The 72,089-nt window shown below is 35.5% G+C and overlaps 2 protein-coding genes across 2 annotated transcripts; both read right to left on the bottom strand.

Annotated features, from left to right (window-relative positions):
* Positions 1 to 43,688: 43,688 nt before the first annotated feature.
* On the bottom strand, positions 43,689 to 52,042 carry LOC137055693 (uncharacterized). The gene is made up of 22 exons (XM_067429576.1): positions 51,925 to 52,042; positions 50,420 to 51,700; positions 50,199 to 50,338; positions 49,914 to 50,118; positions 49,730 to 49,834; positions 48,628 to 48,821; positions 48,408 to 48,549; positions 47,585 to 48,232; positions 46,952 to 47,481; positions 46,740 to 46,859; positions 46,621 to 46,668; positions 46,417 to 46,500; positions 46,247 to 46,312; positions 45,967 to 46,055; positions 45,334 to 45,385; positions 45,198 to 45,248; positions 45,031 to 45,075; positions 44,871 to 44,935; positions 44,722 to 44,794; positions 44,243 to 44,396; positions 43,937 to 44,047; positions 43,689 to 43,820 (listed from the first exon to the last, which is right to left on the bottom strand). Exons 2-22 carry the CDS (start codon positions 51,420 to 51,422, stop codon positions 43,714 to 43,716), a joined length of 4,032 nt encoding a protein of 1,343 aa, XP_067285677.1. The 5' UTR covers positions 51,423 to 51,700; positions 51,925 to 52,042; the 3' UTR covers positions 43,689 to 43,713.
* Positions 52,043 to 52,901: 859 nt separating this feature from the next.
* LOC137055692 (uncharacterized) lies at positions 52,902 to 62,795 on the bottom strand. Its single transcript, XM_067429575.1, has 23 exons — positions 62,629 to 62,795; positions 61,137 to 61,311; positions 59,632 to 60,912; positions 59,411 to 59,550; positions 59,126 to 59,330; positions 58,942 to 59,046; positions 57,841 to 58,034; positions 57,621 to 57,762; positions 56,798 to 57,445; positions 56,165 to 56,694; positions 55,953 to 56,072; positions 55,834 to 55,881; positions 55,630 to 55,713; positions 55,460 to 55,525; positions 55,180 to 55,268; positions 54,547 to 54,598; positions 54,411 to 54,461; positions 54,244 to 54,288; positions 54,084 to 54,148; positions 53,935 to 54,007; positions 53,456 to 53,609; positions 53,150 to 53,260; positions 52,902 to 53,033 (listed from the first exon to the last, which is right to left on the bottom strand). Exons 2-23 carry the CDS (start codon positions 61,309 to 61,311, stop codon positions 52,927 to 52,929), a joined length of 4,485 nt encoding a protein of 1,494 aa, XP_067285676.1. The 5' UTR covers positions 62,629 to 62,795; the 3' UTR covers positions 52,902 to 52,926.
* Positions 62,796 to 72,089: the final 9,294 nt, after the last annotated feature.

Genomic DNA, 72,089 nt, shown 5'->3' with positions numbered 1-72,089 from the left:
ACATAATAATAGATTCATCAGTAGGTCAAGTGTCAAATTTTGAATACATTTTTTGAGTGTATTGAACTTTACATGTATAAAATAACTTATGGCTTTATGGTGTTTCTTCAGAAGTTCAAACATGACTCTTTGAAAAAAAAATAAAAAATAATAATAATCTGACCCTGGATCCTATTTACTTGAATTTTTTATACATAAACAATAGACTCCTTATATTTCATCAGAAGTTCAAGGATGAGCTTTGAACTTATTTTTTTCCAAACAGTCTATGAACTTGAGCATTGTATGCATACAAATAGACTAATAATGAAACATTTACTTAATGGTGACTTTTCAACGAAAAAATGACTTTTTATGAAAAATAAAACTTCTGACCCTGGATCCTATGAACTCAGTAGTATATTCCTGCACAACCGGAGGCTGCAGTTTCAGGACCCCAGTTTCAGGACCCCAATTCTAGGACCCTCGTTTTTTGTGACAGCACCACCTACAGAATGATGATATAGCGGTGTGCTGCAGTTTCAGGACCTCAGTTCTATGACCCATGTGGTTTAGTTAGTAGCCTACATAGTATAAAGATATTTAATCTCAGGAGTATATTTTATGTGATTTTTTTTTAAATTCAAAATGCATCAGAGGTTAATTACAAAGTGTGTAATACCTGCTTTGAGTCACAATTTTAAATTTAAACACATTCATTTACACAAAATAAAATTTTAAAATGTATATCAATCTTTAAAAAAAAGTTGAGTACCTTAAAAATCTTAGTTTCTTGAATTATACTGTATATTGATTAACCTCCTTAACTTTAACTAATTAGTTCATTATCAGGTAAAATAATGATGGAATCAGTATATGCAGTCACTAAATTACAGTCAGATATTTTAAAGATTGTATAGAGGCAAGACAAGACTCAAGAATGATTGAAGAATATATATTTATGTCATTTTTGCAATAACAACAGCACCAAAAAGATATATATATGATTTAACACTTGTGCACTGTTGGAGTTGTAGAGAGAGAAAGGCAAACAGAATATTAATGTTACTCATGTCTAATTCCAAACTCCAAATTTGTAAGTATATAAGAGCAATACCCACCAATTGAGACCATGGTACTCTACAGTTGAAGCTGCATACAATGTGAGGCAACTATTGTAAACATTTCTTACTTAGCTAAATGGATGATGACTGAAAGTCATTATACTAATCTGGTGAACATGGTAGTTTTGATAAATGAGCCATGACACAAAATGAACTGTAGATGATAACATACATTTAATAAAATACTGCACAATTTATAAAAACCAACAAGTGTTGAAAATACAAATATATATTGTTATAATACCCTTCTATTTGGAAGCGCTCCATCAAAAGAAGACCACCTTCTAATGAAAGCCATGTCCATCTGAAAGATGTGTGACATTGACAGATACTATATAAGCATATACTTATATAAAATAAAAAAATAAAAATAAAAAAAACAACAAAAAAACACCGAGACTCTAAAATTAACATGAAAATCCTGCAGTCATTTCCACAGTGATGGCGTGGCAATCCCTAAAAGCAAAAAAAAAAGGTAACATAGGCTACATGTCAAAAGCCATTGCCATCTCGGTTACATTATGAAATCTACATGATATGCAGAATGGAATATAATAATATTTGTTTGAAGTAGCTAAATATGCATTTATTAATCACTGCAATATTATGCCCAGTCTTTTCAGTCCAGCTCCAAGGATAATAAAAAAAAAATTGTGCAAGATTCATACAGAATTATTATTATTTTTTAATTAAAGGATTAATTTTAATCTTTTTAATCCTTCGCAGCAAAAATACAGACTATAAGAACGTAGCCAAAGTATAAAAGGTTGAACTTGTCAAACATTATGCATCATTTAGACAGGCTGATATTGTAGTGCAACCAGGCAGTCAGAGCAGTTATGTAAGAATATTTTATTCTTAACTATGGTAAAACAATGATTATTCAGGAAGTTTCCCCACTAATACAGTAAGCTACAGGTAAATCACACACCCTTACACCAATATGCATTTGTCATCTTTTTAAGTTTAATAATGTGCTGGCTAGATGTATTATAGTCATTAAAAATCAAAAAGGATTTAATAAATCATGGCCACGCCACGATCAAGAACATCATAGTAACTAATAAAACTAGCACACAAATTCTTAATTCGTGTGAATTTATTCTTAATTCATAGTTAGCAGCTCACTTTAGTACATTTTGTTTTTCATTTAAACGTTATAAAATAAAACTTGATTGAATATCGGTACTTACAGTCTGATCAGTGTCCATCGTCCATCTTAAATTAGTGTTTTGGTGATTCAATTCGGTAGGTGGTGCTGTCACAAAAAAACTAGGGTCCAAGAACTGGGGTCTTAGAACTGGGGTCCTGAAACTGCAGCCTCCGGTTGTGCAGGAATACCCTTCTCTATGAACTTGAACTTTCTATATAGTAATAGATTCATCATTAGTTCAAGTGTGAAATTTTGAATACATTTTTGGCCAAGTCTATTCAAACACTTACACTGTGTCCAATTTTCAAAAATTCATAAAACTCATTCCTTTATAGGTTTGCTCATTCTGTCATTTGATATTTGTTTAGAGTTACCCTTAGTATTACTGTATTTATTTACAAGTCATTTTACTGTATATTTTTGGAGAAAAGTACAGTCAAACTCTCCCCAAAATTCATTCAAGCACTTACAGTCCAATTGTCAAAAATTCATAAAAATATTTCCCTTATAGGTTTGCTCATTCTGTCATTTGATATTTGTTTAGAGTGACCCCGGCTATTACTGTATTTACTTACAAGTCATTTTACTGTATAGTTTTGGAGAAAAGTACAGTCAAACTCTCCCCAAAATTCATTCAGGCACTTACAGTCCAATTTTCAAAAATTCATAAAAAAATATTTCCTTCATAGGTTTGCTCATTCTGCCATTTGATATTTGTTCAAAGTGACCCTGACTATTACTGTATTTATTTACAAGTCAATTTTATGGTATTTTTTTGAAGAAAAAACGTACCCCAAAAACCATTTAAGGACATAAAGTCTAATTTTCAAAAATTCATAAATTTTTTTCATTTATAGGTTTGCTCATTCTGTCATTTGATATTTGTTCAGAGTTACCCTGACTATTACTGTATATATTTACAAGTAATTTTACTGTATAGTTTTAGAGAAAAGTACAGTCAAACTCTCCCCAAAATTCATTCAAGCACTTACAGTCCAATTTTCACAAAATCATAAACATCTTTCCTTTATAGGTTTGCCCATTCTGTCATTTGATATTTTTTCAAAGTGACGCTGACTATTACTGTATTTACTTGCAAGTCATTTTACTGTATATTTTTGGAGAAAAGTGCAGTCAAACTGCAAAAAATTCGGTCTATTCAAACACTTACACTGTCCAATTTTCAAAAATTCATAAAAATATTTCCTTTATAGGTTTGCCCATTCTGTCATTTGATATTTGTTCAAAGTGACCCTGACTATTACTGTATTTATTTGCAAGTCATTTTACTGTATATTTTTTGGAGAAAAGTGCAGTCAAACTGCAAAAATCTGTCTTTTCAAACACTTGCACTGTCCAATTTTCAAAAATTCATAAAAATCTTCCCTTCATAGGTTTGCTCATTCTGTCATTTGATATTTGTTCAGAGTGACCCCGACTATTACTGTATTTATTTACAAGTCATTTTACTGTATATTTTTTGAAAAAAGTACAGTCAAACTTACCCCAAAAAACCATTTAAGGACATACATTTGATATTTTTTCAAAGTGACCCTTACTATTACTATATTAATTTACAAGTCATTTTACTGTATATTTTTGTAGAAAAGTGCAGTAATACTGCAAAAAATCTGTCTATTCAAACACTTACACTGTGTCCAATTTTCAAAAATTCATAAAAATCTTGGCTTCATAAGTTTGCTCATTCTGTCATCTGATATTTTTTCAGAGTGACACCGACTATTATTGTATTTATTTACAAGTAATTTTACTGTATAGTTTTGGAGAAAAGTGCAGACAAACTGCAAATAATGTATTTTCAAACACTTATACTGTGTCCAATTTTCAAAAATAAACAAACATCTTTCCTTCATAGGTTTGCTCATTCTGTCATTTGATATTTGTTCAGAGTGACCCCGACTATTACTGTATTTATGTACAAGTCATTTTACTGTATAGTTTAAGAGAAAAGTACAGTCAAACTCTCCCCAAAATTCATTCAAGCACTTACAGTCCAATTTAAAAAAAAATCATAAACATCTTTCCTTTATAGGTTTGCCCATTCTGTCTTTGGATATTTTTTCAAAGTGACCCTGACTATTACTGTATTTATTTACAAGTCATTTTACTGTATAGTTTTGGAGAAAAGTACAGTCAAACTCTCCCCAAAATTCATTCAGGCACTTACAGTCCAATTTTCAAAAATTCATAAAAAAATATTTCCTTCATAGGTTTGCTCATTCTGCCATTTGATATTTGTTCAAAGTGACCCTGACTATTACTGTATTTATTTACAAGTCAATTTTATGGTATTTTTTTAAAGAAAAAACGTACCCCAAAAACCATTTAAGGACATAAAGTCTAATTTTCAAAAATTCATAAATTTTTTTCATTTATAGGTTTGCTCATTCTGTCATTTGATATTTGTTCAGAGTTACCCTGACTATTACTGTATATATTTACAAGTAATTTTACTGTATAGTTTTAGAGAAAAGTACAGTCAAACTCTCCCCAAAATTCATTCAAGCACTTACAGTCCAATTTTCACAAAATCATAAACATCTTTCCTTTATAGGTTTGCCCATTCTGTCATTTGATATTTTTTCAAAGTGACGCTGACTATTACTGTATTTACTTGCAAGTCATTTTACTGTATATTTTTGGAGAAAAGTGCAGTCAAACTGCAAAAAATTCGGTCTATTCAAACACTTACACTGTCCAATTTTCAAAAATTCATAAAAATATTTCCTTTATAGGTTTGCCCATTCTGTCATTTGATATTTGTTCAAAGTGACCCTGACTATTACTGTATTTATTTGCAAGTCATTTTACTGTATATTTTTTGGAGAAAAGTGCAGTCAAACTGCAAAAATCTGTCTTTTCAAACACTTGCACTGTCCAATTTTCAAAAATTCATAAAAATCTTCCCTTCATTTTTTCAAAGTGACCCTTACTATTACTATATTAATTTACAAGTCATTTTACTGTATATTTTTGTAGAAAAGTGCAGTCATACTGCAAAAAATCTGTCTATTCAAACACTTACACTGTGTCCAATTTTCAAAAATTCATAAAAATCTTGGCTTCATAAGTTTGCTCATTCTGTCATCTGATATTTTTTCAGAGTGACACCGACTATTATTGTATTTATTTACAAGTAATTTTACTGTATAGTTTTGGAGAAAAGTGCAGACAAACTGCAAATAATGTATTTTCAAACACTTACACTGTGTCCAATTTTCAAAAATAAACAAACATCTTTCCTTCATAGGTTTGCTCATTCTGTCATTTGATATTTGTTCAGAGTGACCCCGACTATTACTGTATTTATGTACAAGTCATTTTACTGTATAGTTTAAGAGAAAAGTACAGTCAAACTCTCCCCAAAATTCATTCAAGCACTTACAGTCCAATTTAAAAAAAAATCATAAACATCTTTCCTTTATAGGTTTGCCCATTCTGTCTTTGGATATTTTTTCAAAGTGACCCTGACTATTACTGTATTTATTTACAAGTCATTTTACTGTATATTTTTGGAGAAAAGTGTAGTCAAACTGCAAATCTGTCTATTCAAACACTTACACTGTGTCCAATTTTCAAAAATAAATAAACATCTTTCCTTCATAGGTTTGCTCATTCTGTCATTTGATATTTGTTCAGAGTGACCCTGACTATTACTGTATTTATTTACAAGTCATTTTACTGTATAGTTTTAGAGAAAAGTACAGTCAAACTCTCCCCAAAATTCATTCAAGCACGTACAGTCCAATTTTCAAAAAATCATAAACATCTTTCCTTTATAGGTTTGCCCATTCTGTCTTTTGATATTTTTTCAAAGTGACCCTGACTATTACTGTATTTATTTACAAGTCATTTTACTGTATATTTTTGGAGAAAAGTGCAGTCAAACTGCAAATCTGTCTATTCAAACACTTACACTGTGTCCAATTTTCAAAAAATCATAAAAATCTTTCCTTTTTAGGTTTGCTCATTCCATCCTTTGATATTTGTTCAGAGTGACCCTGACTATTACTGTATTTATTTACAAGTCATTTTACTGTATATTTTTGGAGAAAAGTGCAGTCAAACTGCAAAAAAAAAATGTCTATTCAAACACTTACACTGTCCAATTTTCAAAAATTCATAAAAATATTTCCTTTATAGGTTTGCCCATTCTGTCATTTGAAATTTGTTCAAAGTGAGCCTGACTATTACTGTATTTATTTACAAGTAATTTTACTATCTAATTTTGGAGAAAAGTACAGTCAAATTTCCCTCCAAAATTCATCCAAACACTTCCACTGTGTCCAATTTTCAAAAATTCATAAAAATCTTTCCTTTATAGGTTTGCCCATTCTGTCATTTGATATTTGTTCAAAGTGAGCCTGACTATTACTGTATTTATTTACAAGTCATTTTACTGTATATTTTTGGAGAAAAGTGCAGTCAAACTGCAAAAAATCTGTGTATTTAAACACTTACACTGTGTTCAATTTTCAATAATTCATAAAAATCTTTCCTTTATAGGTTTGCCCATTTTGTCATTTGATATTTGTTAAAAGTGATCCTGACTATTACTGTATTTATTTACAAGTCATTTTACTGTATAGTTTTGGAGAAAAGTACAGTCAAATTTCCCTCATAAATTCATCCAAACACTTACACTGTCCAATTTTCAAAAATTCATAAAAATCTTTCCTTTATAGGTTTGCCCATTCTGTCATTTGATATTTGTTCAAAGTGAGCCTGACTATTACTGTATTTATTTACAAGTCATTTTACTGTATATTTTTGGAGAAAAGTGCAGTCAAACTGCAAAAAATCTGTCTATTCAAACAATTACACTCTCCAATTTTCAAAAATTCATAAAAATATTTCCTTTATAGGTTTGCCCATTCTGTCATTTGGTATTTGTTCAAAGTGACCCTGACTATTACTGTATTTACAAGTCATTTTACTGTATATTTTTGGAAAAAAGTGCAGTCAAACTGCAAAAAATCTGTCTATTCAAACAATTACACTCTCCAATTTTCAAAAATTCATAAAAATCTTTCCTTTATAGGTTTGCCCATTCTGTCATTTGATATTTGTTAAAAGTGACCCTGACTATTACTGTATTTATTTACAAGTCATTTTACTGTATAGTTTTGGAGAAAAGTACAGTCAAATTTGCCCCCAAAATTCATTCAAGCACTTGCACTGTCCAATTTGCAAAAATTCATAAAAATCTTTCCGTCATAGGTTTGCTCATTCTGTCATTTGATATTTTTTTCAGAGTGACCCCGACTATTAAAGTATTTATTTACAAGTAATTTTACTGTATATTTTTGGAGAAAAGTGCAGTCAAACTGCAAAAAAATCTGTCTATTCAAACACTTACATTGTGTCCAATTTTCAAAAATTCATAAAAATCTTTCCTGTATAGGTTTGCCCATTATTTCATTTGATATTTGTTCAAAGTAAACCTGACTATTACTGTATTTATTTACAAGTCATTTTACTGTATATTTTTGGAGAAAAGTTCAGTCAAACTGCAAAAAATCTGTCTATTCAAACACTTACACTGTCCAATTTTCAAAAATTCATAAAAATCTTTCCTTTATAGGTTTGCCCATTCTCTCATTTGATATTTGTTCAAGGTGACCCTGACTATTACTGTATTTATTTACAAGTCATTTTACTGTATATTTTTGGAGAAAACTGCAGTCAAACTGCAAAAAATCTGTCTATTCAAACACTTAAACTGTCCAATTTTCAAAAATTCATAATTTTTTTCCTTTATAGGTTTGCCCATTCTGTCATTTGATATTTGTTCAAAGTGAACCTGACTATTACTGTATTTATTTACAAGTCATTTTACTGTATATTTTTGGAGAAAAGTTCAGTCAAACTGCAAATAATCTGTCCATTCAAACACTCACACTGTGTCCAATTTTCAAAAATTCATAAAAATCTTTCCTTTATAGGTTTGCCCATTCTGTCATTTGATATTTGTTCAAAGTGACCCTGACTATTACTGTATTTATTTACAAGTCATTTTACTGTATAGCTTTGGAGAAAAGTACAGTCAAATTTGCCCCCAAAATTCATTCAAGCACTTGCACTGTCCAATTTGCAAAAATTCATAAAAATCTTTCAGTCATAGGTTTGCTCATTCTGTCATTTGATATTTTTTTCAGAGTGACCCTGACTATTAAAGTATTTATTTACAAGTAATTTTACTGTATATTTTTGGAGAAAAGTGCAGTCAAACTGCAAAAAAAATCTGTCTATTCAAACACTTACATTGTGTCCAATTTTCAAAAATTCATAAAAATCTTTCCTGTATAGGTTTGCCCATTCTTTCATTTGATATTTGTTCAAAGTAAACCTGACTATTACTGTATTTATTTACAAGTCATTTTACTGTATATTTTTGGAGAAAAGTACAGTCAAACTGCAAAAAATCTGTCTATTCAAACACTTACACTGTCCAATTTTCAAAAATTCATAAAAATCTTTCCTTTAAAGGTTTGCCCATTCTCTCATTTGATATTTGTTCAAAGTGACCCTGACTATTACTGTATTTATTTACAAGTCATTTTACAGTATAGTTTTGGAGAAAAGTACAGTCAAATTTCCCCCCAAAATTCATCCAAGCACTTGCACTGTCCAGTTTTCAAAAAATCATAAAAATCTTTCCTTCAAAAGTTTTCTCATTCTGTCATTTGATATTTGCACATTCTTTCATTTGATATTTGTTCAAAGTGACCCTGACTATTACTGTATTTATTTACAAGTCATTTTACTGTATATTTTTGGAGAAAAGTGCAGTCAAACTGCAAAAAATCTGTCTATTCAAACACTTACACTGTCCAATTTTCAAAAATTCATAATTTTTTTTCCTTTATAGGTTTGCCCATTCTGTCAGTTGATATTTGTTCAAAGTGACCCTTACTATTAGTGTATTTATTTACAAGTCATTTTACTGTATATTTTTGGAGAAAAGTGCAGTCAAACTGCAAAAAATCTGTCTATTCAAACAATTACACTGTCCAATTTTCAAAAATTCATAAAAATATTTCCTTTATAGGTTTGCCCATTCTGTCATTTGATATTTGTTCAAAGTGACCCTGACTATTACTGTATTTATTTACAAGTCATTTTACTGTATAGTTTTGGAGAAAAGTACAGTCAAATTTGCCCCCAAAATTCATTCAAGCACTTGCACTGTCCAATTTGCAAAAATTCATAAAAATATTTCCGTCATAGGTTTGCTCATTCTGTCATTTGATTTTGTTTTCAGAGTGACCCCGACTATTAAAGTATTTATTTACCAGTAATTTTACTGTATATTTTTGGAGAAAAGTGCAGTCAAACTGCAAAAAATCTGTCTATTCAAACACTTACATTGTGTCCAATTTTCAAAAATTCATAAAAATCTTTCCTGTGTAGGTTTGCCCATTCTTTCATTTGATATTTGTTCAAAGTAAACCTGACTATTACTGTATTTATTTACAAGTCATTTTACTGTATATTTTTGGAGAAAAGTACAATCAAACTGCAAAAAATCTGTCTATTCAAACACTTACACTGTCCAATTTTCAAAAATTCATAAAAATCTTTCCTTTATAGGTTTGCCCATTCTCTCATTTGATATTTGTTCAAGGTGACCCTGACTATTACTGTATTTATTTACAAGTCATTTTACTGTATATTTTTGGAGAAAAGTGCAGTCAAACTGCAAAAAATCTGTCTATTCAAACACTTACACTGTCCAATTTTCAAAAATTCATATTTTTTTTCCTTTATAGGTTTGCCCATTCTGTCATTTGACATTTGTTCAAAGTGAACCTGACTATTACTGTATTTATTTACAAGTCATTTTACTGTATATTTTTGGAGAAAAGTTCAGTCAAACTGCAAATAATCTGTCTATTCAAACACTTACACTGTGTCCAATTTTCAAAAATTCATAAAAATCTTTCCTTTATAGGTTTGCCCATTCTGTCATTTGATATTTGTTCAAAGTGACCCTGACTATTACTGTATTTATTTACAAGTCATTTTACTGTATAGTTTTGGAGAAAAGTACAGTCAAATTTGCCCCCAAAATTCATTCAAGCACTTGCACTGTCCAATTTGCAAAAATTCATAAAAATCTTTCCGTCATAGGTTTGCTCATTCTGTCATTTGATATTTTTTTCAGAGTGACCACAACCATTAAAGTATTTATTTACAAGTAATTTTACTGTATATTTTTGGAGAAAAGTGCAGTCAAACTGCAAAAAATCTGTCTATTCAAACACTTACATTGTGTCCAATTTTCAAAAATTCATAAAAATCTTTCCTGTATAGGTTTGCCCATTCTTTCATTTGATATTTTTTCAAAGTGACCCTGACTATTACTGTATTTATTTACAAGTCATTTTACTGTATATTTTTGGAGAAAAGTGCAGTCAAACTGCAAAAAATCTGTCTATTCAAACACTTACACTGTCCAATTTTCAAAAATTCATAAAAATCTTTCCTTTATAGTTTTGCCTATTCTCTCATTTGATATTTGTTCAAAGTGACCCTGACTATTACTGTATTTATTTACAAGTCATTTTACAGTATAGTTTTGGAGAAAAGTACAGTCAAATTTCCCCCCAAAATTCATCCAAGCACTTGCACTGTCCAGTTCCCTATCTCGAGGGAACTTCGAGCTGCGTTGAAACGCTAGGGGACGCCTCTGCGTGCCACGTCATGAAGCACTTGTGTAATCAGTCCAATAGCGGGACGAGTACGTCCTCCTCCGTAGCGCATCGAGCGCAGCAAAAGCAGAGCGTGGCCGCTCGAGCCCCCCCGCAGAGAGAACGGGGGTCCGGGCGACGCGCTCAGCCGGGACCTTCCCGCGGTAGGACGGATCTGAGGACCGTCCTTATCGCTAGGAAGGCCTCGGCTAAGAAGTCCTGACGCCAAGAGCGCAGGGCTTCCGATGGCAGTCCCCTCCGGGAAAGTGCAGCTCGCCGAGGCGCCCGCTCTTTCCCGGTGCCATCGGGGGGCCGGTCTGCCAACCCTGCCACCATTGGTGCTTCAGGGCGCGGCGGTCCCCGGCGAACGCATATCTCCATGTCCGCCCGGAAACGTAGCAGCTTGGGGATGTTCGCGCCCTCTCGGGAGGGCCCCTGGGCGGTCAGTTCGGTTGCTACCTGCCGGTTATCCCTTACAGGACACCGGGCTGACCACACAGGAAAATCCAGAGACCAACCTCGAGAGGCTGGTTCCCTTAGTAGATTTTCTGGCAGCGTGGAAACTTCTGCCGAATGTCTCAGAATGGGTCCTGCGTACAATAGAAAAAGGGTACAGAATTCAATTCGTGTTACACCCGCCCATGTTCAACGGGGTTACTGCAACGGTAGTAAGCCCCGAGCAGGCTCTGGTAATAGAACAAGAGGTACAGACTCTTCTGCGAAAAGAGGCTATAGAACAGGTCCCTCCCCACTGCAGAGAGTCAGGGTTTTACAGCCGGTACTTCATAGTTCCGAAGAAGGGTGGGGGGTTAAGGCCTATCTTAGATCTGCGTCATCTAAACAGAGCAGTAAAAAGATTAAAATTCAAAATGCTCACGATACAACAGATCATGTGTCACATCAGGTCCGAGGACTGGTGTGTCACGATAGATTTAAAAGATGCGTACTTCCACATCTCCATCCTTCCGCAGCACAGACAGTTCCTCAGGTTCGCTTTTGGGGGAAAAGCGTACAAATATCGAGTGCTGCCATTCGGTCTAGCTTTATCGCCCCGCAATTTCACGAAGTGCGTGGATGCAGCTCTGGCTCCGCTGCGACTCCAGGGCATCCGCGTGCTAAATTACATCGACGATTGGCTAGTGTTAGCACAGTCGAAACAACTGGCGGTTCAGCATCGAGATGCTGTTCTCGCCCACATGAAGGTGTTGGGGCTAAGGTTGAACGAAAAGAAAAGTATGTTGGCGCCACAGCAGAGCATTACTTTTCTGGGGGTAGTTTGGGACACGAGAACGATGTCGGCTCGGCTATCTCCGCCCAGGGTAAAAACGATCCTGAATACCGTCAACCAGATAAAGCTAGGCCAGTCACTCACTGTCAAACACTTTCAAAGAGTGTTGGGTTTGATGGCAGCAGCGTCCAACGTGATACCTTTTGGCCTGCTGTACATGAGACCCTTGCAGTGGTGGCTCAGGACCAAGGGGTTCTCCCCGAGGGGAAACCCTTTTCGCCTAATCAAGGTCACGCGGCGCTGCCTACGTGCCTTAGTGAAGTCGAAAGATCCTTGGTTCCTTTCCCAAGGTCCAGTTCTGGGGGCTCCTTGTCGTCGCGTAATGCTAACGACGGATGCCTCCCTAACTGGCTGGGGAGCGGTCATGAGTGGCCGCTCAGCCCAAGGTCTGTGGAGGGGCCATCAGCTCTCCTGGCACATAAACCAGCTGGAGCTGATGGCTGTGTTTCAAGCACTCAAACACTTCCTCCCAGACCTACGGGGCCGCCATGTGTTAGTTCGGTCAGACAACACTTCGGTGGTCTCGTATATAAATCACCAGGGGGGACTGAGATCGCGTCGGTTGTGGAAGCTCACGCATCACATTCTGATATGGGCCCAAAGCAAGATACTCTCGCTCAGGGCGATGTACATCCCGGGGGTCCTGAATGTAGCGGCAGACTCCCTGTCGAGGCAGGGAGTGGTGCCGGGGGAATGGAGGCTCCACCCCGAGGTGGTGGAGGAGCTGTGGATCCGCTTTGGGCGAGCCCAGGTGGATCTGTTTGCGTCTCGAGAGACGACACATTGTCCAGCATTCTTTTCCCTCACACATCCAGCCCCACTGGGGCTGGACGCAATGGTACAGACGTGGCCGAGGCTGCGTCTGTACGTCTTTCCCCCTCTGGCGTTGCTCCCAGGCGTGTTGGAGAGAGTCCGCCGGGACGGGCTTCAGCTCTTATTGGTAGCCCCGTTCTGGCCGGGCCGAGTATGGCTCTCAGACATCATGTCTCTCCTAGAGGGTCCTCCCTGGGAAATCCCAGTCAGGAGGGATCTTCTTTCACAGGCCGGGGGGTCAGTACTGCACCCACGCCCGGAACTGTGGAAACTGTGGGCTTGGCCCCTGAGGGGGCCCAGTTCATAAACACGGGTCTATCGACTGAGGTGATAGAGACCATGTTGCACTCCATCCACAAGGAGACTTTACGCACTCAAATGGAGAGTTTTTGTCGCCTGGTGTACGCACCAGACTTTGGACCCTGTTAACTGCCCGGTCGGTTCAGTTCTCGAGTTCTTGCAAGAAAAATTCTCCGCAGGGTTATCCCCGTCGACTCTGAAAGTGTATGTGTCGGCGATATCTGCGTATCATAATCCATTAGATAACGCATCATTAGGGAGACACCCGTGGGTCACGCGTTTCCTCCGTGGTACCTTGAGGCTCAGACCTGCGGCACGCTCCAGGGTGCCGACTTGGGACCTGGCCATAGTGCTGGAAGGCCTTATGTCGGCTCCCTTCGAGCCGTTAGAGGAAGTGTCAGAAAAGTTCCTCACACTAAAAACAGTGTTTCTCCTAGCGATTTCATCACTGAAAAGAGTAGGAGACCTACAGGCTCTATCAGTAGCACCTTCTTGCCTTGAATTTGCACCAGGAATGGTGAAAGCATTTCTCTTCCCGAGGGAAGGATATGTTCCCAAGGTCCCGACCAACGTGCCGGGACCAGTAATGCTGCAGGCTTTCTGTCCGCCTCCGTTCACTAGTCAAGACCAAGAGAAGCTAAATCTGCTATGTCCGGTCAGGGCCCTAGATGCATATGTCCACAGAGCTGCCCTGTGGCGAAAGTCAGAACAGTTGTTTGTATGTTTTGGGTCCTCCAATAAGGGAAAACCGGCTTCAAAGCAGACGCTTAGCAAGTGGATAGTCGAGGCTATTTCGCTCGCTTATGAGTCGGTCGGACATCCTTCACCTATGAGGGTCCGCGCCCACTCCACTAGGAGTATGGCTGCCTCTATGGCTCTTATTTCGGGAGTTTCGCTGTCAGAGGTTTGTGATGCGGCTGGGTGGTCCTCTCCACATACATTTGTGAGGTTTTACAATCTTGACGTAGCCTCTACTCCGGGGTCCCGGGTGTTTCTGGGTTAAATCACACAAACAGACATTTGGGACTCTGGCGGCGTGGGTATTGAGGTCCCCTAGCGTTTCGACGCAGCTCGAAGTTCCCTCGAGATAGGGAACGTCTCAGGTTACGTATGTAACCATGGTTCCCTGAGAGGGAACGAGACGCTGCGTCGAGATGCCATACTCCCGGCATGCCTGTGATCGACTTGTTCGACTTTTTCAGAAGCTAGTGACTGTTTGGTCCGGGCATGCTTTATAGCTTCCTGGTCGATGACGTCACCCGCCCGTGACGTATCGTCCCGCTATTGGACTGATTACACAAGTGCTTCATGACGTGGCACGCAGAGGCGTCCCCTAGCGTTTCGACGCAGCGTCTCGTTCCCTCTCAGGGAACCATGGTTACATACGTAACCTGAGACGTTTTCAAAAATTCATAAAAATCTTTCCTTCAAAAGTTTTCTCATTCTGTCATTTGATATTTGCACATTATTTCATTTGATATTTGTTCAAAGTGACCCTGACTATTACTGTATTTATTTACAAGTCATTTTACTGTATATTTTTGGAGAAAAGTGCAGTCAAACTGCAAACATTCTGTCTATTTAAACACTTACACTGTCCAATTTTTAAAATTCATAAAAATCTTTCCTTTATAGGTTTGCCCATTGTGTTACTGTATATTTTTGGAGAAAAGTACAGTCAAATTTGCCCCCAAAATCATTCAAGCACTTGCACTGTCCAATTTGCAAAAATTCATAAAAATATTTCCGTCATAGGTTTGCTCATTTTGTCATTTGATATTTTTTTCAGAGTGACCCCGACTATTAAAGTATTTATTTACAAGTAATTTTACTGTATATTTTTGGAGAAAAGTGCAGTCAAACTGCAAAAAATCTGTCTATTCAAACACTTACATTGTGTCCAATTTTCAAAAATTCATAAAAATCTTTCCGTCATAGGTTTGCGCATTGTTTCATTTGATATTTGTTCAAAGTAAACCTGACTATTACTGTATTTATTTACAAGTCATTTTACTGTATATTTTTGGAGAAAAGTACTGTCAAACTGCAAAAAATCTGTCTTTTCAAACACTTACACTGTCCAATTTTCAAAAATTCATAAAAATCTTTCCTGTATAGGTTTGCCCATTCTTTCATTTGATATTTGTTCAAAGTGAACCTGACTATTACTGTATTTATTTACAAGTCATTTTACTGTATATTTTTGGAGAAAAGTACAGTCAAACTGCAAAAAATCTGTCTATTCAAACACTTACACTGTCCAATTTTCAAAAATTCATAAAAATCTTTCCTTTAAAGGTTTGCCCATTCTCTCATTTGATATTTGTTCAAAGTGACCCTGACTATTACTGTATTTATTTACAAGTCATTTTACAGTTTAGTTTTGGAGAAAAGTACAGTCAAATTTCCCCCCAAAATTCATCCAAGCACTTGCACTGTCCAGTTTTCAAAAATTCATAAAAATCTTTCCTTCAAAAGTTTTCTCATTCTGTCATTTGATATTTGCACATTCTTTCATTTGATATTTGTTCAAAGTCACCCTGACTATTACTGTATTTATTTACAAGTCATTTTACTGTATATTTTTGGAGAAAAGTGCAGTCAAACTGCAAAAAATCTGTCTATTGAAACACTTACACTGTCCAATTTTCAAAAATTCATTTTTTTTTCCTTTATAGGTTTGCCCATTCTGTCAGTTGATATTTGTTCAAAGTGACCCTTACTATTAGTGTATTTATTTACAAGTCATTTTACTGTATATTTTTGGAGAAAAGTGCAGTCAAACTGCAAAAAACTGTCTATTCAAACAATTACACTGTCCAATTTTCAAAAATTCATAAAAATATTTCCTTTATAGGTTTGCCCATTCTGTCATTTGATATTTGTTCAAAGTGACCCTGACTATTACTGTATTTATTTACAAGTCATTTTACTGTATACTTTTGGAGAAAAGTACAGTCAAATTTGCCCCCAAAATTCATTCAAGCACTTGCACTGTCCAATTTGCAAAAATTCATAAAAATATTTCCGTCATAGGTTTGCTCATTTTGTCATTTGATATTTTTTTCAGAGTGACCCAGACTATTAAAGTATTTATTTACAAGTAATTTTACTGTATATTTTTGGAGAAAAGTGCAGTCAAACTGCAAAAAATCTGTCTATTCAAACACTTACATTGTGTCCAATTTTCAAAAATTCATACAAATCTTTCCTGTATAGGTTTGCCCATTCTTTCATTTGATATTTGTTCAAAGTAAACCTGACTATTACTGTATTTATTTACAAGTCATTTTACTGTATATTTTTGGAGAAAAGTACAGTCAAACTGCAAAAAATCTGTCTATTCAAACACTTACACTGTCCAATTTTCAAAAATTCATAAAAATCTTTCCTTTAAAGGTTTGCCCATTCTCTCATTTGATATTTGTTCAAAGTGACCCTGACTATTACTGTATTTATTTACAAGTCATTTTACAGTATAGTTTTGGAGAAAAGTACAGTCAAATTTCCCCCCAAAATTCATCCAAGCACTTGCACTGTCCAGTTTTCAAAAATTCATAAAAATCTTTCCTTCAAGAGTTTTCTCATTCTGTCATTTGATATTTGCACATTCTTTCATTTGATATTTGTTCAAAGTCAAAGTGACCCTTACTATTAGTGTATTTATTTACAAGTCATTTTACTGTATATTTTTGGAGAAAAGTGCAGTCAAACTGCAAAAAACTGTCTATTCAAACAATTACACTGTCCAATTTTCAAAAATTCATAAAAATATTTCCTTTATAGGTTTGCCCATTCTGTCATTTGATATTTGTTCAAAGTGACCCTGACTATTACTGTATTTATTTACAAGTCGTTTTACTGTATACTTTTGGAGAAAAGTACAGTCAAATTTGCCCCCAAAATTCATTCAAGCACTTGCACTGTCCAATTTGCAAAAATTCATAAAAATATTTCCGTCATAGGTTTGCTCATTTTGTCATTTGATATTTTTTTCAGAGTGACCCAGACTATTAAAGTATTTATTTACAAGTAATTTTACTGTATATTTTTGGAGAAAAGTGCAGTCAAACTGCAAAAAATCTGTCTATTCAAACACTTACATTGTGTCCAATTTTCAAAAATTCATACAAATCTTTCCTGTATAGGTTTGCCCATTCTTTCATTTGATATTTGTTCAAAGTAAACCTGACTATTACTGTATTTATTTACAAGTCATTTTACTGTATATTTTTGGAGAAAAGTACAGTCAAACTGCAAAAAATCTGTCTATTCAAACACTTACACTGTCCAATTTTCAAAAATTCATAAAAATCTTTCCTTTAAAGGTTTGCCCATTCTCTCATTTGATATTTGTTCAAAGTGACCCTGACTATTACTGTATTTATTTACAAGTCATTTTACAGTATAGTTTTGGAGAAAAGTACAGTCAAATTTCCCCCCAAAATTCATCCAAGCACTTGCACTGTCCAGTTTTCAAAAATTCATAAAAATCTTTCCTTCAAAAGTTTTCTCATTCTGTCATTTGATATTTGCACATTCTTTCATTTGATATTTGTTCAAAGTCACCCTGACTATTACTGTATTTATTTACAAGTCATTTTACTGTATATTTTTGGAGAAAAGTGCAGTCAAACTGCAAAAAATCTGTCTATTCAAACACTTACACTGTCCAATTTTCAAAAATTCATTTTTTTTTTCCTTTATAGGTTTGCCCATTCTGTCAGTTGATATTTGTTCAAAGTGACCCTTACTATTAGTGTATTTATTTACAAGTCATTTTACTGTATATTTTTGGAGAAAAGTGCAGTCAAACTGCAAAAATCTGTCTATTCAAACAATTACACTGTCCAATTTTCAAAAATTCATAAAAATATTTCCTTTATAGGTTTGCCCATTCTGTCATTTGATATTTGTTCAAAGTGACCCTGACTATTACTGTATTTATTTACAAGTCATTTTACTGTATGCTTTTGGAGAAAAGTACAGTCAAATTTGCCCCCAAAATTCATTCAAGCACTTGCACTGTCCAATTTGCAAAAATTCATAAAAATATTTCCGTCATAGGTTTGCTCATTTTGTCATTTGTCAAAGTAAACCTGACTATTACTGTATTTATTTACAAGTCATTTTACTGTATATTTTTGGAGAAAAGTGCAGTCAAACTGCAAAAAATCTGTCTATTCAAACACTTACACTGTCCAATTTTCAAAAATTCATAAAAATCTTTCCTTTATAGTTTTGCCTATTCTCTCATTTGATATTTGTTCAAAGTGACCCTGACTATTACTGTATTTATTTACAAGTCATTTTACAGTATAGTTTTGGAGAAAAGTACAGTCAAATTTCCCCCAAAATTCATCCAAGCACTTGCACTGTCCAGTTTTCAAAAATTCATAAAAATCTTTCCTTTAAAAGTTTTCTCATTCTGTCATTTGATATTTGCACATTCTTTCATTTGATATTTGTTCAAAGTGACCCTGACTATTACTGTTTCCCTATCTCGAGGGAACTTCGAGCTGCGTCGAAACGCTAGGGGACGCCTCTGCGTGCCACGTCATGAAGCACTTGTGTGCTCGCGAGCTATCTCTCCCCCGAGTCAGCATCGTCGCTGCAAGCCCCGCAGCTGCCCACCAAGCCCGTAAGAACAACATCAGCGCTGGTGGGCAGGGCGTACTCGGCAGCCGGGCAGGCGGTCGCCTGTTTACATACGGTGGCCGTCCTGCAAGCATATCAGGCAGATTTATTGGGGGATATAAATGAAGAAACTGAGGAAGTGGGGAGAGAAACGATCGCCGAAATTAGACGGGCGGCAGATTTGTCTCTTCGTGCCACCAGGGAGACGGCCAGATCCATCGGCCGCTCTATGGCAGCCCTGGTGGCCACGGAGAGACATTTATGGTTAAATCTATCAGATATAAAAGAAAGGGATAAGAAGTTTCTGATGGATTCGCCCGTCTCGCCTACTGGCCTCTTTGGTGACGCTGTAACAACAGTCGTCGACCGTTACCAGGAGGCCAGGAAGCAGGCGGCGGCGTTCTCAAAATTTCTCCCCCGCAAATCATATCCCCCAGGGGCTGCCGGGCAGGGGCAGCCCCAGCCGAGTACGTCCTCCTCCGCAGCGCATCGAGCGCAACAGAAACAGAGCGTGGCCGCTCGGGCCCCCCCGCAGAGAGAACGGGGGTCCGGGCGACGCGCTCAGCCGGGACCTTCCCGCGGTAGGACGGATCTGAGGACCGTCCTTATCGCTAGGAAGGCCTCGGCTAAGAAGTCCTGACGCCAAGAGCGCAGGGCTTCCGATGGCAGTCCCCTCCGGGAAAGTGCGGCTCGCCGAGGCGCCCGCTCTTTCCCGGTGCCATCGGGGGGCCGGTCTGCCAACCCTGCCACCATTGGTGCTTCAGGGCGCGGCGGTCCCCAGCGAACGCATATCTCCATGTCCGCCCGGAAACGTAGCAGCTTGGGGATGTTCGCGCCCTCTCGGGAGGGCCCCTGGGCGGTCAGTTCGGTTGCTACCTGCCGGTTATCCGTTACAGGACACCGGGCTGACCACACAGGAAAATCCAGAGACCAGCCTCGAGAGGCTGGTTCCCTTAGTAGATTTTCTGGCAGCGTGGAAACTTCTGCCGAATGTCTCAGAATGGGTCCTGCGTACAATAGAAAAAGGGTACAGAATTCAATTCGGGTTACACCCGCCCGTGTTCAACGGGGTTACTGCCACGGTAGTAAGCCCCGAGCAGGCTCTGGTAATGGAACAAGAGGTACAGACTCTTCTGCGAAAAGAGGCTATAGAACGGGTCCCTCCCCACTGCAGAGAGTCGGGGTTTTACAGCCGGTACTTCATAGTTCCGAAGAAGGATGGGGGGTTAAGGCCTATCTTAGATCTGCGTCATCTAAACAGAGCAGTAAAAAGATTAAATTTCAAAATGCTCACGATAAAACAGATCGTGTGTCACATCAGGTCCGAGGACTGGTGTGTCACGATAGATTTAAAAGATGCGTACTTCCACATCTCCATCCTTCCGCAGCACAGACAGTTCCTCAGGTTCGCTTTTGGGGGAAAAGCGTACCAATATCGAGTGCTGCCATTCGGTCTAGCTTTATCGCCCCGCACTTTCACGAAGTGCATGGATGCAGCTCTGGCTCCGCTGCGACTCCAGGGCATCCGCGTGCTAAATTACATCGACGATTGGCTAGTGTTAGCACAGTCGAAACAACTGGCGGTTCAGCATCGAGATGCTGTTCTCGCCCACATGAAGGTGTTGGGGCTAAGGTTGAACGAAAAGAAAAGTATGTTGGCGCCACAGCAGAGCATTACTTTTCTGGGGGTAGTTTGGGACACGAGAACGATGTCGGCTCGGCTATCTCCGCCCAGGGTAAAAACGATCCTGAATACCGTCAACCAGATAAAGCTAGGCCAGTCACTCACTGTCAAACACTTTCAAAGAGTGTTGGGTTTGATGGCAGCAGCGTCCAACGTGATACCTTTTGGCCTGCTGTACATGAGACCCTTGCAGTGGTGGCTCAGGACCAAGGGGTTCTCCCCGAGGGGAAACCCTTTTCGCCTAATCAAGGTCACGCGGCGCTGCCTACGTGCCTTGGTGAAGTGGAAAGATCCTTGGTTCCTTTCCCAAGGTCCAGTTCTGGGGGCTCCTTGTCGTCGCGTAATGCTAACGACGGATGCCTCCCTAACTGGCTGGGGAGTGGTCATGAGTGGCCGCTCGGCCCAAGGTCTGTGGAGGGGCCATCAGCTCTCCTGGCACATAAACCAGCTGGAGCTGATGGCTGTGTTTCAAGCACTCAAACACTTCCTCCCAGACCTACGGGGCCGCCATGTGTTAGTTCGGTCAGACAACACTTCGGTGGTCTCGTATATAAATCACCAGGGGGGATTGAGATCGCGTCGTTTGTGGAAGCTCACGCATCACATTCTGATATGGGCCCAAGGCAAGATACTCTCGCTCAGGGCGATGTACATCCCGGGGGTCCTGAATGTAGCGGCAGACTCCCTGTCGAGGCAGGGAGTGGTGCCGGGGGAATGGAGGCTCCACCCCGAGGTGGTGGAGGAGCTGTGGATCCGCTTTGGGCGAGACGCCACATTGTCCAGCATTCTTTTCCCTCACACATCCAGCCCCACTGGGGCTGGACGCAATGGTACAGACGTGGCCGAGGCTGCGTCTGTACGCCTTTCCCCCTCTGGCGTTGCTCCCAGGAGTGCTGGAGAGAGTCCGCCGGGACGGGGTTCAGCTCTTATTGGTAGCCCCGTTCTGGCCGGGCCGAGTATGGCTCTCAGACATCATGTCTCTCCTAGAGGGTCCTCCCTGGGAAATCCCAGTCAGGAGGGATCTTCTTTCACAGGCCGGGGGGTCAGTACTGCACCCGCGCCCGGAACTGTGGAAACTGTGGGCTTGGCCCCTGAGGGGGCCCAGTTCATAAACACGGGTCTATCGACTGAGGTGATAGAGACCATGTTGCACTCCAGAGCACCATCCACAAGGAGACTTTACGCACTCAAATGGAGAGTTTTTGTCGCCTGGTGTACGCACCAGACTTTGGACCCTGTTAACTGCCCGGTCGGTTCAGTTCTCGAGTTCTTGCAAGAAAAATTCTCCGCAGGGTTATCCCCGTCGACTCTGAAAGTGTATGTGTCGGCGATATCTGCGTATCATAATCCATTAGATAACGCATCATTAGGGAGACACCCGTGGGTCACGCGTTTCCTCCGTGGTACCTTGAGGCTCAGACCTGCGGCACGCTCCAGGGTGCCGACTTGGGACCTGGCCATAGTGCTGGAAGGCCTTATGTCGGCTCCCTTCGAGCCGTTAGAGGAAGTGTCAGAAAAGTTCCTCACACTAAAAACAGTGTTTCTCCTAGCGATTTCATCACTGAAAAGAGTAGGAGACCTACAGGCTCTATCAGTAGCACCTTCTTGCCTTGAATTTGCACCAGGAATGGTGAAAGCATTTCTCTTCCCGAGGGAAGGATATGTTCCCAAGGTCCCGACCAACGTGCCGGGACCAGTAATGCTGCAGGCTTTCTGTCCGCCTCCGTTCACTAGTCAAGACCAAGAGAAGCTAAATCTGCTATGTCCGGTCAGGGCCCTAGATGCATATGTCCACAGAGCTGCCCTGTGGCGAAAGTCAGAACAGTTGTTTGTATGTTTTGGGTCCTCCAATAAGGGAAAACCGGCTTCAAAGCAGACGCTTAGCAAGTGGATAGTCGAGGCTATTTCGCTCGCTTATGAGTCGGTCGGACATCCTTCACCTATGAGGGTCCGCGCCCACTCTACTAGGAGTATGGCTGCCTCTATGGCTCTTATTTCGGGAGTTTCACTGTCAGAGGTTTGTGATGCGGCTGGGTGGTCCTCTCCGCATACATTTGTGAGGTTTTACAATCTGGACGTAGCCTCTACTCCGGGGTCCCGGGTGTTTCTGGGTTAAATCACACAAACAGACATTTGGGACTCTGGCGACGTGGGTATTGAGGTCCCCTAGCGTTTCGACGCAGCTCGAAGTTCCCTCGAGATAGGGAACGTCTCAGGTTACGTATGTAACCATGGTTCCCTGAGAGGGAACGAGACTCTGCGTCGAGATGCCATACTCCCGGCATGCCTGTGATCGACTTGTTCGACTTTTTCAGAAGCTAGTGACTGTTTGGTCCGGGCATGCTTTATAGCTTCCTGGTCGATGACGTCACCCGCCCGTGACGTATCGTCCCGCTATTGGACTGATTACACAAGTGCTTCATGACGTGGCACGCAGAGGCGTCCCCTAGCGTTTCGACGCAGCGTCTCGTTCCCTCTCAGGGAACCATGGTTACATACGTAACCTGAGACGATTTATTTACAAGTCATTTTACTGTATATTTTTGGAAAAAAGTACAGTCAAACTCTCCCCAAAATTCATTCAAGCACTTACACTGTCCAATTTTCAAAAAATCATAAACATCTTTCCTTTATAGGTTTGCCCATTCTGTCATTTGATATTTTTTCAAAGTGACCCTGACTATTACTGTATTTACTTGCAAGTCATTTTACTGTATATTTTTGGAGAAAGGTTCAGTCAAACTGCAAATAATCTGTCTTTTCAAACACTTACACTGCGTCCAATTTTCAAAAATTCATAAAAATCTTTCCTTTATAGGTTTGCCCATTCTGCCAATTGATATTTGTTCAAAGTGAGCCTGACTAATACTGTATTTATTTACAAGTAATTTTACTGTCTAATTTTGGAGAAAAGTACAGTCAAATTTCCCCCCAAAATTCATCCAAACACTTCCACTGTGTCCAGTTTTCAAAAATTCATAAAAATCTTTCCTTTATAGGTTTGCCCATTCTGTCATTTGATATTTGTTCAAAGTGAGCCTGACTATTACTGTATTTATTTACAAGTCATTTTACTGTATATTTTTGGAGAAACGTGCAGTCAAACTGCAAAAAATCTGTCTATTCAAACACTTACACTGTCCAATTTTCAAAAATTCATATTTTTTTTCCTTTATAGGTTTGCCCATTCTGTCAGTTGATATTTGTTCAAAGTGACCCTTACTATTAGTGTATTTATTTACAAGTCATTTTACTGTATATTTTTGGAGAAAAGTGCAGTCAAACTGCAAAAAATCTGTCTATTCAAACAATTACACTGTCCAATTTGCAAAAATTCATAAAAATATTTCCGTCATAGGTTTGCTCATTTTGTCATTTGATGTTTTTTTCAGAGTGACCCCGACTATTAAAGTATTTATTTACAAGTAATTTTACTGTATATTTTTGGAGAAAAGTGCAGTCAAACTGCAAAAAATCTGTCTATTCAAACACTTACATTGTGTCCAATTTTCAAAAATTCATAAAAATCTTTCCTGTATAGGTTTGCCCATTCTTTCATTTGATATTTGTTCAAAGTAAACCTGACTATTACTGTTAGGCCGCCCGAATCGTCCCAATGGAGGCCAACGATCGGCGGGTGAAGGTCGCTGCGCGTTCGTCTTTTCAGCGGGGAAAAGGGGATTTTATTCCCAATTCCTCGTTATCTGACTCCATTTAATGATAATTTAGAATTTAGGTTAGAATGCAAATTGGTTATTTGGTCATTAATATTTAATAGTTTAACTACACATTTTATTATTCCGTTTAACCCTTTGTTGAAATTATACCCAACCTGAATAATTCCAGAGCAAGTCAGAATCAATCAAAGTGTAACAATTTATTTAACAGTCAGGTAAATGTATAAAGCCAATTACATAGTCAATTCAAAGGTAATCCATATATAACATCAAATACTCTGAAGTAAAGAATGAAATATATACCTGACTTTTGAGACATCCAGCATTACGGGCTGACCGGTTTAAAGTGTCAAGCCCTGAGCTCTTTGTAACATTTCCTTAAATACCCAGAAACAAATGTAAAAACTCTTTCAAATGTAAACACAAGTTCACAATAGGAATTTGCATTGATCAAGACTTGTATTGATGCAAAGGCCAAATGGCTGAAAGCCACACCCACCAAACTAAGACAAGATATCTTTAAACTCTTAAAACATTGATTATCTTTTGGTTAACTTCTGTAGGGATGAGATCTTTGTACCAGTCGCACTGAGACATTTCAAACGATATCAAACACATATAATACTGTATTGTGTGGATTGACATTGTAATATAGAGATTCTGGGGTGTATTTTCAGTGATCTCAGCATGAAAGTGGGAAGGAATTGGGGGAGAGGGGTCAAAAGGGAAAGATGTAGATTAGCTGATAGTGAGGTGAGACTTGCGTCTCCAGTGCTGTGTGAGGGACAGTTCAGATGTTAATTTCCTTTATTTTCTCAGAGAGTCCTTGTTCTTCATTCAGACATTTCGGCATATACTAGTTTTTTCAGTCTTACAATTACTGTATTTATTTACAAGTCATTTTACTGTATATTTTTGGAGAAAAGTACAGTCAAACTGCAAAAAATCTGTCCATTCAAACACTTACACTGTCCAATTTTCAAAAATTCATAGAAATCTTTCCTTTAAAGGTTTGCCCATTCTCTCATTTGATATTTGTTCAAAGTGACCCTGACTATTACTGTATTTATTTACAAGTCATTTTACAGTATATTTTTGGAGAAAAGTGCAGTCAAACTGCAAAAAATCTGTCTATTCAAACACTTACACTGTCCAATTTTTAAAAATTCATAACTTTTTTTTCCTTTATAGGTTTGCCCATTCTGTCAGTTGATATTTGTTCAAAGTAAACCTGACTATTACTGTATTTATTTACAAGTCTTTTTACTGTATATTTTTGGAGAAAAGTACAGTCAAACTGCAAAAAATCTGTCTATTCAAACACTTACACTGTCCAATTTTCAAAAATTCATAAAAATCTGTCCTTTATAGGTTTGCCCATTCTCTCATTTGATATTTGTTCAAGGTGACCCTGACTATTACTGTATTTATTTACAAGTCATTTTACTGTATATTTTTGGAGAAAAGTGCAGTCAAACTGCAAAAAATCTGTCTTTTCAAACACTTACACTGTCCAATTTTCAAAAATTCATAATTTTTTTTTCCTTTATAGGTTTGCCCATTCTGTCATTTGATATTTGTTCAAAGTGAACCTGACTATTACTGTATTTATTTACAAGTCATTTTACTGTATATTTTTGGAGAAAAGTTCAGTCAAACTGCAAATAATCTGTCTATTCAAACACTTACACTGTGTCCAATTTTCAAAAATTCATAAAAATCTTTCCTTTATAGGTTTGCCCATTCTGTCATTTGATATTTGTTCAAAGTGACCCTGACTATTACTGTATTTATTTACAAGTCATTTTACTTTATAGTTTTGGAGAAAAGTACAGTCAAATTTGCCCCCAAAATTCATTCAAGCACTTGCACTGTCCAATTTGCAAAAATTCATAAAAATCTTTCCGTCATAGGTTTGCTCATTCTGTCATTTGATATTTTTTTCAGAGTGACCCCGACTATTAAAGTATTTATTTACAAGTAATTTTACTGTATATTTTTGGAGAAAAGTGCAGTCAAACTGCAAAAAATCTGTCTATTCAAACACTTACATTGTGTCCAATTTTCAAAAATTCATAAAAATCTTTCCTGTATAGGTTTGCCCATTCTTTCATTTGATATTTTTTCAAAGTATACCTGACTATTACTGTATTTATTTACAAGTCATTTTACTGTATTTTTTTGGAGAAAAGTGCAGTCAAACTGCAATAAATCTGTCTATTCAAACACTTACAGTGTCCAATTTTCAAAAATTCATAAAAATCTTTCCTTTATAGTTTTGCCTGTTCTCTCATTTGATATTTGTTCAAAGTGACCCTGACTATTACTGTATTTATTTACAAGTCATTTTACAGTATAGTTTTGGAGAAAAGTACAGTCAAATTTCCCCCCAAAATTCATCCAAGCACTTGCACTGTCCAGTTTTCAAAAATTCATAAAAATCTTTCCTTCAAAAGTTTTCTCATTCTGTCATTTGATATTTGCACATTCTTTCATTTTATATTTGTTCAAAGTGACCCTGACTATTACTGTATTTATTTACAAGTCATTTTACTGTATATTTTTGGAAAAAAGTACAGTCAAACTCTCCCCAAAATTCATTCAAACACTTACACTGTGTCCAATTTTCAAAAAGTCATAAAAATCTTTCCTTTATAGGTTTGCCCATTCTGCCAATTGATATTTGTTCAAAGTGAGCCTGACTATTACTGTATTTATTTACATGTAATTTTACTGTCTAATTTTGGAGAAAAGTACAGTCAAATTTTCCCCCCAAATTCATCCAAACACTTCCACTGTGTCCAATTAAAAAAAAAATCATAAAAATCTTTCCTTTATAGGTTTGCCCATTCTGTCATTTGATATTTGCACATTCTTTCATTTGATATTTGTTCAAAGTGACCCTGACTATTACTGTATTTATTTACAAGTCATTTTACTGTATATTTTTGGAGAAAAGTGCAGTCAAACTGCAAAAATTCTGTCTATTTAAACACTTACACTGTCCAATTTTTAAAATTCATAAAAATCTTTCCTTTATAGGTTTGCCCATTGTGTTACTGTATATTTTTGGAGAAAAGTACAGTCAAATTTGCCCCCAAAATTCATTCAAGCACTTGCACTGTCCAATTTGCAAAAATTCATAAAAATATTTCCGCCATAGGTTTGCTCATTTTGTCATTTGATATTATTTTCAGAGTGACCCCGACTATTAAAGTATTTATTTACAAGTAATTTTACTGTATATTTTTGAAGAAAAGTGCAGTCAAACTGCAAAAAATCTGTCTATTCAAACACTTACATTGTGTCCAATTTTCAAAAATTCATAAAAATCTTTCCTGTATAGGTTTTCCCATTCTTTCATTTGATATTTGTTCAAAGTAAACCTGACTATTACTGTATTTATTTACAAGTCATTTTACTGTATATTTTTGGAGGAAAGTACAGTCAAACTGCAAAAAATCTGTCTATTCAAACACTTACACTGTCCAATTTTCAAAAATTCATAAAAATCTTTCCTTTATAGGTTTGCCAATTCTCTCATTTGATATTTGTTCAAGGTGACCCTAAATATTACTGTATTTATTTACAAGTCATTTTACTGTATATTTTTGGAGAAAAGTGCAGTCAAACTGCAAAAAATCTGTCTATTCAAACACTTACACTGTCCAATTTTCAAAAATTCATAATTTTTTTTCCTTTATAGGTTTGCCCATTCTGTCATTTTATATTTGTTCAAAGTGAACCTGACTATTACTGTATTTATTTACAAGTCATTTTACTGTATATTTTTGGAGAAAAGTGCAGTCAAACTGCAAAAAATCTGTCTATTCAAACACTTACACTGTCCAATTTTCAAAAATTCATATTTTTTTTTCCTTTATAGGTTTGCCCATTCTGTCATTTTATATTTGTTCAAAGTGAACCTGACTATTACTGTATTTATTTACAAGTCATTTTACTGTATATTTTTGGAGGAAAGTACAGTCAAACTGCAAAAAATCTGTCTATTCAAACACTTACACTGTCCAATTTTTAAAAATTCATAAAAATCTTTCCTGTATAGGTTTGCCCATTCTTTCATTTGATATTTGTTCAAAGTAAACCTGACTATTACTGTATTTATTTACAAGTCATTTTACTGTATATTTTTGGAGGAAAGTACAGTCAAACTGCAAAAAATCTGTCTATTCAAACACTTACACTGTCCAATTTTCAAAAATTCATAAAAATCTTTCCTTTATAGGTTTGCCAATTTTCTCATTTGATATTTGTTCAAGGTGACCCTAAATATTACTGTATTTATTTACAAGTCATTTTACTGTATATTTTTGGAGAAAAGTGCAGTCAAACTGCAAAAAATCTGTCTATTCAAACACTTACACTGTCCAATTTTCAAAAATTCATAAAAATCATTCCTTTATAGGTTTGCCCATTCTGTCATTTGATATTTGTTCAAAGTGACCCTGACTATTACTGTATTTATTTACAAGTCATTTTACTGTATAGTTTTGGAGAAAAGTACAGTCAAATTTGCCCCCAAAATTCATTCAAGCACTTGCACTGTCCAATTTGCAAAAAGTCATAAAAATCTTTCCGTCATAGGTTTGCTCATTCTGTCATTTGATATTTTTTTCAGAGTGACCCCGACTATTAAAGTATTTATTTACAAGTAATTTTACTGTATATTTTTGGAGAAAAGTGCAGTCAAACTGCAAAAAATCTGTCTATTCAAACAATTACACTGTCCAATTTTCAAAAATTCATAAAAATCTTTCCTTTATAGGTTTGCCCATTCTGCCAATTGATATTTGTTCAAAGTGAGCCTGACTACTACTGTATTTATTTACAAGTAACTTTACTGTCTAATTTTGGAGAAAAGTACAGTCAAATTTCCCCCCAAAATTCATCCAAACACTTACACTGTCCAATTTTCAAAAAATCATAAAAATCTTTCCTTTATAGGTTTGCCCAACCTCTCATTTGATAATTTTTTCAGAGTGACCCCAACTATTAAAGTATTTATTTACAAGTAATTTTACGGTATATTTTTGGAGAAAAGTGCAGTCAAACTGCAAAAAATCTGTCTTTTCAAACACTTACACTGTGTCCAATTTTCAAAAATTCATAAAAATCTTTCCTTTATAGGTTTGCCCATTCTGCCAATTGATATTTGTTCAAAGTGAGCCTGACTATTACTGTATTTATTTACAAGTAATTTTACTGTCTAATTTTGGAGAAAAGTACAGTCAAAATTCCCCCCAAAATTCATCCAAACACTTCCACTGTGTCCAATTTTCAAAAATTCATAAAAATCTTTCCTTTATAGATTTGCCCATTCTGTCATTTGATATTTGTTCAAAGTGAGCCTGACTATTACTGTATTTATTTACAAGTCATTTTACTGTATATTTTTGGAGAAAAGTGGAGTCAAACTGCAAAAAATCTGTCTATTCAAACACTTACACTGTCCAATTTTCAAAAATTCATAATTTTTTTTCCTTTATAGGTTTGCCAATTCTGTCAGTTGATATTTGTTCAGAGTGACCCTTACTATTAGTGTATTTATTTACAAGTCATTTTACTGTATATTTTTGGAGAAAAGTGCAGTCAAACTGCAAATAAACTGTCTATTCAAACACTTACACTGTGTCCAATTTTCAAACATTCTTAAAAATCTTTCCTTTATAGGTTTGCCCATTCTGTCATTTGATCTTTGTTCAAAGTGACCCTGACAAGTACTGTATTTATTTACAAGTCATTTTACTGTATATTTTTGGAGAAAAGTGCAGTCAAACTGCAAAAAATCTGTCTATTCAAACACTTACACTGTCCAATTTTCAAAAATTCATAAAAATCATTCCTTTATAGGTTTGCCCATTCTGTCATTTGGTATTTGTTGAAAAGTGACCCCGACTATTACTGTATTTATTTTCAAGTAATTTTACTGTATATTTTTGGAGAAAAGTGCAGTCAAACTGCAAATAAACTGTCTATTCAAACACTTACACTGTGTCCAATTTTCAAAAAAATCATAAAAATCTTTCCTTTATAGGTTTGCCCATTCTGTCATTTTATATTTGTTAAAAATGACCCTGACTATTACTGTATTTATTTACAAGTCATTTTACTGTATATTTTTGGAGAAAAGTGCAGTCAAACTGCAAAAATTCTGTGTATTTAAACACTTACACTGTGTCCAATTTTCAATAATTCATCAAAATCTTTCCTTTATAGGTTTGCCCATTCTGTCATTTGATATTTGTTCAAAGTGACCCTGACTATTACTGTATTTATTTACAAGTCATTTTACTGTATAGTTTTGGAGAAAAGTACAGTCAAATTTGCCCCCAAAATTCATTCAAGCACTTGCACTGTCCAATTTGCAAAAATTCATAAAAATCTTTCCATCATAGGTTTGCTCATTCAGTCATTTGATATTTTTTTCAGAGTGACCCGACTATTAAAGTATTTATTTACAAGTAATTTTACTGTATATTTTTGGAGAAAAGTGCAGCCAAACTGCAAAAAATCTGTCTATTCAAACACTTACATTGTGTCCAATTTTCAAAAATTCATAAAAATCTTTCCTGTATAGGTTTGCCCATTCTTTCATTTGATATTTGTTTAAAGTAAACCTGACTATTACTGTATTTAATTACAAGTCATTTTACTGTATATTTTTGGAGAAAAGTACAGTCAAACTGCAAAAAAACTGTCTATTCAAACACTTACACTGTCCAATTTTCAAAAATTCATGAAAATCTGTCCTTTATAGGTTTGCCCATTCTCTCATTTGATATTTGTTCAAGGTGACCCTGACAAGTACTTTATTTATTTACAAGTCATTTTACTGTATATTTTTGGATAAAAGTGCAGTCAAACTGCAAAAAATCTGTCTATTCAAACACTTACACTGTCCAATTTTCAAAAATTCATAAAAATCATTCCTTTATAGGTTTGCCCATTCTGTCATTTGGTATTTGTTGAAACGTGACCCCGACTATTACTGTATTTATTTTCAAGTAATTTTACTGTATATTTTTGGAGAAAAGTGCAGTCAAACTGCAAATAAACTGTCTATTCAAACACTTACACTGTGTCCAATTTTCAAAAAATCATAAAAATCTTTCCTTTATAGGTTTGCCCATTCTGTCATTTGATATTTGTTAAAAATGACCCTGACTATTACTGTATTTATTTACAAGTCATTTTACTGTATAGTTTTGGAGAAAAGTGCAGTCAAACTGCAAAAATTCTGTCTATTCAAACACTTACACTGTCCAATTTTTAAAATTCATAAAAATCTTTCCTTTCATACGTTTGCCAATTCATTCATTTGATATTTGTTCAAAGTGACACTGACTGTTACTGTATTTATTTACATGTTATTTTACTGTATAGTTTTGGAGAAAAGTACAGTCAAATTGGCCCCAAAAATTCATTCAAGCACTTGCATTGTCCATTTTTCAAAAATACATAAAAATCTGTCCTTTATAGGTTTGCCAATTCTCTCATTTGATATTTGTTCAAGGTGACCCTGACTATTACTGTATTTATTTACAAGTCATTTTACTGTATATTTTTGGATAAAAGTGCAGTCAAATTGCAAAAAATCTGTCTATTCAAACACTTACACTGTGTCCAAATTTCAAACATTCATAAAAATCTTTCCTTTATAGGTTTGCCCATTCTGTCATTTGATTTTTGTTCAAAGTGACCCTGACAAGTACTGTATTTATTTACAAGTCATTTTACTGTATATTTTTGGAGAAAAGTTCAGTCAAACTGCAAATAATCTGTCTATTTAAACACTTACACTGTGTCCAATTTTCAAAAATTCATAAAAATCTTTCCTTTATAGGTTTGCCCATTCTGTCATTTGATATTTGTTCAAAGTGACCCTGACTATTACTGTATTTATTTACAAGTCATTTTACTGTATATTTTTGGAGAAAAGTACAGTCAAATGCAAAAAATCTGTCTATTCAAACACTTACACTGTCCAATTTTCACAAATTCATAAAAATCTTTCCTTTATAGGTTTGCCCATTCTCTCATTTGATATTTGTTCAAAGTGACCCTGACTATTACTGTATTTATTTGCAAGTCATTTTACTGTATATTTTTGGAGAAAGGTTCAGTCAAACTGCAAATAATCTGTCTTTTCAAACACTTACACTGTGTCCAATTTTCAATAATTCATAAAAATCTTTCCTTTATAGGTTTGCCCATTCTGTCATTTGATATTTGTTCAAAGTGAGCCTGACTATTACTGTATTTATTTACATGTCATTTTACTGTATATTTTTGGAGAAAAGTGCAGTCAAACTGCAAAAAATCTGTCTATTCAAACACTTACACTGTCTAATTTTCAAAACTTCATATTTTTTTTTCCTTTATAGGTTTGCCCATTCTGTCAGTTGATGTTTGTTCAGAGTGACCCTTACTATTAGTGTATTTATTTACAAGTGATTTTACTGTATATTTTTGGAGAAAAGTGCAGTCAAACTGCAAAAAATCTGTCTATTCAAACAATTACACTGTCCAATTTTCAAAAATTCATAAAAATCTTTCCTTTATAGGTTTGCCCATTCTGTCATTTGATATTTTTTTCAGAGTGACCCCAACTATTACTGTATTTATTTACAAGTAATTTTACTGTATAGTTTTGGAGAAAAGTGCAGTCAAACTGCAAAAAATCTGTCTATTCAAACACTTACATTGTGTCCAATTTTCAAAAATTCATAAAAATCATTCCTTTATAGGTTTGCCCATTCTGTCATTTGGTATTTGTTGAAAAGTGACCCCGACTATTACTGTATTTATTTTCAAGTAATTTTACTGTATATTTTTGGAGAAAAGTGCAGTCAAACTGCAAATAAACTGTCTATTCAAACACTTACACTGTGTCCAATTTTCAAAAAAATCATAAATATCTTTTCTTTATAGGTTTGCCCATTCTGTCATTTGATATTTGTTCAAAATGACCCTGACTATTACTGTATTTATTTACAAGTCATTTTACTGTATATTTTTGGAGAAAAGTGCAGTCAAACTGCAAAAATTCTGTCTATTTAAACACTTGATGAACTTTTAAACGTATTTTTGGATACGAGTATTTGAACTTGAACTTTCTATATACAAATAGAATCCTTCTGTAGTTTCATCAGCAGTTGAAGGATGAGTTTATAAAAAATAATAATTCTGACCCAGGATCCTATGAACTTGAACTTTCTATACATAGTAATTGATTCATCAGTATTTCAAGGGTGAAATTTTAAACTTATTTTTTTACCAGAGTCTTCGAACTTGAACTTTCTATATATACTGATAGATTCCATAGTTCAGGGATTAACTTTCAAACTTATTTGTGCTTAAGAATATTTGAACTTGAACTTTCTATATACGAATACAATCCTTCTGTATTTCATCAGTAGTTGAAGGATTACTTTTTTTGAAAAATAAAAATTCTGACCCTGGACCCTATGAACTTGAACTTTCTATACATAGTAATAGATTCATCAGTAGTTCAAGTGTGAAATTTTGAATACATTTTTGGCCAGAGTCATTGAACTTGAACTTTCTCTATATACTAATAGATTCCATAGTTCAAGGATGAACTTTTAAACTTATTTTTGCCTAAGAGTATTTGATCTTAAACTTTCTATATACGAATAGAATCCTTCTGTAGTGTCATCAGTAGTTGAAGGATGAGTTAAAAAAACAAAAAACAAAAATAAATTCTGACCCAGGACCCTATGAAATTGAACTTTCTATATATAGTAATAGATTCATCAGTATTTCAAGGGTGAAATTTTAAACTTATTTTTTTACCAGAGTCTTCGAACTTGAACTTTCTATATATACTAATCGATTCCATAGTTCAAGGATGAACTTTTAAACTTTATTTTTGCTAAGAGTATTTGAACTTGACCTTTCTATATACAAATAGAATCCTTCTGTAGTTTCATCAGTAGTTGAAGGATTACTTTTTTTGAATAATTAAAAGTCTGACCCTGGATCCTATGAACTTGAAATTTCTATACATAGTAATAGATTCATCAGTATTTCAAGGGTGAAATTTTAAACTTATTTTCTTACCAGAGTCTTTGAACTTGAACTTTCTATATATACTAATAGATTCCATAGTTCAAGGATGAACTTTTAAACTTATTTTTGCCTAAAAGTATTTGAACTTAAACTTTCTATATACAAATAGAATCCTTCGGTAGTTTCATCAGTAGTTGAAGGATGAGTTTTAAAAAAAAATTAAATTCTGACCCTGGATCCTATGAACTTTAACTTTCTATACATAGTAATAGATTCATCAGTATTTTGGGGTGAAATTTTAAACTTATTTTTTTTACCAGAATCTTTAAACTTGAACTTTCTATATATACTAATAGATTCCATAGTTCAAGGATGAACTTTTAAACTTATTTTTGCCTAAGAGTATTTGAACTTGAACTTTCTATATACGAATAGAATCCGTCTGTAGTTTCATCAGTAGTTGAAGGATTACTTTTTTTGAATAATACAAATTCTGACCCTGGACCCTATGAACTTGAATTTTCTATACATATAGTAATAGATTCATCAGTATTTCAAGGGTGAAATTGTGAACTTATTTTTTTACCAGAGTCTTTGAACTTGAACGTTCTATATATTCTAATAAACGCCATAGTTTAAGGATGAACTTTTAAACTAATATTTGCCTAAGAGTATTTGAACTTGAACTTTCTATATACGAATAGAATCCCTCTGCAGTTTCATCAGCAGTTGAAGGATGAGTTAAAAAAAAAAATAGAATTCTGACCCTGGATCCTATGAACTTGAACTTTCTATACATAGTAATTGATTCATCAGTATTTCAAGGGTGAAATTGTGAACTTATTTTTTTACCAGAGTCTTTGAACTTGAACTTTCTATATATACTAATAGATTCCATAGTTCAAGGATGAACTTTTAAACTTATTTTTGCCTAAGAGTATTTGAACTTAAACTTTCTATATACGAATAGAATCCTTCTGTAGTTTCATCAGTAGTTGAAGGATGAGTTTAAAAAAAAAATTAAATTCTGACCCTGGATCCTATGAACTTGAACTCTCTATACATAGTAATAGATTCATCAGTATTTCAAGGGTGAAATTTTAAACTTATTTTTTAACCAGAATCTTCGAACTTGAACTTTCTATATATACTAATCGATTCCATAGTTCAAGGATGAACTTTTAAACTTATTTTTGCCTAAGAGTATTTGAACTTGAACTTTCTATATACGAATAGAATCCTTCTGTAGTTTCACCAGTAGTTGAAGGATTACTTTTTTTGAATAATAAAAATTCTGACCCTGGACCCTATGAACTTGAACTTTTTATACATAGTAATAGATTTAACAGTAGTTCAAGTGTGAAATTTTGAATAAATTTTTTTGGCCAAAGAGTGTTTGAATATATTTCCTCAGTAGTTCAAGGATGAGCTTTGAACTCATTTTTTTCCCAAAGATTCTATGAACGTGAGCTTTCTATGCATAACAATAGACTCGTAATATTTCGCCAAGGACTCAAGGATGATTAAGGATTATTTTGGAAAAATATTCTGACCCTTCATTCTATAAACTTGAACTTTCTATTCATACGAATAGATTCCTTATGTTATTTCATAAGTAGTTCAAGGATGAACTTTTGAACTTATTTTTGCTAAGAGTATTTGAATTTGAACTTTCTATATATGAATAGAATCCTTCTGTAGTGTCATCAGCAGTTGAAGGATGAGTTTTAATTTTTTTTTTAGAATTCTTACCCTGGTTCCTATGAACTTGAACTTTTTATACATAGTAATAGATTCATCAGTATTTCAAGGGTGAAATTTTGAACTTATTTTTTTACCAGAGTCTTTGAACTTGAACTTTCTGTATATACTAATTGATTCAATAGTTCAAGGATGAACTTTTAAACTTATTTTTGCCTAAGATTATTTGAACTTAAACTTTCTATATACAAATAGAATCCTTCTGTTGTTTCATCAGTAGTTGAAGGATGAGTTTAAAAAAAAATAAAAAATTTGACCCTGGATCCTATGAACTTGAACTTTCTATACATAGTAACAGATTCATCAGTATTTTAGGGGTGAAATTTTTAACTTATTTTTTTACCAGAATCTTTAAACTTGAACTTTCTATATATACTAATAGATTCCATAGTTCAAGGATGAACTTTTAAACTTATTTTTGCCTAAGATTATTTGAACTTGAACTTTCTATATACGAATAGAATCCTTCTGTAGTTTCATCAGTAGTTGAAGGATTACTTTATTTGATTAATACAACTTGAACATATAGTAATAGATTCATCAGTATTTCAATGGTGAAATTGTGAACTTATTTTTTTACCAGAGTCTTTGAACTTGAACGTTCTATATATACTAATAAACGCCATAGTTTAAGGATGAAATTTTAAACTAATATTTGCCTAAGAGTATTTGAACTTGAACTTTCTATATACGAATAGAATCCTTCTGTAGTTTCATCAGTAGTTGAAGGATTACTTTTTTTGAATAATACAAATTCTGACCCTGGACCCTATGAACTTGAACTTTCTATACATAGTAATAGATTCATCAGTAGTTCGAGTGTGAAATTTTGAATACATTTTTTGGCCAAAGAGTGTTTGAACTTTAAATGTATAAACTTACTTATGGCTTTATGGTGTTTCTTCAGAAGTTCAAAAATGACTTTTTGAAAGAAAAAAAACATAATCTGACCCTGGATCCCATGAACTTGAACTTTTTATACATAAACAATAGACTCCTTTTATTTCATCAGTAGTTTAAGGATGACTTTTTGTGAAAAGTAAAAAAATTCTTACCCTAGATTCTATGAACTTGAACTTTCTATGCATACAATAGACTCCTTATATTTCCTCAGTAGTTCAAGGATGAGCTTTGAACTTATTTGTTTCCAAAGTTTCTATGAACGTGAGCTTTCTATGCATAACAATAGACTCGTAATATTTCGCAAAGAGTTCAAGGATGATTAAGGATTATTTTGAAAAAATATTCTGACCCTTGATTCTATAAACGTGAACTTTCTATTCATACGAATAGATTCCTTCTGTCATTTCATAAGTAGTTCAAGGATGAACTTTTGAACTTATTTTTGCCTAAGAGTATTTGAACTTGAACTTTCTATATACGAATAGAATCCGTCTGTAGTTTCATCAGTAGTTGAAGGATTACTTTTTTTGAATAATACAAATTCTGACCCTGGACCCTATGAACTTGGACTTTCTATACATATAGTAATAGATTCATCAGTATTTCAAGTGTGAAGTTTTGAATAAATTTTTTGGCCAAAGAGTGTTTGAACTTTACATGTATAAACTTACTTTTGGCTTTATACTGTTTCTTTAGAAGTTCAAACATGACTTTTTGAGGAAAAAAACACATAATCTGACCCTGGATCCTATGAACTTGAACTTTTTATACATAAACAATAGACTCCTTATATTTCATCAGTAGTTCAAAGATGACTTTTTGTGAAAAAAAAAAAAAATTCTTACCCTAGAATATATGAACTTGAACTTTCTAAGCATACAATAGACTCCTTATATTTGCTTAATAGTACAAGGATGAGCTTTGAACTTATTTGTTTCCAAAGTTGCTATGAACGTGAGCTATCTATGCATAACAATAGACTCGTAATATTTCGCCAAGAGTTCAAGGATGATTAAGGATTATTTTGAAAAAATATTCTGACCCTTGATTCTATAAACGTAACTTTCTATTCATACGAATAGATTCCTTCTGTCATTTCATAAGTAGTTCAAGGATGAACTTTTGAACTTATTTTTGCTAAGAGTATTTGAACTTGAACTTTCTATATACGAATAGAATCCTTCTGTGGTTTCATCAGTAGTTGGAGGATTACTTTTTTTGAATAATAAAAATTCTGACCCTGGACCCTATGAACTTGAACTTTCTATACATAGTAATAGATTCATCAGTAGTTCAAGTGTGAAATTTTGAATACATTTTTTGGCCAAAGAGTGTTTGAACTTTAAATGTATAAACTTACTTATGGCTTTATGGTGTTTCTTCAGAAGTTCAAAAATAACTTTTTGAAAAAAAAAAATCTGACCCTGGATCCTATGAACTTGAACTTTTTATACATAAACAATAGACTCCTTTTATTTCATCAGTAGTTTAAGGATGACTTTTTGTGAAAAGTAAAAAAATTCTTACCCTAGATTCTATGAACTTGAACTTTCTATGCATACAATAGACTCCTTATATTTCCTCAATAGTTCAAGGATGAGCTTTGAACTTATTTTTTTCCAAAGTTTCTATGAACGTGAGCTTTCTATGCATTACAATAGACTCGTAATATTTCGCCAAGAGTTCAAGGATGATTAAGGATTATTTTGAAAAAATATTCTGACCCTTGATTCTATAAACGTGAACTTTCTATTCATACGAATAGATTCCTTCTGTCATCTCATAAGTAGTTCAAGGATGAACTTTTGAACTTATTTTTGCCTAAGAGTATTTGAACTTGAACTTTCTATATACGAATAGAATCCGTCTGTAGTTTCATCAGTAGTTGAAGGATTACTTTTTTTTGAATAATACAAATTCTGACCCTGGACCCTATGAACTTGAATTTTCTATACATATAGTAATAGATTCATCAGTATTTCAAGGGTGAAATTGTGAATTTATTTTTTTACCAGAGTCTTTGAACTTGAACGTTCTATATATTCTAATAAACGCCATAGTTTAAGGATGAACTTTTAAACTTATTTTTGCTAAGAGTATTTGAATTTGAACTTTCTATATACGAATAGAATCCTTATGTAGTTTCATCAGTAGTTGAAGGATGTTTAAAAAAAAAAAAAAAAAAAATTCTGACCCAAGACCGTATGAAATTGAACTTTCTATATATAGTAATGATTCATCAGTATTTCAAGGGTGAAATTTTAAACTTATTTTTTACCAGAGTCTTCGAACTTGAACTTCTATATATTCTAATAAATGCCATAGTTTAAGGATGAACTTTTAAACTTTTTTTTGCTAAGAGTATTTGAACTTGAACTTTCTATATACGAATAGAATCCTTCTGTAGTTTCATCAGTAGTTGAAGGATTACTTTTTTTGAATAATACAAATTCTGACCCAGGACCCAATGAACTTGAACTTTCTATACATAGTAATAGATTCATCAGTAGTTCAAGTGTAAAATTTTGAATACATTTTTTGGCCAAAGAGTGTTTGAACTCTAAATGTATAAACTTACTTATGGCTTTATGGTGTTTCTTCAGAAGTTCAAAAATGACTTTTTGAAAAAAGAAAAAAAAAACATAATCTGACCCTGGATCCTATGAACTTGAACTTTTTATACATAAACAATAGTCTCCTTATATTTCCTCAGTAGTCCAAGGATGAGCTTTGAACTCATTTTTTTTCCAAAGATTCTATGAACGTGAGCTTTCTATGCATAACAATAGACTCGTAATATTTCGCCAAGAGTTCAAGGATGATTAAGGATTATTTTGAAAAAATTTTTTTGCATGCAATGCAATGCAAGAATAACTAATCTTATTGCACAAGTTTTTCCACATTCAATGCAATGCAAAAACACTTACTCAGTGCAAAGCTACTTAAATGCAATAATAAAAAAAAATCTTCATTGCACGAGCTCTATGCAATGCAAAGACACTGGATGTTCGGTGCAATGCGAGTTTTTTATGCAATGCAATGCCAGAGCAATAATCTCATTGCACAAGTTTTTTTTGCCTGCAATTCAGAATAACTAATATTATTGCACAAGTTTTTCCGGATTCAATGCAATGCAAAAACACTTTCAGTGCACAGCGACTTAAATGCAATGCATTAAGAAACCACTAATTTCTTGAATACACAAAAGGTTTTTGTATGCAATGCAATACATTGCAAAAGCAATTATCTCTTTATTGCACCGCGAATATGCAAAGCACAATTAATTTAATTTCACGAGATCTATGCAATGCAAAGACACTGGCTCGTCGGAGTAAAGCGAGTTTTTATGCAATGCAAAAGCAATAATCTCCTCATTGCACAAGTTTTTTTGCATGCAATGCAAACGCAGAATAACTAATCTTATTGCACAAGTTTTTCCCCATTCAATACAATGCAAAAACACTTACTCTCAGTGCACAAGCGACTTAAATGTAATGCATTAAAAAAACACTAATTTCTTAAATGTACAAAAGTTTTTTGTATGCAATGCATGCAAAAGTCGTCTATGCTCGAGTTTTTTCGTACACAATGCATTGCGACAGCATTACCTTTTTTATTGCACCGTGTATTCTTATATGCAAAACAAAAGCGCTATTATCTTCATTGCACGAGATCTATGCAAATGCAAAGACACTGCCTCTTCGGTGCAAAGCGAGTTTTTATGCAATGCAATGCAAAAGCAATAATCTCCACATTGCACAAGTTTTTTTGCATGCAATGCAAACGCAGAATAACTAATCTTATTGCACAAGTTTTTCCCCATTCAATACAATGCAAAAACACTTACTCTCAGTGCTCAAGTGACTTAAATGCAATGCATTAGAAACCACTAATTTCTTAAATGTACAAAAGCGCTATTAACTTCATTGCACGAGATCTATGCAAATGCAAAGACACTGCCTCTTCGGTGCAATGCGAGTTTTTATGCAATGCAATGCAAAAAGCAATAATCTCTTCATTGCACAAGTTTTTTTGCATGCAATTCAACGCAGAATAACTAATATTATTGCACAAGTTTTTCCGTATTCAATGCAATGACACTTTCAGTGCACAGCGACTTAAATGCAATGCATTTAGAAACCACTAATTTCTTGAATACAGAAAAGTTTTTTGTATGCAATGCATATGCAAAAGTCTTCTATGCACGAGTTTTTCCGTATGCAATGCAATGAATTGCGAAAGCACGTATCTCTTTATTGCACCGCGAGTTCTTATATGCAAAGCAAAAGCGCTAATATCTTCATTGCACGAGATCTATGCAATGCAAAGACACTGGATCTTCGGTGCAATGCGAGTTTTTTATGCAATGCAATGCCAGAGCAATAATCTCCTCATTGCATAAGTTTTTTTTTTTTGCATGCAGAATAACTAATATTATTGCACAAGTTTTTTGCAAAAGCAATGCAATGCAATGCAATGCAAAGGTTTTTGTATGCAATGCAATGCAAAGGTTTTTGCTAATATGAGATCTATGCAATGCACGAGATCTGCAATGCACGAGATCATTGCACGAGATCTATGCAATGCAAAGGACACTGGCTCGTGCAAAGCGAGTTTTTATGCAATGCAATGCAAAAGCAATAATCTCCTCATTGCACAAGTTTTTCCCCATTCAATGCAATGCAAAAACACTTACTCTTCGTGCACAGCGACTTAAATGCAATGCATTATAAACCACTAATTTCTTAAATGTACAAAAATGTTTTGTATGCAATGCATGCAAAAGTCTTCTATGCTCGAGTTTTTTCGTACACAATGCAATGCATTGCGAAAGCACTTATCTCTTTATTGCACCGCGTATTCTTATATGCAAAACAAAAGCGCTATTAACTTCATTGCACGAGATCTATGCAAATGCAAAGACACTGTCTCTTGGGTGCAAAGCGAGTTTTTATGCAATGCAATGCAAAAGCAATAATCTCCTCATTGCACAAGTTTTTTTGCATGCAATGCAGAATAACTAATATTATTGCACAAGTTTTTCCGTATTCAATGCAAAAACACTTTCATGCACAGCGACTTAAATGCAATGCATTAAGAAACCACTAATTTCTTGAATACAGAAAAGTTTTTTGTATGCAATGCATGCAAAAGTCTTCTATGCACGAGTTTTTTCGTATGCAATGCAATGCAAAAACACTTACTCTCAGTGCACAGCGACTTAAATGCAATGCATTATAAACCACAAATTTCTTAAATGTACAAAAATGTTTTGTATGCAATGCATGCAAAAGTCTTCTATGCTCGAGTTTTTTTCGTACACAATGCAATGCATTGCGAAAGCACGTATCTCTTTATTGTACCGCGAATTCTTATATGCAAAGCAAAAGCGCTAATATCTTCATTGCACCAGCTCTATGCAATGCAAAGACACTGGATCTTCGGTGCAATGCGAGTTTTTTTATGCAATGCAAAGCCAGAGCAATTAATCTCCTCATTGCATAAGTTTTTTTTTTTTGCATGCAGAATAACTAATATTATTGCACAAGTTTTACCGGATTCAATGCAATGCAAAAACACTTTCAGTGCACAGCGACTTAAATGCAAGAAACCACTAATTTCTGGAATGCACAAAAGGTTTTTGCATGCAAAAGTCTTCTATGCACGAGTTTTTTCGTATGCAATGCAATGCATTGCGAAAGCACGTATCTCTTTATTGTACCGCGAATTCTTATATGCAAAGCAAAAGCGCTAATATCTTCAGTAGCCCCTCACTGCAGAATACGAGATCCAGGGGGTGGAGTTGGATCGAGATCCGGGGGGCGGCGCTAGAACCAGAACTCCTCCCACTGCATTTTGATTGGTCGACCGATTGCGCGTCATAACGACTCGTGTTGTTGTCATGGTTGTTGTTGCCGGTTGTTGCTCTAGCGCTTCCGCATTGAGTCGGTACTAAATAAAGCTATTCTTTTGACGGAAAAACAATCAAACATTTTAATAACGTCTAAAATGGTTAGTTAAAACACTGTAGTATGTAAATTGTGTTAATGTGTATCTGTAATTAAGTACTGTATTGGAATATTTTCATTGGGAGAAACGTTTGCTTTTATTGCTAAACAAATCTTAAATCTTAAAGCCGTAGTTCCTTGTTACATGCAAGAATAAATATTTCTTAAAAGATGTGTATTTTTTGATTGGCTGATCCATTACCACTCGCAGTAGTCAACATGCACCTTGACTTAAGTAGATGAATAAATAGTTACTTCTACATATACATTGGCATAATATTAAAACAAGTTCCCTTTCTACTTGAAGTAGAAAATGTGTGCTTTTTCCCCTATAATATAAAAATGTTTGTGACTAAAGTATTGCAGCAATCTGGTTGTCCACTGTAATTTTTTACATACATTACTTCACATGGGCATCTGACTTAATTTATATAAAATAAAAAGAGCATCTTAATCACATAAAAAAAACTTTATTAACACACAAGTTAAAACAGACACTGAATACAGTAGTGAATAATAAGTAGGTATTAAAAAACAGAGATGTGTGTCCCCTTAAGGTAGTAAAAAATCTCATTCATCCTTTCAAATTTAGCAGGGCATTACATCATGCACACAACACTCAAATAAGGTCAGCACAGATTTGGCAGAACTCGCTGCAGAAGTCTGGGTGGGCATCTTCGCTAATAATTTTAAAAAGTTCCCCGCTTCTTCCTCTGCCTACATATCCTACAGGTTAGCAAAGAAAGGAAGCAAAGAAAGGAAATATTTAAAATGTTCATTATTTTTTGTAATGTTTTAATTCATCATCAGAAGCAAAACTCTCTAAAACTAATAATGCATACCTGGAGTGCAGTTTTTGAATGCATCTCCACATTGTCTACAAGTATCCAGTCTGTACATTTGATAGTACTCCGCCTTGTAGGATGTGGAGAAAACAGTCCAATTTGTGACACCTGTACACATGTAGAATCACACACATTTAAAAATACACAAGGTTGAAAATAATAAAATAATTGGCAAAAAAGCATCTGAATTTCTTAATTTTTTTATAAAAATATGTAACAATTTATGTAAAAACTACCAGGGAACAGACATCAAAAACACTGTGATAAATAGTTCAAACAATTGCAAGAGCAGTTGACACTTACTGTCAAGCCAAAGAAAATGAGCTCGTCTCCTGAAGGCTTCACGAGTGACAAGGTCTCTGAAGCGTGTGCACACCAGGGCCAGCGTCAGAATTGCCTCGTCACCCTCCTGGAGAACCACATCGATAAAAATGTCCTCCAGAACAGATGCTGGCAACTATAAGCAAATAAACAAACATGAGAAATGTAAAAGAAAAGATAATGAAATTAAAAGATAATGGCCCAATACACCAGTTCTTGATTATATCTATACGTCTTTGTTCTTGGTATGTATGCATGTAGTGGGTAAAAGGTAAGGGATATCGGCCCAGCTCTTTTTATTGTGAAGTAAAAATTGGGGCACAGGTGAGGTGAAGTCAAGGTTGTAAAAAAACAAAAAAAAAAACACATACTGTTACATGTACAAGGAATACAAACACCAGTATGGTGTGAGGTCAAATTTCTACCATGTACAATTGCTAGTGACTTGTCAGACATTATACCGTAAGAATCCCGTGGTCCTTGAGACAACCATGCATGTAGTCCACTTGATATTTCTTGAGGCTTGAGGCTTCCCTATAACACAGTAAAAGGTTTCAGAAATAAAACAAAGAAAGTGAAACTTTGGAAAGACAGCAAATCTGGTTCTCACCTTTCATGACTTGTGCACTTCAATACAAGGTTCAGCAAACACTCTCGAATGTAAGGCGTGTCAGTCTAAGGAAACAAGAACAACAACAAAAATACAAAACAAAATGAGACAAATTGAAACAGTTATCAACTATTTTCTGTAATAAAATCAGGGTGCTCACCATGGTGAAATCAAATGGCCACTCAAAAGTAATGTATAGTGCATACTGTAACACAAGACGTTGTTTTTTAATATAATATAAATTTCCTAGAACTCATTTATTCTTCCTATACACAATGACTTTGAAATGTCAAGTAATGTTAACTTGTAGCTTAATTTGTAACATACCATAAGCATGAACACTCCACAGTCCACGCCGTCTCTCTGTGATGGAATGTCCTGGCAAAAATCCAAACCAAACTATATACAATTTGTATTGTTGACAGTTGTCAGAAAACTGTGTTGAATGCTGAGTGCTATATACCTTGTTTTTAATGAGTTTCCAGCTTCCAGGAACTAATTTGATTGCGATCATGCTTCAAAAGAGAACAGATAGACAGTTAAAATTTCTAATGGGTTTTAGAGTTTTAAACATATCAACCTCTATAGGTCTATTTTGACAACCCGCTAATTGTGTGGCAGTAGCAAGTTTGACGTACTCTACTGTTACAGAGGGAAAATATATACACGCATAAAAAAGCAAACACTATTCAATAAATAAAAGCTCAAATGATATTCACTCCCGCAAACATCCTACTTCAACGGCTTCATGCCATTATTTTATTGGTTGACTAGGCCTAAACCCAATCTTTATATAACCTGCCTAGAGCTAACAACTATTCAACAGATTAGGGCATAGAAGATGTAATATCATATTTCTAAATAAACCACCTTGGCTCAGTCTTCACACGATATAGAGTTGTATCTTTTATGCTAGGACCATCACAACATTAAACATTAAAAATTATGCAAACAGCAGTTAATACCTCCAGAACTTCGCCCAGAACAGGGGACAAAGAACAGTCCCAAACGTTGCACAGAACAGGGGACAAAGAACAGTCCCAAACGGTACACAGAACAGGGGACAAAGAACAGTCCCTAAATAGTAAAAGAAAACCTGAACATGGACACATAATATGCCTGCCCAAAACCACAAGGGTCGGATGAATCAAGAATGTACATCCTTTTAAGATTGGGCTTCATGACCTGTGAATATATGTAAATCAATCAAAACAATGTTGCCAAAGTGCATTCACTTGTATATTACTAATGTGGAATGTACGAATCTACGATTGGGCTTATTTGCTCCTCATAAGACAAGACAAAACTGCACTACATCTGCCTTAAACACCTATACAAAATGCAAAAATATGACAAAATTGACAGTCAAAACTTACACACAAGTGCCAGTGTCCAGTTGTACTTATTGGAAATAGGATGCAGTCTTTAAGTGCTGCATCTGCCTGTTGGTGAGCAAAATATACAGATCAAAGTTGATAGTGCAACAACAGTGAAGAATACATATCTCTGTTCCTCAATTAAATTATATGAAGTAATAACCACTTACCGGTAGTGACTCAAAAGGGTCGACACAGTGAGGTGGACTCCAACATGCCAATACATTGGAATCTACAGCAAGGACATCTAATCCCTAATATTAGATGAAAATTAAAGTATAAAGCCAAAAATATAGCTAGATCAATAGCATGACTTTCCGAACAACCCATTTATTTACATAAGTTATTAAAATAAAAATAAAAAAACAACATACCTTCTCTCCAGCAAGGTGGCATATCAGTGAAAGGCAGCAGTTTACAACCTAGTAAAATAATAATGTTAGCACAGGTAAACAAGCTTAAACAGTAATGAAACCGTATAAATGCTACTTACTGTTGCCTCCAATTCGCAATTGGTTCCCAGGCCAACACAGTCTGCTCTTCTTAAGACTGTTGTGCTGACAGAGCCGATGACTTCGTCCGGTTTCCTAGTGCAATCAAACACATACTCATGCTGGAAAATAAAACAAAATACATATCAGCACTCTCCACAACTTCCCTGACCCACAACTGAGGTCCACTGAATACTGTCAAATGGGTATTTACCAAAGTCTTCGGGCCTTCCCAATGCCGGAAGTATTTTATTTCTCTTTCCGCACGCATCAGCCTAGCCAAGGATGCAGGTGTCCTATCTGAGGCCGAGGCTGCAGGTGTCCCATCTGATGTCATGGCTGCAGGTGTCCCATCTGAGGATGAATCTTCAGGTGTCCCATCTGAGGCCCAGGCTGCAGGTGTCCCATCTGAGGCCGAGGCTGCAGGTGTCCCATCTGAGGCCCAGGCTGCAGGTGTCCCATCTGAGGCCGAGGCTGCAGGTGTCCCATCTGAGGCCCAGGCTGCAGGTGTCCCATCTGAGGCCCAGGCTGCAGGTGTCCCATCTGAGGCCCAGGCTGCAGGTGTCCCATCTGAGGCCGAGGCTGCAGGTGTCCCATCTGAGGCAGAGGCTGCAAATGTCCCATCTGAGGACGAATCTCCAGGTGTCCCATCTGAGGCCGAGGCTGCAGGTGTCCCATCTGATGTCATGGCTGCAAGTGTCCCATCTGGGGTCGTGGCTGCAGGTGTCCCATCTGAGGCCAAGGCTGCAGGGAAAGCACCAATAAAGTGAATATTACAAAAATGTAATATAAATGACAGGCACAAAGAGGTATAACAAATTGTAGTTTAAAAATAAATGTGAGTTACCCATTTTTATTTGGCCATTTTCATCTAAATGCAACTGGGCATTCTGTGGTACAATCTTTCTGATGTCATCTTCTGTCTTCTTATTTCGTTTTGTGTTGTAATGCTGTAGTATATTTCGCATCAGGAAAATGTGTCCAGACGGAGTGAGTGTGTTGAGGAAGTAATTGTTTTTTCTCATGTCAGAAAAAAGCTGTTCAGCACATTGACTGTTCACCCAGCCTGCCAATTCTGGGACAATCTGAATTTTACGCAGTGCATCTCGAGCATCTTTTGTGTTATTTTCATGAAACACATCGTAAAGTGCATAATGTTCAGCTGAACCTGTAACAGGGTGGCAATCTGGGTCCATGTTGTCCTTCTTTTCCTTCAACCAAAGGAGGTTTACTTTCAGCTGACCCTCAACTGCCAGTTCCATATTTTCTGGAGTGGGCTCTTTTAGTCGTCCCTCATGTGGTCTGAAAGGGATACATTCTGGTTCCCTTAGGTTAGTGTGCGTGGCTAAGCCCCTTGCAAAGTCATAGATATTGATATTTGGGAAATGTTTAAAAGACAAAAGACAATCTGCGTAGTCACGCGGAGACTCTGCCCGAACAAGGAACTTCAGTGAATACACAACTCCACAGGGGCATGTGATGACTGCCCAACCCCCTAAAAAGAAAATAAATACGTATTTGTTACGCTAGTAAATATATAACTCTAAGCGGTCTAAAACAATACTATAATAAAAGCAATATCATTGAAAAAATTAAATCAGTTCCATTCTGCGCAAACACAAGACCATTCATATTACATAGACTTAAATACTTATCAAAAGTAAACCTACCTGAAGCCCCCCAAACCTTCTGGAAGACCTTGTCATAAGATGACCTGTTTCTCATCTCCTGTCTAAGTCTAACCACAAGATCCATTTTGGAACCTGATGGATCCAGACCACACTGCTTGCAAAGGCGGCGGACCACATCCACCTGCACATACAAGGTGGCAATTTAAAAAAATATCCAAAGGATTGATTTGTTTGTGTTAAATAATACAAAATAAATAACCTTAAGGTTGGTCAGCACTTCTTCTAGCCTCTCTTCTGTAACGTGAAGTTCGGCATCTTCAGTAGCTGGTCTTGGGGCGTGCATCTTGGCATACTCAGTATTTAAAACTGTATCTTCTCTTCTGGTATTGGGACCGATCCAAGGAGCCCAGTAGTGGTATGATGGTGACACCAAAAAAGGATTTTGACAGGCACCTAAAAATTGTACATCAATCAATAAGTAAAAACAGTAAAAACTTAATATATATATATATATATATATATATATATATATATATATATATATATATATATATATATATATATATATATATATATATATATATATATATATATACACACACACACACACAGGGATGGAACGATTACCAGTTTCACGTTAAACCACGATAAAATGTACTAACGGTTAGTATTGTCATTTAAAATGTAATTATCATTAAAACAGTGTTTGATTATCACGTTTTTGAAAACTTGCGGTAAATCCTGTCCTGCCGGCATCAGTCTGACGCAACGTTGTTTTTGAATGAGAAGGAATGGCAGCAGGCGGTGACAGCAGCGGGAGATTTTTCAGCCTTCTTAAAGGACCAAAGCTGAAGTGTGGTCATATTTTGGCTTCTAATAAAGTCCTGTAGAAAACTTATTCGAGGATGGGTCTGCAGAACATGCAAAACGAAAGTCGGCAAGGTGATTTTGATCTCAATACCAAAACTGCGTCTGGAAAATAATAGTTTTGAGTTTAAATATTTTATCTCACTCGCTTAAAATGAACATGAAGCTTCCACGAAGAAATGTTTGCAGCAAGTGACTTTGAGTCAAAGATTTAAGAGATAATAATGTATATTCATTGTATATTTTTTATGTGCATCTGTTCTTTTTGAACACTTTAAACTCAGTTGAAAAAAAACATGACAATATTGATAATCGTGATGATTTCCGTCACTATAATCGTGATATGAAATTTTCATACTGTTCCATCCCTACACATTTGGTTAGTAGCTTCCTTTGTGCAGTTCAGTCTAATGCAATTATTTTAAAATAAATTTAATTCCAGCTATGCATTATGCAGCTTATGTCTAACTTTAACAAACAAAATAACTCCTTACTGCCCAACAGGCCTCGGCAAACTATTTCGGCAGTCACGGATGTCCAAAAGTCTTTGATATCAACTTGACCGTCATACTCAGGTGGTGGATCAGGAATGTCACTCACTGTAAAACAAATTATTAATGAAACAAAGAACATGCATGTTTAAAATTATTAAGTAGCTCTAATTTTGATGTTACCTACCAGGCATATTAAATGCTGCCTTTTTGTGAAGATCCATCACAACAACTGCTGGATGGTAGCCACACTTAACACAGGAGTATGTGTAGCCATGATCTGTTAATGCCTCAAAGTGCATGTACGCATGAAGGATTTTGTCTTTACTGGGAAATTTCTGTTGTGTTGTGGTCTCCAAAACCTCCACAGCTCTGCTAATGGCATGATGAGTCTGTTTTGACAAGATTAGTGAGAAGCATTTAGATAGTTAAAAGCCACCATATAATTCATTCCTTCAATAACACCACAGACCTGAAGTGAATGGCGCAGGATAACGCACATATGTAATGACATCAGCAAATGATCATTAAAGTTGTGAAGACCATCAGTCCACTCTTGATAGCGGTATTTTAGGCCACAGTTGCTGCACATGCGGTAGTATGTAGAGAATCCTGTTTTAAAAAAAATATTCAAATCACAAAAAAAAGTTCTCAGACATACAACTAAACATAGTATGAGTGTCTCATACTTACCCTCAACAATGCCAGTGTATGTTATTAACTTCCCTTTGGAAGTAATTAACAATGGCTCACTTAGGACCACATTGCCTGTGCATTCTGTGCAAACAGTCTCCTTTGGCACGAGGTGTTTGGGAATCTCACTGATTGTCATTGAGCTTGTAGTGTATTTCTTTGGGAGTTCCACTGGCAGAGATTTGTTTTTCATTAGGTAATGTACCATCCGTTTTAGACCTTCACCACTGGGGGGATATTCTAATCTGGCACTTTCCGGACATGCATTTTCTTGTGCTAGGTCCTGTGCAGGTCTATCGTTGGGTGATGATTCAAACAACTCCCTGTGTAGTTGGAAGACATGCCACCTAGCTATGTTTTTGTGCAAACAAGATCTTCTCGGCTTTGCACAGGGACAATGCCATGTGTTACGAATACTGTCATATGAAGCAATAACCCTACCAAGTCTGCTGTAGTATGACACCTTGGGTTCATACACAGAAATATACTTCTTAGTAGATGGACCTCCAATAGTTACTTCTACAGACAGTGGAACACCAGCCACATTTGCTGCTGCCTTTGTGGCCAAGCAGGTTGTCTTGGTCTGTTCCCCAAACACATGTGCAGCTACCATGTCTACAAGGACATCTTCCTCAAGGACAACTGATGTCCTGTTCGGCCATGGACAGAACTGCAGTGATTTCAAATGTATACATTCAAAGTGCTGAAAGCCACTTCGAGAGGCGAATTCTACGTTTGAACTGCATTCATCCGTTTCACATGTAACAACTGGATGTGGACCTGAGGTTTTTTTCTGTACATGGATTACAGAACATGGTCTCTGAAAGGACTTTTCAACTGCATATATGCCCTTAACTGGGTCTATGCACTGTGAAGATAGGTGACGATTTTCTGTAACATCACAGCTCTTAACAGTGTGTTTTCTTTTAATATGAATGTCTAGATTTTTCTTGTTGACAGTTAATCCACAGTGAACGCACTGCACTTTTTTCTGAATGCTCATTTTTTTGAGTGGCAGGGATTTTATGGGCAAGGTGACTGCTTCAGCAACAGTTGGTATTTGAAAAGCAACTGGTGAACTAGGAACAATTGGTTCACTGGTGACAACTGGTTCATTGACTGCAACTGGCTCAACAGTGGCTGGTTCTGTATGTGAAACTTTTGTGCACAATGCTAAATGTTTCACAATCTGGACTTTCCTTATAACTGTGGTATGGCAGTAACAACAGTGAAAATGTGCCTGTTCTCTGCACTGCAAGTTGCACTTTACAATTAGGAATTCTGAAAATGAAAACAAAATAAATAAATTTGCATTTTAGAGTAAATAAAGGGTTAACACTACTGAAAGTGGCACAAGTCACGATAATGCGGCATGATAAATAAATAAACAACACATTTATTTATTTATCTTATAAATATTTATTTATTTAACTATGAATGTTAATACATTCATAGTATTAACAATGGCTATGAAAAAAAAAAACAATGTCTCAATGTCTACTTGCCTTTATGCTGTACTGCCAAAGATAAGTGGTTGCGGACATGATTCTCCACCACGTGAAGTTCTGTGGTGGGTTTGAACACTTTTGGTTTGCAGAATGGGCAATGGTAATTAGAGCAACAGCTCTGGCATCTCTGAAGCAGTAGCCCCTCACTGCAGAATACGAGATCCAGGGGGTGGAGTTGGATCGAGATCCGGGGGGCGGCGCTAGAACCAGAACTCCTCCCACTGCATTTTGATTGGTCGACCGATTGCGCGTCATAACGACTCGTGTTGTTGTCATGGTTGTTGTTGCCGGTTGTTGCTCTAGCGCTTCCGCATTGAGTCGGTACTAAATAAAGCTATTCTTTTGACGGAAAAACAATCAAACATTTTAATAACGTCTAAAATGGTTAGTTAAAACACTGTAGTATGTAAATTGTGTTAATGTGTATCTGTAATTAAGTACTGTATTGGAATATTTTCATTGGGAGAAACGTTTGCTTTTATTGCTAAACAAATCTTAAATCTTAAAGCCGTAGTTCCTTGTTACATGCAAGAATAAATATTTCTTAAAAGATGTGTATTTTTTGATTGGCTGATCCATTACCACTCGCAGTAGTCAACATGCACCTTGACTTAAGTAGATGAATAAATAGTTACTTCTACATATACATTGGCATAATATTAAAACAAGTTCCCTTTCTACTTGAAGTAGAAAATGTGTGCTTTTTCCCCTATAATATAAAAATGTTTGTGACTAAAGTATTGCAGCAATCTGGTTGTCCACTGTAATTTTTTACATACATTACTTCACATGGGCATCTGACTTAATTTATATAAAATAAAAAGAGCATCTTAATCACATAAAAAAAACTTTATTAACACACAAGTTAAAACAGACACTGAATACAGTAGTGAATAATAAGTAGGTATTAAAAAACAGAGATGTGTGTCCCCTTAAGGTAGTAAAAAATCTCATTCATCCTTTCAAATTTAGCAGGGCATTACATCATGCACACAACACTCAAATAAGGTCAGCACAGATTTGGCAGAACTCGCTGCAGAAGTCTGGGTGGGCATCTTCGCTAATAATTTTAAAAAGTTCCCCGCTTCTTCCTCTGCCTACATATCCTACAGGTTAGCAAAGAAAGGAAGCAAAGAAAGGAAATATTTAAAATGTTCATTATTTTTTGTAATGTTTTAATTCATCATCAGAAGCAAAACTCTCTAAAACTAATAATGCATACCTGGAGTGCAGTTTTTGAATGCATCTCCACATTGTCTACAAGTATCCAGTCTGTACATTTGATAGTACTCCGCCTTGTAGGATGTGGAGAAAACAGTCCAATTTGTGACACCTGTACACATGTAGAATCACACACATTTAAAAATACACAAGGTTGAAAATAATAAAATAATTGGCAAAAAAGCATCTGAATTTCTTAATTTTTTTATAAAAATATGTAACAATTTATGTAAAAACTACCAGGGAACAGACATCAAAAACACTGTGATAAATAGTTCAAACAATTGCAAGAGCAGTTGACACTTACTGTCAAGCCAAAGAAAATGAGCTCGTCTCCTGAAGGCTTCACGAGTGACAAGGTCTCTGAAGCGTGTGCACACCAGGGCCAGCGTCAGAATTGCCTCGTCACCCTCCTGGAGAACCACATCGATAAAAATGTCCTCCAGAACAGATGCTGGCAACTATAAGCAAATAAACAAACATGAGAAATGTAAAAGAAAAGATAATGAAATTAAAAGATAATGGCCCAATACACCAGTTCTTGATTATATCTATACGTCTTTGTTCTTGGTATGTATGCATGTAGTGGGTAAAAGGTAAGGGATATCGGCCCAGCTCTTTTTATTGTGAAGTAAAAATTGGGGCACAGGTGAGGTGAAGTCAAGGTTGTAAAAAAACAAAAAAAAAAACACATACTGTTACATGTACAAGGAATACAAACACCAGTATGGTGTGAGGTCAAATTTCTACCATGTACAATTGCTAGTGACTTGTCAGACATTATACCGTAAGAATCCCGTGGTCCTTGAGACAACCATGCATGTAGTCCACTTGATATTTCTTGAGGCTTGAGGCTTCCCTATAACACAGTAAAAGGTTTCAGAAATAAAACAAAGAAAGTGAAACTTTGGAAAGACAGCAAATCTGGTTCTCACCTTTCATGACTTGTGCACTTCAATACAAGGTTCAGCAAACACTCTCGAATGTAAGGCGTGTCAGTCTAAGGAAACAAGAACAACAACAAAAATACAAAACAAAATGAGACAAATTGAAACAGTTATCAACTATTTTCTGTAATAAAATCAGGGTGCTCACCATGGTGAAATCAAATGGCCACTCAAAAGTAATGTATAGTGCATACTGTAACACAAGACGTTGTTTTTTAATATAATATAAATTTCCTAGAACTCATTTATTCTTCCTATACACAATGACTTTGAAATGTCAAGTAATGTTAACTTGTAGCTTAATTTGTAACATACCATAAGCATGAACACTCCACAGTCCACGCCGTCTCTCTGTGATGGAATGTCCTGGCAAAAATCCAAACCAAACTATATACAATTTGTATTGTTGACAGTTGTCAGAAAACTGTGTTGAATGCTGAGTGCTATATACCTTGTTTTTAATGAGTTTCCAGCTTCCAGGAACTAATTTGATTGCGATCATGCTTCAAAAGAGAACAGATAGACAGTTAAAATTTCTAATGGGTTTTAGAGTTTTAAACATATCAACCTCTATAGGTCTATTTTGACAACCCGCTAATTGTGTGGCAGTAGCAAGTTTGACGTACTCTACTGTTACAGAGGGAAAATATATACACGCATAAAAAAGCAAACACTATTCAATAAATAAAAGCTCAAATGATATTCACTCCCGCAAACATCCTACTTCAACGGCTTCATGCCATTATTTTATTGGTTGACTAGGCCTAAACCCAATCTTTATATAACCTGCCTAGAGCTAACAACTATTCAACAGATTAGGGCATAGAAGATGTAATATCATATTTCTAAATAAACCACCTTGGCTCAGTCTTCACACGATATAGAGTTGTATCTTTTATGCTAGGACCATCACAACATTAAACATTAAAAATTATGCAAACAGCAGTTAATACCTCCAGAACTTCGCCCAGAACAGGGGACAAAGAACAGTCCCAAACGTTGCACAGAACAGGGGACAAAGAACAGTCCCAAACGGTACACAGAACAGGGGACAAAGAACAGTCCCTAAATAGTAAAAGAAAACCTGAACATGGACACATAATATGCCTGCCCAAAACCACAAGGGTCGGATGAATCAAGAATGTACATCCTTTTAAGATTGGGCTTCATGACCTGTGAATATATGTAAATCAATCAAAACAATGTTGCCAAAGTGCATTCACTTGTATATTACTAATGTGGAATGTACGAATCTACGATTGGGCTTATTTGCTCCTCATAAGACAAGACAAAACTGCACTACATCTGCCTTAAACACCTATACAAAATGCAAAAATATGACAAAATTGACAGTCAAAACTTACACACAAGTGCCAGTGTCCAGTTGTACTTATTGGAAATAGGATGCAGTCTTTAAGTGCTGCATCTGCCTGTTGGTGAGCAAAATATACAGATCAAAGTTGATAGTGCAACAACAGTGAAGAATACATATCTCTGTTCCTCAATTAAATTATATGAAGTAATAACCACTTACCGGTAGTGACTCAAAAGGGTCGACACAGTGAGGTGGACTCCAACATGCCAATACATTGGAATCTACAGCAAGGACATCTAATCCCTAATATTAGATGAAAATTAAAGTATAAAGCCAAAAATATAGCTAGATCAATAGCATGACTTTCCGAACAACCCATTTATTTACATAAGTTATTAAAATAAAAATAAAAAAACAACATACCTTCTCTCCAGCAAGGTGGCATATCAGTGAAAGGCAGCAGTTTACAACCTAGTAAAATAATAATGTTAGCACAGGTAAACAAGCTTAAACAGTAATGAAACCGTATAAATGCTACTTACTGTTGCCTCCAATTCGCAATTGGTTCCCAGGCCAACACAGTCTGCTCTTCTTAAGACTGTTGTGCTGACAGAGCCGATGACTTCGTCCGGTTTCCTAGTGCAATCAAACACATACTCATGCTGGAAAATAAAACAAAATACATATCAGCACTCTCCACAACTTCCCTGACCCACAACTGAGGTCCACTGAATACTGTCAAATGGGTATTTACCAAAGTCTTCGGGCCTTCCCAATGCCGGAAGTATTTTATTTCTCTTTCCGCACGCATCAGCCTAGCCAAGGATGCAGGTGTCCTATCTGAGGCCGAGGCTGCAGGTGTCCCATCTGATGTCATGGCTGCAGGTGTCCCATCTGAGGATGAATCTTCAGGTGTCCCATCTGAGGCCCAGGCTGCAGGTGTCCCATCTGAGGCCGAGGCTGCAGGTGTCCCATCTGAGGCCCAGGCTGCAGGTGTCCCATCTGAGGCCGAGGCTGCAGGTGTCCCATCTGAGGCCCAGGCTGCAGGTGTCCCATCTGAGGCCCAGGCTGCAGGTGTCCCATCTGAGGCCCAGGCTGCAGGTGTCCCATCTGAGGCCGAGGCTGCAGGTGTCCCATCTGAGGCAGAGGCTGCAAATGTCCCATCTGAGGACGAATCTCCAGGTGTCCCATCTGAGGCCGAGGCTGCAGGTGTCCCATCTGATGTCATGGCTGCAAGTGTCCCATCTGGGGTCGTGGCTGCAGGTGTCCCATCTGAGGCCAAGGCTGCAGGGAAAGCACCAATAAAGTGAATATTACAAAAATGTAATATAAATGACAGGCACAAAGAGGTATAACAAATTGTAGTTTAAAAATAAATGTGAGTTACCCATTTTTATTTGGCCATTTTCATCTAAATGCAACTGGGCATTCTGTGGTACAATCTTTCTGATGTCATCTTCTGTCTTCTTATTTCGTTTTGTGTTGTAATGCTGTAGTATATTTCGCATCAGGAAAATGTGTCCAGACGGAGTGAGTGTGTTGAGGAAGTAATTGTTTTTTCTCATGTCAGAAAAAAGCTGTTCAGCACATTGACTGTTCACCCAGCCTGCCAATTCTGGGACAATCTGAATTTTACGCAGTGCATCTCGAGCATCTTTTGTGTTATTTTCATGAAACACATCGTAAAGTGCATAATGTTCAGCTGAACCTGTAACAGGGTGGCAATCTGGGTCCATGTTGTCCTTCTTTTCCTTCAACCAAAGGAGGTTTACTTTCAGCTGACCCTCAACTGCCAGTTCCATATTTTCTGGAGTGGGCTCTTTTAGTCGTCCCTCATGTGGTCTGAAAGGGATACATTCTGGTTCCCTTAGGTTAGTGTGCGTGGCTAAGCCCCTTGCAAAGTCATAGATATTGATATTTGGGAAATGTTTAAAAGACAAAAGACAATCTGCGTAGTCACGCGGAGACTCTGCCCGAACAAGGAACTTCAGTGAATACACAACTCCACAGGGGCATGTGATGACTGCCCAACCCCCTAAAAAGAAAATAAATACGTATTTGTTACGCTAGTAAATATATAACTCTAAGCGGTCTAAAACAATACTATAATAAAAGCAATATCATTGAAAAAATTAAATCAGTTCCATTCTGCGCAAACACAAGACCATTCATATTACATAGACTTAAATACTTATCAAAAGTAAACCTACCTGAAGCCCCCCAAACCTTCTGGAAGACCTTGTCATAAGATGACCTGTTTCTCATCTCCTGTCTAAGTCTAACCACAAGATCCATTTTGGAACCTGATGGATCCAGACCACACTGCTTGCAAAGGCGGCGGACCACATCCACCTGCACATACAAGGTGGCAATTTAAAAAAATATCCAAAGGATTGATTTGTTTGTGTTAAATAATACAAAATAAATAACCTTAAGGTTGGTCAGCACTTCTTCTAGCCTCTCTTCTGTAACGTGAAGTTCGGCATCTTCAGTAGCTGGTCTTGGGGCGTGCATCTTGGCATACTCAGTATTTAAAACTGTATCTTCTCTTCTGGTATTGGGACCGATCCAAGGAGCCCAGTAGTGGTATGATGGTGACACCAAAAAAGGATTTTGACAGGCACCTAAAAATTGTACATCAATCAATAAGTAAAAACAGTAAAAACTTAAATATATATATATATATATATATATATATATATATATATATATATATATATATATATATATATATATATATATATATATATATATATATATATATACACACACACACACACAGGGATGGAACGATTACCAGTTTCACGTTAAACCACGATAAAATGTACTAACGGTTAGTATTGTCATTTAAAATGTAATTATCATTAAAACAGTGTTTGATTATCACGTTTTTGAAAACTTGCGGTAAATCCTGTCCTGCCGGCATCAGTCTGACGCAACGTTGTTTTTGAATGAGAAGGAATGGCAGCAGGCGGTGACAGCAGCGGGAGATTTTTCAGCCTTCTTAAAGGACCAAAGCTGAAGTGTGGTCATATTTTGGCTTCTAATAAAGTCCTGTAGAAAACTTATTCGAGGATGGGTCTGCAGAACATGCAAAACGAAAGTCGGCAAGGTGATTTTGATCTCAATACCAAAACTGCGTCTGGAAAATAATAGTTTTGAGTTTAAATATTTTATCTCACTCGCTTAAAATGAACATGAAGCTTCCACGAAGAAATGTTTGCAGCAAGTGACTTTGAGTCAAAGATTTAAGAGATAATAATGTATATTCATTGTATATTTTTTATGTGCATCTGTTCTTTTTGAACACTTTAAACTCAGTTGAAAAAAAACATGACAATATTGATAATCGTGATGATTTCCGTCACTATAATCGTGATATGAAATTTTCATACTGTTCCATCCCTACACATTTGGTTAGTAGCTTCCTTTGTGCAGTTCAGTCTAATGCAATTATTTTAAAATAAATTTAATTCCAGCTATGCATTATGCAGCTTATGTCTAACTTTAACAAACAAAATAACTCCTTACTGCCCAACAGGCCTCGGCAAACTATTTCGGCAGTCACGGATGTCCAAAAGTCTTTGATATCAACTTGACCGTCATACTCAGGTGGTGGATCAGGAATGTCACTCACTGTAAAACAAATTATTAATGAAACAAAGAACATGCATGTTTAAAATTATTAAGTAGCTCTAATTTTGATGTTACCTACCAGGCATATTAAATGCTGCCTTTTTGTGAAGATCCATCACAACAACTGCTGGATGGTAGCCACACTTAACACAGGAGTATGTGTAGCCATGATCTGTTAATGCCTCAAAGTGCATGTACGCATGAAGGATTTTGTCTTTACTGGGAAATTTCTGTTGTGTTGTGGTCTCCAAAACCTCCACAGCTCTGCTAATGGCATGATGAGTCTGTTTTGACAAGATTAGTGAGAAGCATTTAGATAGTTAAAAGCCACCATATAATTCATTCCTTCAATAACACCACAGACCTGAAGTGAATGGCGCAGGATAACGCACATATGTAATGACATCAGCAAATGATCATTAAAGTTGTGAAGACCATCAGTCCACTCTTGATAGCGGTATTTTAGGCCACAGTTGCTGCACATGCGGTAGTATGTAGAGAATCCTGTTTTAAAAAAAATATTCAAATCACAAAAAAAAGTTCTCAGACATACAACTAAACATAGTATGAGTGTCTCATACTTACCCTCAACAATGCCAGTGTATGTTATTAACTTCCCTTTGGAAGTAATTAACAATGGCTCACTTAGGACCACATTGCCTGTGCATTCTGTGCAAACAGTCTCCTTTGGCACGAGGTGTTTGGGAATCTCACTGATTGTCATTGAGCTTGTAGTGTATTTCTTTGGGAGTTCCACTGGCAGAGATTTGTTTTTCATTAGGTAATGTACCATCCGTTTTAGACCTTCACCACTGGGGGGATATTCTAATCTGGCACTTTCCGGACATGCATTTTCTTGTGCTAGGTCCTGTGCAGGTCTATCGTTGGGTGATGATTCAAACAACTCCCTGTGTAGTTGGAAGACATGCCACCTAGCTATGTTTTTGTGCAAACAAGATCTTCTCGGCTTTGCACAGGGACAATGCCATGTGTTACGAATACTGTCATATGAAGCAATAACCCTACCAAGTCTGCTGTAGTATGACACCTTGGGTTCATACACAGAAATATACTTCTTAGTAGATGGACCTCCAATAGTTACTTCTACAGACAGTGGAACACCAGCCACATTTGCTGCTGCCTTTGTGGCCAAGCAGGTTGTCTTGGTCTGTTCCCCAAACACATGTGCAGCTACCATGTCTACAAGGACATCTTCCTCAAGGACAACTGATGTCCTGTTCGGCCATGGACAGAACTGCAGTGATTTCAAATGTATACATTCAAAGTGCTGAAAGCCACTTCGAGAGGCGAATTCTACGTTTGAACTGCATTCATCCGTTTCACATGTAACAACTGGATGTGGACCTGAGGTTTTTTTCTGTACATGGATTACAGAACATGGTCTCTGAAAGGACTTTTCAACTGCATATATGCCCTTAACTGGGTCTATGCACTGTGAAGATAGGTGACGATTTTCTGTAACATCACAGCTCTTAACAGTGTGTTTTCTTTTAATATGAATGTCTAGATTTTTCTTGTTGACAGTTAATCCACAGTGAACGCACTGCACTTTTTTCTGAATGCTCATTTTTTTGAGTGGCAGGGATTTTATGGGCAAGGTGACTGCTTCAGCAACAGTTGGTATTTGAAAAGCAACTGGTGAACTAGGAACAATTGGTTCACTGGTGACAACTGGTTCATTGACTGCAACTGGCTCAACAGTGGCTGGTTCTGTATGTGAAACTTTTGTGCACAATGCTAAATGTTTCACAATCTGGACTTTCCTTATAACTGTGGTATGGCAGTAACAACAGTGAAAATGTGCCTGTTCTCTGCACTGCAAGTTGCACTTTACAATTAGGAATTCTGAAAATGAAAACAAAATAAATAAATTTGCATTTTAGAGTAAATAAAGGGTTAACACTACTGAAAGTGGCACAAGTCACGATAATGCGGCATGATAAATAAATAAACAACACATTTATTTATTTATCTTATAAATATTTATTTATTTAACTATGAATGTTAATACATTCATAGTATTAACAATGGCTATGAAAAAAAAAAACAATGTCTCAATGTCTACTTGCCTTTATGCTGTACTGCCAAAGATAAGTGGTTGCGGACATGATTCTCCACCACGTGAAGTTCTGTGGTGGGTTTGAACACTTTTGGTTTGCAGAATGGGCAATGGTAATTAGAGCAACAGCTCTGGCATCTCTGAAGGGCAATCTCCTCCTCATGGCGCAACACTGTTCTGTGCATCTATGGACAACATTAAATATATTTCAAATGTTAATTCTTAGCAAGTTCCTGTCAGACTCTATTTTTGCCATTTTATGGCTTTTTTCAAAATCATGAATGCAATTTAAGTGATAAAAATACTTCAGAAAATACACTTTCCCGTCAGAAACACTCCCCTGACTAAAATCCTGTCAGAATATATATATTTTTTGCCATTTTACGGCTTTTTACAAAATCATGAATGCAATTTAAGTGATAAAAATACTTCAGAAAATACACTTTCCTGTCAGAAACACTCCCCTGACTAAAATCCTGTCAGAATATATATATTTTTTGCCATTTTACGGCTTTTTACAAAATCATGAATGCAATTTAAGTGATAAAAATACTTCAGAAAATACACTTTCCTGTCAGAAACACTCCCCTGACTAAAATCCTGTCAGAATATATATATTTTTTGCCATTTTACGGCTTTTTACAAAATCATGAATGCAATTTAAGTGATAAAAATACTTCAGAAAATACACTTTCCTGTCAGAAACACTCCCCTGACTAAAATCCTGTCAGAATATATATATTTTTTTGCCATTTTATGGCTTTTTTCAAAATCATGAATGCAATTTAAGTGATAAAAATACTTCAGAAAATACACTTTCCTGTCAGAAACACTCCCCTGACTAAAATCCTGTCAGAATATATATATTTTTTGCCATTTTACGGCTTTTTACAAAATCATGAATGCAATTTAAGTGATAAAAATACTTCAGAAAATACACTTTCCTGTCAGAAACACTCCCCTGACTAAAATCCTGTCAGAATATATATATTTTTTGCCATTTTACGGCTTTTTACAAAATCATGAATGCAATTTAAGTGATAAAAATACTTCAGAAAATACACTTTCCTGTCAGAAACACTCCCCTGACTAAAATCCTGTCAGAATATATATATTTTTTTGCCATTTTATGGCTTTTTTCAAAATCATGAATGCAATTTAAGTGATAAAAATACTTCAGAAAATACACTTTCCTGTCAGAAACACTCCCCTGACTAAAATCCTGTCAGAATATATATATTTTTTGCCATTTTACGGCTTTTTACAAAATCATGAATGCAATTTAAGTGATAAAAATACTTCAGAAAATACACTTTCCTGTCAGAAACACTCCCCTGACTAACGTTAAATCCTGTCAGACTATATTTTAATGGATAGATAATGTCTTGGCGTTATAAAAAAAAAATGGACATTGTCAAAACATGTAACTGTGATCATTACTTATAGGGTACACTAAATTATGAATCTATCTCGACCATATTATTAATCAAATGTAGACTTACATTGATAAACAGCAACCACGGTCAACAGTCAACCACCGAGGCACCGACTACGGCTGCAACTTCACATAAATGCTGTGTTTCACCTGACGATGACGAATCGCGGCATATAAAGTGGGAGGAGTTGGATTTGGATCCAACCACGCCTCCTGGATCTTGTATTCTGCAGTGAGGACCTTCTCAATATCTTTGCAATGGCACGAGCTCTATGCAATGCAAAGACACTTCGGTGCAATGCGAGTTTTTTTATGCAATGCAAAGCCAGAGCAATTAATCTCCTCATTGCATAAGTTTTTTTTTTTGCATGCAGAATAACTAATATTATTGTACAAGTTTTTCCGGATTCAATGCAATGCAAAAACACTTTCAGTGCACAGCGACTGAAATGCAATGCATTAAGAAACCACTAATTTCTGGAATACACAAAAGGTTTTTGTATGCAATGCAATGCATTGCAAAAGCAATTATCTCTTTATTGCACCGCGAATATGCAAAGCACTATTAACTTCATTGCACGAGATCTATGCAATGCAAAGGACACTGGCTCGTCGGAGACAAGCGAGTTTTTTGCATGCAATGCAATGCAGAAGAACTAATCTTATTGCACAAGTTTTTCCCCATTCAATGCAATGCAAAAACACTTACTCTCAGTGCACAGCGACTTAAATGCAATGCATTATAAACCACTAATTTCTTAAATGTAAAAAAGTTTTTTGTATGCAGTGCATGCAAAAGTCTTCTATGCTCGAGTTTTTTTCGTACACAATGCAATGCATTGCGAAAGCACTTATCTCTTTATTGCACCGCGTATTCTTATATGCAAAACAAAAGCGCTATTAACTTCATTGCACGAGATCTATGCAAATGCAGACACTGTCTCTTCGGTGCAAAGCGAGTTTTTTTGCAATGAAATGCAATGCAATGCAAAAGCAATAATCTCCTCATTGCACAAGTTTTTTTGCATGCAATGCAATGCAAAAACACTTTCAGTGCACAGCGACTTAAATGCAATGCATTAAGAAACCACTAATTCTGGAATACACAAAAGGTTTTTGTATGCAATGCATGCAAAAGTCTTCTATGCACGAGTTTTTTCGTATGCAATGCAATGCATTGCGAAAGCACGTATCTCTTTAATGCACCGCGAATTAAAGATGCAAAGCAAAAGCGCTAATATCTTCATTGCACGAGCTCTATGCAATGCAAAGACACTGGATCTTCGGTGCAATGCGAGTTTTTTATGCAATGCAATGCCAGAGCAATAATCTCATTGCACAAGTTTTTTTTTGCCTGCAATGCAATGCAGAATAACTAATATTATTGCACAAGTTTTTCCGGATTCAATGCAATGCAAAAACACTTTCAGTGCACAGCGACTTAAATGCAATGCATTAAGAAACCACTAATTTCTTGAATACACAAAAGGTTTTTGTATGCAATGCAATGCATTGCAAAAGCAATTATCTCTTTATTGCACCGCGAATATGCAAAGCACAATTAACTTAATTTCACGAGATCTATGCAATGCAAAGACACTGGCTCTTCGGAGCAAAGCGAGTTTTTATGCAATGCAATGCAAAAGCAATAATCTCCTCATTGCACAAGTTTTTTTGCATGCAATGCAAACGCAGAATAACTAATCTTATTGCACAAGTTTTTCCCCATTCAATACAATGCAAAAACACTTACTCTCAGTGCACAAGCGACTTAAATGCAATGCATTAAAAAAACACTAATTTCTTAAATGTACAAAAGTTTTTTGTATGCAATGCATGCAAAAGTCGTCTATGCTCGAGTTTTTTCGTACACAATGCATTGCGAAAGCATTACCTTTTTTATTGCACCGCGTATTATATGCAAAACAAAAGCGCTATTATCTTCATTGCACGAGATCTATGCAAATGCAAAGACACTGCCTCTTCGGTGCAAAGCGAGTTTTTATGCAATGCAATGCAAAAGCACTTACTCTCAGTGCACAAGTGACTTAAATGCAATGCATTAGAAACCACAAATTTCTTAAATGTACAAAAGCGCTATTATCTTCATTGCACGAGCTCTATGCAAATGCAAAGACACTGCCTCTTCGGTGCAAAGCGAGTTTTTATGCAATTCAACGCAGAATAACTAATATTATTGCACAAGTTTTTCCGTATTCAATGCAATGACACTTTCAGTGCACAGCGACTTAAATGCAATGCATTAAGAAACCACTAATTTCTTGAATACAGAAAAGTTTTTTGTATGCAATGCATATGCAAAAGTCTTCTATGCACGAGTTTTTCCGTATGCAATGCAATGCATTGCGAAAGCACGTATCTCTTTATTGCACCGCGAATTCTTATATGCAAAGCAAAAGCGCTAATATCTTCATTGCACGAGATCTATGCAATGCAAAGACACTGGATCTTCGGTGCAATGCGAGTTTTTTATGCAATGCAATGCCAGAGCAATAATCTCCTCATTGCATAAGTTTTTTTTTTGCATGCAGAATAACTAATATTATTGCACAAGTTTTTTGCAAAGGCAATGCAATGCAATGCAATGCAAAGGTTTTTGTATGCAATGCAATGCAAATGTTTTTGTATGCAATGCATGCACAAGTCTTCTATGCACGAGTTTTTTCGTATGCAATGCAATGCATTGCAAAAGCAATTATCTCTTTATTGCACCGCGAATATGCAAAGCACTATTAACTTCATTGCACGAGATCTATGCAATGCAAAGGACACTGGCTCGTCGGAGCAAAGCGAGTTTTTATGCAATGCAATGCAAAAGCAATAATCTCCTCATTGCACAAGTTTTTTTGCATGCAATGCAATGCAGAATAACTAATATTATTGCACAAGTTTTTCCGTATTCAATGCAAAAACACTTTCATTGATTTTTTTTCATCGAGTTTTTTCGTACACAATGCCAAAGCACTTATCTCTTTATTGCACCGCGTATTCTTATATGCAAAACAAAAGCGCTATTAACTTCATTGCACGAGATCTATGCAAATGCAAAGACACTGTCTCTTCGGTGCAAAGCGATTTTTTTATGCAATGCAATGCAAAAGCAATAATCTCCTCATTGCACAAGTTTTTTTTGCATGCAATGGCAATGCAGAATAACTAATATTATTGCACAAGTTTTACCGTATTCAATGCAATGCAACTTTCAGTGCACAGCGACTTGATGCAATGCATTAAGAAACCACAATGCATGCAAAAGTCTTCTATGCACGAGTTTTTTCGTATGCAATATCGTCTTTAATGCACCGCGAATTCTTATATGCAAAGCAAAAGCGCTAATATCTTCATTGCAAGAGTTCTATGCAATGCAAAGACACTGGATCTTCGGTGCAATGCGAGTTTTTTATGCAATGCAATGCCAGAGCAATTAATCTCCTCATTGCACAAGTTTTTTTTCTTATGCAAAGGCACTAATCTCTTCATTGCACAGCGAAATATTATACGCAATTGAAAAGCGCTAATTCTTATATCCACAACGCTTTCTATGCTATGCAAAGGTACTCTCGTCGATGCACCGCGAGTTTTTTTATGCAATGCAGCGCAAAAGCACTAATCTCTTCAATCTCTTCAATTGCCTTCGAAAGAAATCCATATTTGAACTAGAGGATATATTTCTGACCAAATACGAATCCACAGAAGGTTTTTTTTGTTTGTTTTTACAATATATTGTCTAGAAACCTTCTGAAATTAAATCGCCAGAAATATGGAACGTTTTTTTGGCCGAATTTGTATGAATGTTTAGAATGTTGAAGCTCAGACTCAAAGACTTCTTCAATGTTTCATCGCAAGTTCAAGAATGAAATTTTGAACATTTCTAGCCAAAGAGTCTTTAAATTTTTATACAGAATTTATATACATGTATATTGGATGTTTGGTAACTTATGACTTTCTGATGTTTCATCAAAAGTCCAAATGTGACTTTTTGAAGAGAAATTCTAACCCTGGATTCTATGAAGTACATCAAGGATAAACTTGTGAACTTTTTTTATTTTTACCAGAGTCTTTGAACTTGAACTTTAGAACTTTCTAATAGATTCTGTAGTTCAAGGATAATCTTTTGAACTTATATTTATTGCAAAAGAGTATATGAATTGTAACCTTCTATTCATATTAGATTCAAGTTAGATTCAACTTTCTATACATATGACTTTATGGTGTTTCCTCAGAAGTTTAAACATGACTTTTTGAACGTCTCGGTTACGTATGTAACCCTCGTTCCTTGAGGAGGGAACGGAGACGTAACGTCAGTGACTAACGAATGGGGGTTTCGTCATTCGTCAGTCACTGACGTTATGTCGGAGTGACTGAACGAAAGGGAAATTGAACTTTCATGCATAGTACTATAGTACATAGTACATAACATAGTAATAGATTCCATAGTTCAAGGATGAACTTTTAAACTTATTTTTGCCTAAGAGTATTTGAACTTGAACTTTCTATATATACTAATGATTCCATAGTACTGAACGAAAGGGAAATTGAACTTTCAATACGTAGTAATAGATTCCATAGTTCAAGGATGAACTTTTAAACTTATTTTTGCCTAAGAGTATTTGAACTTGAACTTTCTATATATACTAATGATTCCACAGTTCAAGGATGAACTTTTAAACTTATTTTTGCCTAAGAGTATTTGAACTTGATCTTTCTATATACGAATAGAATCCTTCTGTAGTTTCATCATTAGTTAAAGAATTACGTTATTTGAAAAATGAAAATTCTGACCTTGGACCCAGTGAACTTGAACTTTCTATACATAATAATAGATTCATCAGTTGGTCAAGTGTCAAATTTTGAATACATTTTTTGAGTGTATTGAACTTTACATGTATAAAATAACTTATGGCTTTATGGTGTTTCTTCAGAAGTTCAAACATGACTCTTTGAAAAAAAAAAATAATAATAATAATAATCTGACCCTGGATCCTATGAACTTGAATTTTTTATACATAAACAATAGACTCCTTATATTTCATCAGTAGTTCAAGGATGAGCTTTGAACTTATTTTTTCCAAACAGTCTATGAACTTGAGTATTGTATGCATACAAATAGACTAATAATGAAACATTTACTTAATGGTGACTTTTCAACGAAAAAATGACTTTTTATGAAAAATAAAACTTCTGACCCTGGATCCTATGAACTTGAACTTTCTATATAGTAATAGATTCATCATTAGTTCAAGTGTGAAATTTTGAATACATTTTTGGCCAAGTCTATTCAAACACTTACACTGTGTCCAATTTTCAAAAATTCATAAAACTCTTTCCTTTATAGGTTTGCTCATTCTGTCATTTGATATTTGTTTAGAGTGACCCTTAGTATTACTGTATTTATTTACAAGTCATTTTACTGTATATTTTTGGAGAAAAGTACAGTCAAACTCTCCCCAAAATTCATTCAAGCACTTACAGTCCAATTGTCAAAAATTCATAAAAATATTTCCCTTATAGGTTTGCTCATTCTGTCATTTGATATTTGTTTAGAGTGACCCCGGCTATTACTGTATTTACTCACAAGTCATTTTACTGTATAGTTTTTGAGAAAAGTACAGTCAAACTCTCCCCAAAATTCATTCAGGCACTTACAGTCCAATTTTCAAAAATTCATAAAAAAATATTTCCTTCCTAGGTTTGCTCATTCTGCCATTTGATTTTTGTTCAAAGTGATCCTGACTATTACTGTATTTATTTACAAGTCAATTTTATAGTATTTTTTTGAAGAAAAGTACAGCCAAACGTACCCCAAAAACCATTTAAGGACATAAAGTCTAATTTTCAAAAATTCATAAATTTTTTTCATTTATAGGTTTGCTCATTCTGTCATTTGATATTTGTTCAGAGTTACCCTGACTATTACTGTATATATTTACAAGTAATTTTACTGTACGGTTTTGGAGAAAAGTACAGTCAAATTTGCCCCAAAAATACATTCAAGCACTTGCACTGTCCAATTTTCAACAATTTATAAAAATCTTTCCTTCATAGGTTTGCTCATTCTGTCATTTGATATTTTTTCAGAGTGACCCCGACTATAAGTGTATTTATTTACAAGAAATTTTACTTTATTGTTTTGGAGAAAAGTGCTGTCAAACTGCAAAAAATCTGTCTATTCAAAAACTTACACTGTCCAATTTTCAATTTTCAAGTCATTTTAGTATATAGTTTTAGAGAAAAGTACAGTCAAACTCTCCCCAAAATTCATTCAAGCACTTTCAGTCCAATTTTCACAAAATCATAAACATCTTTCCTTTATAGGTTTGCCCATTCTGTCATTTGATATTTTTTCAAAGTGACCCTGACTATTACTGTATTTACTTGCAAGTCATTTTACTGTATATTTTTGGAGAAAAGTGCAGTCAAACTGCAAAAAATTCGGTCTATTCAAACACTTACACTGTCCAATTTTCAAAAATTCATAAAAATATTTCCTTTATAGGTTTGCCCATTCTGTCATTTGATATTTGTTCAAAGTGACCCTGACTATTACTGTATTTATTTGCAAGTCATTTTACTGTATATTTTTTTGAGAAAAGTGCAGTCAAACTGCAAAAAATCTGTCTTTTCAAACACTTGCACTGTCCAATTTTCAAAAATTCATAAAAATCTTCCCTTCATAGGTATGCTCATTCTGTCATTTGATATTTGTTCAGAGTGACCCCGACTATTACTGTATTTATTTACAAGTCATTTTACTGTATATTTTTTGAAAAAAGTACAGTCAAACTTACCCCAAAAAACCATTTAAGGACATACATTTGATATTTTTTCAAAGTGACACCGACTATTATTGTATTTATTTACAAGTAATTTTACTGTATAGTTTTGGAGAAAAGTGCAGTCAAACTGCAAATAATGTATTTTCAAACACTTACACTGTGTCCAATTTTCAAAAATAAACAAACATGTTTCCTTCATAGGTTTGCTCATTCTGTCATTTGATATTTGTTCAGAGTGACCCCGACTATTACTGTATTTATGTACAAGTCATTTTACTGTATAGTTTTAGAGAAAAGTACAATCAAACTCTCCCCAAAATTCATTCAAGCACTTACAGTCCAATTTAAAAAAAAATCATAAACATTTTTCCTTATAGGTTTGCCCATTCTGTCATTTGATATTTTTTCAAAGTGACCCTGACTATTACTGTATTTACTTGCAAGTCATTTTACTGTATATTTTTGGAGAAAAGTGCAGTCAAACTGCAACAAATTCGGTCTATTCAAACACTTACACTGTCCAATTTTCAAAAATTCATAAAAATATTTCCTTTATAGATTTGCTAATTTTTTCATTTGATATTTGTCCAGAGTGACACCGACTATTACTGTATTTATTTACAAGTCATTTTACTGTATATTTTTTTGAAAAAAGTACAGTCAAATTACCCCAAAAAACCATTTAAGGACATAAATTTGATATTTTTTCAAAGTGACCCTTACTATTACTATATTAATTTACAAGTCATTGTACTGTATATTTTTGTAGAAAAGTGCAGGCAAACTGCAAAAAATCTGTCTATTCAAACACTTACACTGTGTCCAATTTTCAAATATTCATAAAAATCTTGGCTTCATAAGTTTGCTCATTCTGTCATCTGATATTTTTTCAGAGTGACACTGACTATTATTGTATTTATTTACAAGTAATTTTACTGTATAGTTTTGGAGAAAAGTGCAGTCAAACTGCAAATAATGTATTTTCAAACACTTACCCTGTGTCCAATTTTCAAAAATAAACAAACATCTTTCCTTCATAGGTTTGCTCATTCTGTCATTTGATATTTGTTCAGAGTGACCCCGACTATTACTATATTTATGTACAAGTCATTTTACTGTATATTTTTAGAGAAAAGTACAGTCAAACTCTCCCCAAAATTCATTCAAGCACCTACAGTCCAATTTAAAAAAAAATCATAGACATATTTCCTTTATAGGTTTGCCCATTCTGTCTTTTGATATTTTTTCAAAGTGACCCTGACTATTACTGTATTTATTTACAAGTCATTTTACTGTATATTTTTGGAGAAAAGTCCAGTCAAACTGCAAATCTGTCTATTCAAACACTTACACTGTGTCCAATTTTCAAAAAATCATAAAAATCTTTCCTTTTTAGGTTTGCTCATTCCATCCTTTGATATTTGTTCAGAGTGACCCTGACTCCTTACTGTATTTATTTACAAGTCATTTTACTGTATATTTTTGGAGAAAAGTGCAAACTGCAAAAAAAATGTCTATTCAAACACTTACACTGTCCAATTTTCAAAAATTCATAAAAATATTTCCTTTATAGGTTTGCCCATTCTGTCATTTGATATTTGTTCAAAGTGAGCCTGACTATTACTGAATTTATTTACAAGTCATTTTACTGTATTGCTTTGGAGAAAAGTACAGTCAAATTTCCCACCAAAATTCATCCAAACACTTACACTGTCCAATTTTCAAAAATTCATAAAAATCTTTCCTTTATAGGTTTGCCCATTCTGTCATTTGATATTTGTTCAAAGTGAGCCTGACTATTACTGTATTTATTTACAAGTCATTTTACTGTATAGTTTTGGAGAAAAGTGCAGTCAAATTTCCCTCCAAAATTCATCCAAACACTTACACTGTCCAATTTTCAAAAATTCATTATTTTTTTCCCTTTATAGGTTTGCCCATTCTGTCAGTTGATATTTGTTCAGAGTGACCCTTACTATTAGTGTATTTATTTACAAGTCATTTTACTGTATAGTTTTGGAGAAAAGTGCAGTCAAACTGCAAAAAATCTGTCTATTCAAACAATTACACTGTCCAATTTTCAAAAATTCATAAAAATATTTCCTTTATAGGTTTGCCCATTCTGTCATTTGATATTTGTTCAAAGTGACCCTGACTATTACTGTATTTATTTACAAGTCATTTTACTGTATATTTTTGGAGAAAAAATGTCTATTCAAACACTTACACTGTCCAATTTTCAAAAATTCATAAAAATCTTTCCTTTATAGGTTTGCCCATTCTGTCAGTTGATATTTGTTCAAAGTGAGCCTGACTATTACTGTATTTATTTACAAGTCATTTTACTGTATATTTTTGGAGAAAAGTACAGTCAAATTTCAATCCAAAATTCATCCAAACACTTACACTGTCCAATTTTCAAAAATTCATAATTTTTTTTTTCCTTTATAGGATTGCCCATTCTGTCAGTTGATATTTGTTCAGAGTGACCCTACCTATTAGTGTATTTATTTACAAGTCATTTTACGGTATATTTTTGGAGAAAAGTGCAGTCAAACTGCAAAAAATCTGTCTATTCAAACAATTACTATGTCCAATTTTCAAAAATTCATAAAAATATTTCCTTTATAGTTTTGCCATTCTGTCAGTTGATATTTGTTCAGAGTGACCCTTACTATTACTGTATTTATTTACAAGTCATTTTACTGTATATTTTTGGAGAAAAGTGCAG

The sequence above is a fragment of the Pseudorasbora parva genome, chromosome 21, assembly GCF_024679245.1.
Source record: "Pseudorasbora parva isolate DD20220531a chromosome 21, ASM2467924v1, whole genome shotgun sequence".
NCBI lineage: Eukaryota > Metazoa > Chordata > Actinopteri > Cypriniformes > Gobionidae > Pseudorasbora > Pseudorasbora parva.
The sequence above is the reverse complement of the archived record's forward strand: the minus strand, read 5'-3'. Positions and strand labels throughout refer to the sequence as shown.

Coding starts and splice junctions, on each gene's coding strand:
- LOC137055693 (XM_067429576.1), bottom strand. CDS start 51,422: ATGAGCATTCAGAAAAAAGTGCAGTGCGTTCACTGTGGATTAACTGTC. Junction 44,397..44,721: donor AGGACCACGGGATTCTTACG/GTATAATGTCTG, acceptor ATTTGCTTATAG/TTGCCAGCATCTGTTCTGGA. Junction 44,048..44,242: donor TCATTTTCTTTGGCTTGACA/GTAAGTGTCAAC, acceptor ACATGTGTACAG/GTGTCACAAATTGGACTGTT.
- LOC137055692 (XM_067429575.1), bottom strand. CDS start 61,311: ATGCACAGAACAGTGTTGCGCCATGAGGAGGAGATTGCCCTTCAGAGA. Junction 58,035..58,941: donor TTGCCGAGGCCTGTTGGGCA/GTAAGGAGTTAT, acceptor TACAATTTTTAG/GTGCCTGTCAAAATCCTTTT. Junction 57,446..57,620: donor GAAGGTTTGGGGGGCTTCAG/GTAGGTTTACTT, acceptor TTTTCTTTTTAG/GGGGTTGGGCAGTCATCACA.